The 71,052-nt window shown below is 41.2% G+C and overlaps 6 protein-coding genes across 7 annotated transcripts; all 6 read left to right on the top strand.

The window, feature by feature from the left end:
• Window positions 1–1,907: 1,907 nt before the first annotated feature.
• Window positions 1,908–5,439, top strand: LOC136753870 (extracellular calcium-sensing receptor-like). Its single transcript, XM_066710253.1, has 5 exons — window positions 1,908–2,180; window positions 2,585–3,415; window positions 3,692–3,919; window positions 4,237–4,360; window positions 4,559–5,439. The coding sequence occupies exons 1-5, from the start codon at window positions 1,923–1,925 to the stop codon at window positions 5,437–5,439; spliced, it is 2,322 nt and encodes a 773-aa protein (XP_066566350.1). The 5' UTR covers window positions 1,908–1,922.
• Window positions 5,440–5,735: 296 nt separating this feature from the next.
• Window positions 5,736–22,252, top strand: LOC136753869 (extracellular calcium-sensing receptor-like). The gene is made up of 9 exons (XM_066710252.1): window positions 5,736–5,743; window positions 10,093–10,384; window positions 10,514–11,344; window positions 11,950–12,159; window positions 12,412–12,535; window positions 12,768–13,674; window positions 17,453–17,529; window positions 20,797–20,866; window positions 22,234–22,252. The coding sequence occupies exons 1-9, from the start codon at window positions 5,736–5,738 to the stop codon at window positions 22,250–22,252; spliced, it is 2,538 nt and encodes an 845-aa protein (XP_066566349.1).
• A 1,311-nt stretch (window positions 22,253–23,563) lies between these two features.
• LOC136754109 (extracellular calcium-sensing receptor-like) lies at window positions 23,564–27,364 on the top strand. Its single transcript, XM_066710438.1, has 5 exons — window positions 23,564–23,836; window positions 24,068–24,898; window positions 25,484–25,711; window positions 25,902–26,025; window positions 26,266–27,364. Exons 1-5 carry the CDS (start codon window positions 23,579–23,581, stop codon window positions 27,183–27,185), a joined length of 2,361 nt encoding a protein of 786 aa, XP_066566535.1. The 5' UTR covers window positions 23,564–23,578; the 3' UTR covers window positions 27,186–27,364.
• Window positions 27,365–38,543: 11,179 nt separating this feature from the next.
• On the top strand, window positions 38,544–42,566 carry LOC136753868 (extracellular calcium-sensing receptor-like). The gene is made up of 6 exons (XM_066710251.1): window positions 38,544–38,680; window positions 38,834–39,125; window positions 39,353–40,183; window positions 40,788–41,015; window positions 41,288–41,411; window positions 41,686–42,566. The coding sequence occupies exons 2-6, from the start codon at window positions 38,868–38,870 to the stop codon at window positions 42,564–42,566; spliced, it is 2,322 nt and encodes a 773-aa protein (XP_066566348.1). The 5' UTR covers window positions 38,544–38,680; window positions 38,834–38,867.
• A 978-nt stretch (window positions 42,567–43,544) lies between these two features.
• LOC136754108 (extracellular calcium-sensing receptor-like) lies at window positions 43,545–47,233 on the top strand. Its single transcript, XM_066710437.1, has 5 exons — window positions 43,545–43,817; window positions 44,183–45,013; window positions 45,643–45,870; window positions 46,091–46,214; window positions 46,323–47,233. Exons 1-5 carry the CDS (start codon window positions 43,560–43,562, stop codon window positions 47,231–47,233), a joined length of 2,352 nt encoding a protein of 783 aa, XP_066566534.1. The 5' UTR covers window positions 43,545–43,559.
• Window positions 47,234–59,081: 11,848 nt separating this feature from the next.
• Window positions 59,082–63,543, top strand: LOC136754106 (extracellular calcium-sensing receptor-like). 2 transcript variants are annotated; one of them, XM_066710435.1, is made up of 6 exons: window positions 59,082–59,296; window positions 59,399–59,690; window positions 60,103–60,933; window positions 61,550–61,777; window positions 62,315–62,438; window positions 62,633–63,543. In XM_066710435.1, the coding sequence occupies exons 1-6, from the start codon at window positions 59,082–59,084 to the stop codon at window positions 63,541–63,543; spliced, it is 2,601 nt and encodes an 866-aa protein (XP_066566532.1). The 2 variants fall into 2 exon arrangements, with proteins under 2 accessions (XP_066566532.1, XP_066566533.1); XM_066710436.1 differs by lacking the exon at window positions 59,082–59,296 and having other exon boundaries at window positions 59,418–59,690.
• Window positions 63,544–71,052: the final 7,509 nt, after the last annotated feature.

Here is a 71,052-nt window from a genome sequence, read left to right as displayed (position 1 = left end):
AGACTTGATGTTCAGATCTGGGCTCTTTGGGGGCCATACCATCACTTCCAGGACTCCTTGTTCTTCTTTATGCTGAAGATAGTTATTAATGACTTTTGCTGTATGTTTGGGGTCGTTGTCATGCTGCAGAATAAATTTGGGGGCAATCAGATGCCTCCCTGATGGTATTGCATGATGGATAAGTATCTGCCTGTACTTCTCATCATTGAGGAGACCATTAATTCTGACCAACTCCTCAACTCAATTTGCAGAAATGCAGCCCCACACTTGAATGGAACTACCACCATGCTTCACTGTTGCCTGCAGACATTCATTCATGTACCACTCTCCAGCCCATCGATAAACAAACTGCCTTCTGCTACAGCCAAATATTTCAAATTTTCAAACTCATCAGTCCAGAGCACCTGCTGCCATTTTTCTGCACTCCAGTTCCTGTGTTTTCGTGCATAGTTAAGTCGCTTGGCCTTGTTTCCACGTCAGAGATATGGCTTTTTGGCCACAAGTCTTCAATGAAGGCCACTTCTGACCAGACCTCTCCGAACAATAGATGGGTGTACCAGGGTCCCACTGTGTTCTGCCAATTCTGAGCTGATAGCACTGCTGGACATCTTGTGAAGGGAAGTAAACACATTTCTGCCTGGGAGAGACATTGCTGATGCAGCATAACTACCTTGTGTCTTGTTGCTGTGCTCAGTCTTGCCATGGTGTATGACCTTTGACAGTAAACTGTCTTCAGCAACCTCACCTTGTTAGGTGAAATTGGCTGCTCCTCACCCAGTTTTATTCCTCATACACAGCTGTGTCTGTTTCAGTTAATGATTGTGTTTCAACCTACATATTGAATTGATGATCATTAGCACCTGTTTGCTATAATTGTTTAATCATACACCTAACTATATGCCTAGAAAATCCTTGACTTTGTGCAAGTGTCCTAGAAGAAGTGATGCTGTTTTGAAGGCAAAGGGTGGTCACACCAAATATGGATTTGATTTAGATTTTCCTTCTGTTCATTTTTGAAAGCATTCTTACTTTACAGCATTTATTCAGACCTGCCTAAAACATTTGTACAGTACTGTATATACATATATATATATATATATATATATATATATATATATATATATATATATATATATATATATAGTGTGTGTGTGTGTGTGTGTGTGTGTGTGAAAATAAATCTCAAGCATAAAAAGTTCTACTACACCATTTATATATAACAAAAACTCAATCCCAGCAGGCAATTAATAATAACAACATGCATTTTAAACATTTGCCATATGTGGGATATTGTGTTTTTTGGATAATTAATATAAAAAAAAACTATTAATATGTTCTCTACTTGGTTTAGCTTTGGGATATCACATAGCATCATATTGGCAATATTAGCAGAGGTCTCTCTGAGGGATAGATACTGTCTATATAATAGCAATATCTTACAATAGAACAGGTAGGGTTATGTATTCAGCAGCTATGAAAGTCATTCTGTGTCTTTCTTTATTACTGGGTTCAGATTATTTAGCTCTTTCTTCTGATTTGCCAATTTGTGAACTGCAAGGAAACTTTCAGTTGAATGGGTTGTACAAAAAAGGTGACATTGTTTTTGGGGGATTATTTGAAGCACATTTAAAAACAGTACATCCTGAACTGACCTTCACTTCAAAACCAGAGCAGCTGAGATGTGAGAGGTGAGTGTAATCACTGAATACTATGGAGTGATACAAAACTACTTTACTTTCAAACCAGAGGCAAGGTTTGAGAAAAAACTGAAGTAATAAGAAATTACATTAAAAAGTATTTTTTTGCCAGATATTGTAGAACATTATTCAAAGTATTATGATAATTTCAATGTCCTCTAGTTTTTAATGTTTCTTCTATTATCTCCCAGTTTTGATTTTCCAGCCTTCCAGGCAGCACAGACTATGGCTTTTGCTATCGAGGAAATAAACAGAGACCCTGCCCTTCTCCCTAACATCACTCTGGGCTACAGGCTGTATGACAACTGTGTCAACCTGGCAGGGGCATTTCGGGCAGCCACAGCCTTGATCAGCGGAGTGGGCGACACTTTCACTGACTATAACTGTACAGGGACACCCCCAGTCTTAGGCATTGTTGGGGATCCTGTGTCAACTAATTCCATTTCCATATCCAGAATGCTGGGCCTTTTCCATGTTCCCTTGGTACTTTAAAATGTATATGAGGCTAGTAATTTACAAATTAAAGAATAATTCAATTTAAAGTAAAATTTAGCAGTGAAAAATGTATTTACAAATATCAATATAAATTATATATATATATATATATCATTATTTAAAATTAATTTTTCTTTGCTTTATATATATTTTATATATGTAAAATGTATACAATCTAAATCTATATATAGAAAGTATTATTATTAACATGGTTAGTATTTTTATTATTATAAGTATGATATATATATATATATATATATATATATATATATATATATATATATATATATATATATATATATATATATATATATATTGTTTTTTACAAAAAATAAAATATCTATAATTTTACATAATTCAAATACTGATTTTGTGTTTGTTTGTCTTTCCAGGTCAGCTATTTTGCCACATGCTCCTGTTTAAGCAACAGAAAAGAGTTCCCTTCATTTTTCAGGACTATCCCAAGCGATGCTTTCCAAGTCAAAGCCATAATTCAAATAATCAAGCACTATGGATGGACCTGGGTGGGGGCCATAGCAAGCAGTGATGAATATGGCCAGTATGCTGTCAAGACTTTTATTGAACAATCAAATACCTTTGGCTGCATCGCTTTCTCAGAAACTCTCCCCAGTGTCAGCACATTGGATGACATTTCTAAAATTGTAAAAACTATTAAGCAATCAACAGCAAGAGTTATTGTTGTTTTCTCCTCAGGAGCATATTTTATTCCGTTAGCTAGAGAAATTGTTCACCAACACATCAGAGACAGACAGTGGATTGCCACTGAAGGCTGGACTACCTCCACTGTAATACTCAATGAGGAAATGTTCAGCTCATTTGGTGGCACACTAGGAATCGCCATTCACAGTGGAGAAATCCCAGGGCTGAAAGAGTTTCTCCTCCAGGTTCGACCTGTCTTTGACAACAACAACAATTTAATCAACCAGTTCTGGGAAGAAATATTCAATTGCAAATTCCAATTGAAAACAGTTAGTTCAAATTCGTCAGACGTGGAAAAGGGCAAAATATGTACAGGATCAGAGGATATAAATAGTGCACAGACTACTTATACTGCCATATCAAATTTGAGAGAATCTTACAATGCTTATAAAGCAGTGTACGCCTTGGCACATTCCCTCCATAATCTGATGTCCTGTCAATCAGGAAAAGGTCCCTTTGAATATAACTCCTGTGCCAACATCACACGTGTGCAGCCCTGGCAGGTAAGAATTTGTTTTCTATACGATACATTTCAGTGTCAATGAATTTTGTTATGTTATGGAAATCTGAAGAAAAAAATATATATATATTTATATATAAAGAATGCATGGATCTTGCAATATGAAGAAATAATTGTCCTATAAATGCAAATATTATCAATTGAAAAGATAGATCATTCAAGCAGTACAGTGTGATTATTTTGAAAACAGCTCATATTAATAAACTCACTTCCATGTCATAATAAAAATGTCATTTATTTTGCTTCACTAATCTCAAAGCTTCTCCACTACATGAAGACAGTGAACTTCACTATTCAGTATGGAGACAGGGTGTCCTTTGATGAGAATGGGGACACTCCAGCAATCTATGATGTGATGAACTGGCAGAGGGGCAACGATGGCTCTATGAAAATAGAAACAATCGGTCTGTTTGATGAGTCGACTCCTGCTGGACAGGAACTTACACTCCAAGAGGACAAGATCTTTTGGCATTTCGATTCTAATACTGTATGTCCTGTATCTTCTGTTAAATTATGAATATGTGAATGCACTGACATGAAATGTATATCACCAATTTTAATGTAATATCCTTAATTAATTCTACAACTGTATCACTTGTTTATAATTGAAATGCATTGAAATTAAGTAAAATGAAAAAAACCTATAAAGGAATAATTTTCCATGTCAAAAACACAAGCAGATTTTACTACAGAAAGACTTAAAACTATACAAAATATATTAATTAAAGCTTAAGCATGCCCAAGTATAGGTATTATGAGTGTGAGAGAATAATTGTAGCATGATTTTTTATTGTCGTGTTCCAGCCCCCCAGGTCTGTGTGCAGTGAAAACTGTCTGCCTGGTACCAGAAAGGCAGCCAGGAAAGGGGAGCCACTCTGCTGTTTCGACTGTATACCTTGTGCAGAGGGAGAAATCAGCAACTACACTGGTAGGCAGAGTTTCTGTACTGACATTTGACATACTGACAGATTTTTCCTGCAATGTCATGATTCCAAAATAACCTTTCATGAAAAACTGCAGATTTTCAGGGTTAACCTTTTTTAAATATACTTTAAATAAAAATGACATTCTACATATTCTCTTTTTCTTCTCTCAGATTCAACTGAGTGTGTAAAATGTCCACCAGATTTCTGGTCTAACCCTAGAAGGGACCAGTGTGTGCTGAAGGACATTGAGTTTCTCTCCTATGAGGAGCCTCTGGGAATTTCCCTTACAACAGTCGCTGTGTTCGGGTCATGTGTTTCAGCTGGAGTTTTAGCCGTGTTCATTTACTACAGGAACACCCCAGTTGTAAAAGCCAACAACTCAGAACTGAGCTTCCTCCTGCTGCTTTCATTGATTCTCTGCTTTCTTTGCTCGTTGCTCTTTATTGGCCAGCCATTGCACTTGACTTGTATGCTGAGACATGTTGTGTTTGGGATCAGCTTTGTTTTGTGTATCTCCTGTATTCTCGTCAAAACTATTGTTGTCATAATGGCATTTAAAGCCACACTTCCTGATAACAATGTCATGAAATGGTTTGGAGCTGCCCAACAGAGAGGCACTGTTTTCTGCTTTACAGTAATCCAAGCTGTGATCTGTATCATATGGCTGAGCACAGCATCCCCTGTGCCTATCAAAAACACCAAGTATCAAAACTCAAAAATCATTTTTGAGTGTAACGTTGGATCCATCACTGGATTTAGCTGCTTACTTGGTTACATAGGCTTGCTAGCCAGTGTGTGCTTTCTGCTGGCTTTCCTGGCCAGAAATTTGCCAGATAACTTTAATGAAGCCAAGTTCATCACTTTCAGCATGCTCATCTTCTGTGCAGTTTGGATTGCTTTCATTCCAGCGTATGTCAGCTCTCTGGGGAAATACTTGGACGCTGTCGAGATATTTGCCATCTTGGCTTCAAGCTTCGGTCTCCTCATTGCGATCTTTGCTCCAAAATGTTACATTATTCTGCTTCATCCAGAGAAGAACACCAAGAAAGCCCTCATGGGAAGAACAGCTCCAAAGAAGTAACTTATAAATTCAGTTTGCATAATGTTGGTTACATATTATTTTTCCCCCATGCACTGTTTGCAGGAAAAAAGTTCCTTTAATAGCTATTAAGATGTAAAACTATGATCTAATGCAGAGGACTGCTAAAACAGTTATAATGTAATTTTGAAATTCTTGTACATATCTAATGTGTCACAAGTTAATTTTGTGCAGGGTACTTTCTATTATTTATGTTCTCTGATACTGCAGTGAAATTGAGTTGCTTCTACACTCTTTCAAGTTTTCAGCTTTTTGAGAAGTTTCCAAAGAATCAAAGAATGTCAAGGTGAGCATTGTGTGTTTGACGGGTGGAGTCGTGTGATCTTGGAATTTAATGCGTATTATAAAGGTCAACTAGATGTTTGTGAAAGTGCAAAAGTTTTCATTTGAATTAACTTCACTCTTCATAAATTAAATTTAAAAAATCTTATTTAGAAATGTGTGCTCTCTAGTTCTCTTTACATCATCAATGTACTCACATCAGAATAAAGAATGTGTTAAAATATTTCAAATATGGCAGCCACTTGCAACAGCTTTATCTGTTGGTTTTCTTGCTCTTCTTCCCTGTGACTGACACCTGGGCCTGGATCACTGCAGCCCCTGAGGATGGTGCTCTCCTGAACGCACAACACCAGAGCACCTCCCTCACTCCTACAGCAGCTCGAATTCACTCTGCCTGCTCTGCAACAGCACACAGAACAGTTATTTAATGTGCACATCTATACGAATTCCATACTTTAATCAAAATCATGCTAAATTTGATTGATACTGCCATAATGTGACTTACATTTCATAACTTTTCTGGACAAATTAATATAGCTGCATTTTACCTAATTTACCAGACATTTATTGAGGAAGAAAATACAATTGGCTGCCTAGCAAGGGAGATTCTAGGATTTTGGAAATGTGGGGGTCACAAGTGGGGCATGTTTATTACAGAGGTGACGACATCTTCTAGGGTGGTCTGGGCAGATTTTTTGGTAAAATGGCTTTTAGAAACTCAGTTTGTAAGATAAGACTGAAGCAAATTACAAAGATGAGATGGGCAATTCATAAAAAAAACGGCAAACATGTACCACCATATTTGTTACAATTTGCTAGTGATAAAATTATTTTTAAACTGACATTAATACAATAGACAACAGTGATACCTTATTGCCATGAACACAATATACAATATAGACAACTTCTCCACCTCCTCACCCCCAACAGTGCAGTTCAATATGGATACATCACTGAGCATTTGTTCAGTGCAAGAGGGAATGGTATTAGCAAACAAAATAAGGTTTCCTTAATATGCAAAAATAAAGATGGGAAATGCCTGATTGGACATAATGCATACACATCCCCCAAAAATAACTGTAATGCATCTTTAACACTGTACATTAAGTAGCTTATTTTACTGCTGTACTGATAATTAGCTGAGATAACCAGAGCTAGCTAGGGTTACCATATCTAAACTTTCAATAAAGAGAACACTCCAAAAGGTGGGGGCTGGGGATGTACACAACAAAGTGTTATCTTTCAAGTCAGAAGTACTGGCCAAGGGGAGGGGTTTCTGTGCATTTCCGTAGGAACCCAATTGAAACGTCACTCTATCAAAGCTGCCATTGGCCCCTGCGCTCGTCACTCACAACAGGTCCCTTCCCACTTCCTGTTATATAAAATGCGACATCAGCGCAAAGTTCGTCCTCTTTTGCCATTTTGCCTGGACTCAAGAACATGAGCTCTCTATGTCTTGTCTGTGCATTAGACCATTTATTGTTATTTAATCAATCAATCAATCAATCAATTTTTATTTGTATAGCACCCTTCGCAGGGTAGCCACAGAGCGCTTTACAGACTGGTAAACATACAGCAAACGTACAGCAAAATAAAATGCATAAATACAATATAGGACCATGTTTTGGCCGTGCTGTGGCAAGGGGGGGCAGTGGGGGGGGCAACAATTGTATCGGGTTGGCCCCCCTGGCCACCCCTTGGAGGCACCACTGACCACGGACAAAACAATGTTAGCACCCCTCCCCCACCCCCGCTAGCACCAAGGACAAAACACCATCAGCAGACCAGCCCCACTAGAACCATGGACAAAACACTGTCAGCACCCCCCCCCATGCTAGCACCACGGACAAAACACGGTCAGCCTCCCCCCTACAGTAACACCACGGACAAAACACCATCAGTCTCCCCTCCCGGCTAGCTTCGCGGACAAAACACCACCCTACTCCAGCACCACGGAGAAATTTATGGCCCCCCTAATATTACAACTGGCCCCAGCTGAAATGCTCTAGAACCGCCACTGGTGCAGATCATCACTTTTCGTCAAACCTTTAAACTTTTTCAAACTGATAGATATCAAGTCAAGATGTCAATAATGTGTTAATTGCAGAAGCAAGATGCATACAATTCCTCACTCGTTGATACTTAAAAATAATGCCCCAAATGCATTGATTTCAATCTGTGTTTTCAGAACCTGGTGAATTGAAACTGGTGATAACAGTACATGGGATTTGAATCCCCTTTATTATAGCACGTTGCTTGATCCATGTATCTTCACAGATATAACAAAATAAACTGTAATCTTTAATAGCATTAACCGTACTTACAATTTACAGACAAGGTACAATTTCAGTTTTCAAGAAAATAGGTTTCACGATATGAGTGATTAGCAGAAAACTTAATCCAACTTAATGCAACGTATAAATATGCAAGATAATTAAACTGACACATATCTGAATTACAATTTTAATAAAAATAAACAATTTCAATCCGTCAATAATTATAAGAATGTGTAATATGTTTTGTTTCACTTCTTGAACTCAGCTGCTTTTGCTTTTTAATAAAGAAAGAAAGTTTTCCAAAAGTAATCTAAAAGTATTCTGATGATTAAGTTACTTGAAGTAATATATTGGATTAAGTTACAGATTATTTGCAAAACAAGGTAATCAGTATTCTGTAAACCTCCAAACCCTGCATATAGCACACACACACACACACACACACACACACACACACACACACACACACACACACATATACACCGATTAGCCATAACATTATGACCACCTGCTTAATATTGTGTAGATCCCCCTTTTGCCATCAAAACAGCCCTGACCCGTCGAGGCATGGACTCCACTAGACCTCTGAAGGTGTGCTGTGGTATCTGGCACCAAGACGTTAGCAGCAGATCCTTTAAGTCCTGTAAGTTGCGAGGTGGGGCCTCCATGGATCAGACTTGTTTGTCCAGCAGATCCCACAGATGCTCGATTGGATAGAGATCTGGGGAATTTGGAGGCCAAGTCAACACCTTGAACTCGTGATTCATCAGACCAGGCCACCTTCTTCCATTGCTCCGTGGTCCAGTTCTGATGCTCACGTGCCCATTGTAGGCGCTTTCGTCAGTGGACAGGGGTCAGCATGGGCACCCTGACTGGTCTGCGGCTACGCAGCCCATACGCATCAAACTGCGATGCACTGGTTTTCCTGACACCTTTCTATCAGAACCATTATGAACTTTTTCAGCAATTTGAGCTACAGTAGCTCGTCTGTTGCATCGGACCACACGGGCCAGCCTTCGTTCCCCACGTGCATCAATGAGCCTTGGCTGCCCAGACCCTGTCACCGGTTCACCGCTTCTCCTTCCTTGGACCACTTTTGATAGGTACTGACCACTGCAGACTGGGAACACCCCACAAGAGCTGTAGTTTTGGAGATGCTCTGACCCAGTCGTCTAGCCATCACAATTTGGCCCTTGTCAAAATCGCTCAGATCCTTACACTTGCCCATTTTTCCTGCTTCTAACCCATCAACTTTGAGGAAAAAATGTTCACTTGCTGCCTAATATATCCCACCCACTGACAGGTGCCATGATAACAAGATTACCAGTGTTATTCACTTCACCTGTCAGTGGTCATAATGTTATGGCTGATCGGTGTATATATATATAAAATCTCAAGCAAATTACAGGTTCTCCTACAACATGTATGTATAACATACTGCAGCCCAAAAGGCAACTGATAACAACAACATCATTGTGTTGCACATGTTTCTGGGATTATTCATGTCAAAATAAAACTAATGTGTACAGTTTAGCTTTGGGATGTCACATAGGATCATATTGACAATATTGCTTAGCAAAGGACCCTCTGAGGGATAAGATAGTGTCTATATAGTAGTGATGTCTTACATTAGAACACATAGGGTTATGTATTCAGCAGCTATGAAAGTAATTCTGTTTATTTCTTTATTACTGGGTTCAGATTATTTAGTTCTATCTTCTAATATGCCAATTTGTAAACTGCAAGGAAACTTTCAGTTTAATGGGTTGTACAGAAAAGGTGACATTATTGTGGGGGGATTATTTAATGTGCATTTAAAAACTGTACATCCTGAACTGACTTTCACTTCAAAACCAGAGCAGTTGAGATGTGAGAGGTGAGTGTAATCACTGAATACTATGAAGTTCAACAAAGTGCTTTACTTCATGTCAGAGGCAAGGAATAAGAAATAAGAAATTAATAAGAGATTATATTCATTTAAAATAAAAAGTTGGTGCATTGGTTCATGATATTACACATTATCATTCAATGTATTATGATTTTCTATTTTTTTAATGCTTCTTCTATCATCTTCCAGGTTTTATTTTCCAGCCTTCCAGTCGGCACAGACAATGGCATTTGCAATTGAGGAAATAAACAGAGACCCTGTCCTTCTTCCTAACATCACTCTGGGCTACAGGCTGTATGACAACTGTGTCAACCTGGCAGGGGCATTTCAGGCAGCCACAGCCCTGATCAGCGGAGTGGGCGACACTTTCACTGACTACAGCTGTACAGGGACACCCCCAGTCTTAGGCATTGTTGGGGATCCTGTGTCAACTAATTCCATTTCCATATCCAGAATGCTGGGCCTTTTCCATCTTCCTTTGGTACTGAAAATAATATATATGTATAAGAATTATAATCTTTAATTAATTTAGAACTATTACTAATATATTATAATTATTTTCATGAACAATAAATTGTGCATACATATTTAAATATGTTTGTCTTTCCAGGTCAGCTACTATGCCACATGCTCCTGTTTAAGCAACAGAAAACAGTTCCCTTCATTTTTCAGGACTATCCCAAGCGATGCTTTCCAAGTCAAAGCCATGATTCAAATTATCAAGCACTATGGATGGACCTGGGTGGGGGCCATAGCAAGCAGTGATGACTATGGTCAGTATGCTGTCAAGACTTTTATTGAACAATCAAATACCTTTGGCTGCATTGCTTTCTCAGAAACTCTCCCCAGTGTCAGCACAAAGGCTCAAATACTTAAAATTGTAAAAACTATTAAGCAGTCAACAGCAAGAGTTATTATTGTTTTCTCCTCAGGAGCATATTTTACTCCTTTAGCTAGAGAAATTGTTTACCAAGATATTCGAGACAGACAGTGGATTGCTAGTGAAGCTTGGACTACTTCCACAGTAATACTCAATGAGGAAACGTTCAGCTCATTTGGTGGCACAATAGGAATCGCCATTCGTAGAGGAGAAATCCCAGGGCTGAAAGACTTTCTCCTCCAGGTTCGTCCAATCCGTGACCCCAACAACAATTTAATCAACCAGTTCTGGGAAGAAATGTTTAATTGCAAATTCCAGTCAAACACAATTAGTTCAAATTCTTCAGAACTGGAAAAGAGCAGAATATGTACAGGATCAGAGGATATCAAGAGTACACAGACTGCCTATACTGCCATATCAAATTTGAGAGAATCCTATAATGCTTATAAAGCAGTGTACGCCTTAGCACATTCCCTTCATAATCTGATGTCCTGTAAATCAGGAAAAGGGCCCTTTGAAAATACCTCCTGTGCCGACATCACAAGTGTGCAGCCCTGGCAGGTGAGAAATTGTTTTAGTTTTATTATGTGATAAATGTAAGTGTCAATGAATATTGTTACATTGTTGAAATCTGGAAAGATATGCAGAAAATGTCTTCAAATCAGTAATATGTATTAAAACTTTGTGTTATTTTCTGTTAAAACATAAAATGCACAGGATGTATTGTATATACTGAAGACACTAAAGCCAGAACACAAAACGTTTGAACTTATTTATCTCTCAAGAGTTTTTAAGGCTAGCCATATGATAATACTAGCACGGTGTATTGTTACAAGCAAATATTGCAAAACAAGCAGCCAAAATGTTTTAGTGCATTCACACTTTTAGTTTGTTTTTGTTTTTGTTGTTATTTACATTCACAATAACGACAACTTAAATTCATATTTCACTCGAGCCTTATTAAATAAACAGTATCTCATATGGATTTTCTGATAATTCAGAAATAATCGTCCTCTAAATGCAAATATTATCAATTGAAAAGATAGATCAATGATACATTATTGTATAATTATTTTGAAAACAGCTTGTATTAACAAACTCACTTCCATTTAATTCCATATATTTTGCTTCACTATTTAATCTCAAAGCTTCTGCACTATCTGAAGAGAGTGAACTTCACTACTCACTTTGGAGACAGGGTGTCCTTTGATGAGAATGGGGACACTCCAGCAATATATGATGTGATGAACTGGCAGAGGGACAACGACGGCTCTGTGAAAATAGAAACAATCGGTCTGTTCGATGAGTCGGCTCCTGCTGGACAGGAACTTACACTCCAAGAGGACAAGATCTTTTGGCATTTCGATTCTAACACTGTATGTCCTGTATTTTCTGGTAAATTACGAAAATGAGAAACGTACTGACATGAGATTCATATCACCAATTTAAATATAATATCCTTCATGAATTCTGTTTCTTACTAGTATGCACTGATTAAGCAAAATTAGATGAAATCTATAAAGAAAAATTTTCCATATCAAAAATACTTTTTTACAGAAATACTTAAAACTATAAGTTTGAGAGAATAATTGCAGCATGATGTGAACATGTTTATTGTCGTGTTCCAGCCTCCCAGGTCTGTGTGCAGTGAAGGCTGTCTGCCTGGTACCAGAAAGGCAGCCAGGAAAGGGGAGCCACTCTGCTGTTTCGACTGTATACCTTGTGCAGAGGGAGAAATCAGCAACTACACTGGTAGGCGAAGTTTCTGTACTGACATACTCTAGATTTTTCCTGTAATGTCATGATTCCAAAATAAACTTTCATGAAAAACAGTGCAGGACAAAGTATTTGATTTTCAGGGTGGACCTTTTAAAAAAAAAAAATCCTAAATTATATGGAAAAAAAAGTCTTAAGGAGTTTATGTGCTACATTCTACTTTCTTTAAAAAATGTGATCTTGATCTGCTTCTCTTTTTTCCTCTCAGATTCCAATGTGTGTGTCAAATGTCCACCAGATTTCTGGTCCAACCCAAGAAGAGACCAGTGTGTGCTGAAGGACATTGAGTTTCTCTCCTATGAGGAGCCTCTGGGAATTTCCCTGACAACAGTCTCTCTGTTCGGGTCGTGTGTTTCAGCTGGAGTTTTAGTCGTGTTCATTTACTACAGGAACACCCCAGTTGTAAAAGCCAACAACTCAGAACTGAGCTTCCTCCTGCTGCTTTCATTGATTCTCTGCTTTCTTTGCTCTTTGCTCTTTATTGGCCAGCCACTGCACTTGACTTGTATGCTGAGACATGTTGTGTTTGGGATCAGCTTTGTTTTGTGCATCTCTTGTATTCTTGTCAAAACTATTGTTGTCATAATGGCATTTAAAGCTACACTTCCTGATAACAATGTCATGAAATGGTTTGGAGCTGCCCAACAGAGAGGCACTGTTTTCTGCTTTACAGTAATCCAAGCTGTGATCTGTATAATATGGCTGACCACAGCATCCCCTGTGCCTTTCAAAAACACCAAGTATCAAAACTCAAAAATCATTTTTGAATGTAACATTGGATCCATCACTGGATTTAGCTGCCTGCTTGGTTACATAGGCTTTCTAGCCAGTGTGTGCCTTCTGCTGGCTTTCCTGGCCAGAAATTTGCCAGATACCTTTAATGAAGCCAAGTTCATCACTTTCAGCATGCTCATCTTCTGTGCAGTTTGGATCGCTTTCATTCCAGCGTATGTCAGCTCTCCGGGGAAATACTCGGACGCTGTCGAGATATTTGCCATCTTGGCTTCAAGCTTCGGTCTCCTCATTGCGATCTTTGCTCCAAAATGTTACATTATTCTTCTTCATCCGGAGAAAAACACCAAGAAATCCCTCATGGGGAGAGCAGCTCCTAAGAAGTAACTTACAAAATAAATTCACTTACATTAAGGTGGTTTTTCATTACATGTTCTATAATAGGTTCTATAACATGTGCCCATGCATTGATTGCAGAATAAAGTTCCTTTAATAGATATTACCTAAGATGTAAAATTATAGTCTAATGCAGGGAGCTACAGAAAATATCATAAAACAATTTAAAGCTTTTTGCAGTTTGAGTTTTGTTTACATATCTAATGTGTCGCATGTTAATTTTGTGCAGGGTACTTTCCATTATTTATATAACCTGATACTTCACTGATAGTGAGATGTATCGCCACTCTTTTGTAGCGTAAGGTACACTTATAAAATTCAACTAAAGAAGTGAATTTATAGTATCACCTTATCACGAATCCTGGAATCTTGTAGAACTCAATTTCTGTAATAATTGGACACAGACACCAATTCCAAAGATATAAATTGTCAAATTTATTCAAAACAAAGACTAAATGTAGCACTACACTAATTATACAAAAGGAAAAAACTAATTAAAAATTAAACTCTAGATCAACAAATCAAAGACAAATCACTTCCGTCACCAAATCAAAGACCATGGGATCGCATATGATATTACACAAATCGTTAAACAAAAAAGGTTATAAACACATTGACTACAATACCGGTTAGTAAGACGAAGGTGAGTCTCTCATTAGTATTGTTAGTCAGACATTAAATAACTACGCAGGTTAGTATTTAATGTCAGGTAACTTCTCGTTATATATATATATCAGTCTCATTTACGTTTAGGTGCCGAGAAAGATCCTATCATTACTTTTTACCACAATTTCCCTTAACTGATTATTATTCAATGATTAAGGATAGGCAGGGCCACCTATAATCTGTTGTCTATTAACTTGTGTCAATTTCAGACTAAACAGTTAAACAGGAATGAGAAGATATTTCTCGGCGTTGACAGATTTTATTTCTAAAATTATCAACAAAACAGTTTAATGCAACACACATTTATATTTAAGAAAACTAAATGATATTACACATTCTAGAGTTATGAATCACAAATTAACATTTCTAATTGACTTCTCGCCTCGCCTTCGAGTATCTCCATTTTTACAGTGCCCAAATCTTTCTCCCTGACTGTTTTGCAAAGACGCATTTCCAAAACATCCCGGTCCTTCAAAACTATTCTTTCATTTTCAACCGCTTTACATCTGTCATTTTGCAGACCTTTTACTTGGATCAGAGTTGTTTCCAATTCGTCTTGACATTGTCTTAAATCATTTCCTAATTGCTCTCTCTGTTCAATTAAGTCCTCTTTTTCAGCATTCAACACAATGACTTGTTTTCCACAAGTATCTAGCTTTCCTTCAAATTCTAAAACCATTCCATGCCGTTTGGCTCTTTCTTCTTTCACTTTTGCATACTTTTCTCCTAGCTTTTTCAGTTTTTCAAACTTGCTTATGCTCCAGTTCACTAACCTTGAGCTCGCAAGTGCTAAGCTAGCCATAACTTTCACCACCTCTATCGACTCTTTTTCGAGTTGCGTCGTAGTGTCGTTTAACAACTGAGTTCGACGTAACTCTACTTCAAAGTCCAAACTGCATAGGCGTCCAAGGAATTCAGGAATCTCTGTTCCTGGTACCTTAACAATCAATGCTTCACATGGGGACATTTGGGTAATCATTGTTTTGGCTATTCAGTAACAACCCAACAGAACAGTACTCGATTAATCACCTAATGACTCTAATGCCAACGCTTAGGATTTCAACAATTTATCACAAGTAACTAAAACAGACTTAACCTTTTGTGACTTTGGAAACCATACACATACCACGTGGGCAATTCTAGAGCGCCCTTTAGAGTACAAACAGTGTATCGTGCCTACAAAAGTTTTCTTATTTCAAAACTTTGGAATCTGGATTTCTGGACAAAGCTCTCCAATAACTATTACAGAAATTAGTTCTTTTCAGTCTAAGATTCCTCACACGGGGCACCAATTATGTAGCGTAAGGTACACTTATAAATTTCAATTAAAGAAGTGAATTTATAGTATCACCTTATCACGAATCCTGGAATCTTGTAGAACTCAATTTCTGTAATAATTGGACGCAGACACCAATTCCAAAGATATAAATTGTCAAATTTATTCAAAACAAAGACTAAATGTAGCACTACACTAATTATACAAAAGGGAAAAACTAATAAAAATTCAACTCTAGATCAACAAATCAAAGACAAATCACTTCTGTGACCAAATCAAAGACCATGGGATCACATATGATAACACAAATCGTTAAACAAAAAAGGTTATAAACACATTGACTACAATACCGGTTAGTAAGACGAAGGTGAGTCTCTCGTTAGTATTATTAGTCAGACATTAAATAACTACGCAGGTTAGTATTTATGTCAGGTAACTTCTCGTTATATATATATATCAGTCTCATTTACGTTTAGGTGCCGAGAAAGATCCTATCATTACTTGTTACCACAATTTCACTTAACTGATTATTATTCAATGATTAAGGATAGGCAGGGCCCCCAATAATCTAATGTCTATTAACTTGTGTCAATTTCAGACTAAACAGTTAAACAGGAATGAGAAGATATTTCTCGGCGTTGACAGATTTTATTTCTAAAATTATCAACAAAACAGTTTAATGCAACACACATTTATATTTAAGAAAACTACATGATATTACACATTCTAGAGTTATGAATCACAGATTAACATTTCTAATTGACTTCTCAAATGTCATGAATCATGAACTCCAAACTGTTAAACTTATCTGAACTTCGTCGCAGAGAGGCCTCTCTGTCTTCGGGCTCAGATAACAGCACACGGCACGAGGTCCGTGTGGTTTGGAACAAAGGCAGTCCGGTTCGGCTTTGTCCAAGAACTTCCACTCAGTCGATGCACCTGGAAGTTGGGGTTTCGCGAAAGTAGAGTCGTTTCCAAACAGATTTTCCACTGGTTTGAAGGCTCCAAGGTTGTGCACAAAATCTTCTTTGTAAGCAGGGTTCCACCATAGTTACTTGAAGACAAAGTCTTTGAGGAAAGCAGGGCCCTGTTTGTTCCAAGGGTCAAGTTTCTTAAGACTCAAATAGCTATTTAAATGACTGACACTTTCGTATACAGTCGACTTAGTCAATTGTCCAGCTGTAAAACTCCACTGATCAGGTGGGCACAGGCGGGCAGCGCAGTCTGTAAAGTTCTTTATTTAATAAAGTCCTTTAAAAGAATTCTTCGTACGGCTCAATCTCCTTCTCCCAGTTTAACTCTTCTGTTGCCGGCAAAGACTTGGTTGGTTTCTGGTTCCGGTTCGGGCAACAGAGCTACAGGTTGAGCTGTGGCAGTGAGTTACTGGTTCAGGTGAGGCCCGGGTTCGTAGCTCTATGTCGGGATTTCGGCTCTCATCCACTTCAAAGAGTTTTAATCACCTACAGGCCCCTTTCTCCAGACATTTCATAGCAGAATTCCAAACTATTTGGCCTCTTCTCGGTGCCATCCTCCCCAAAACTGTCACTTTGATGCAAACCAGTTCCAAGCTGATGAGCTAAGGAAATCTGATAACTTTGGGGGGGGAGAGGTCTTCTTTAGATCAGTGCTTCAGCTCAGAGCCCAAATGCTCTTATCCAAATACACCCAACATAACGCTACACCCTCCTACCCTGACACCAGAGCAACTGGTTAGAGAGCCAGCCAGGGTTGGCTTGAAAGTCCCCAAAATGGGAAAGGGTCATGACCCTGATGCATTTATTACTATCTTTGAACACATTGCTCTGTGTTGTGGTTGGCTAAAGTTGGAGTGGGCTGTACGCCTGGCACCCCTTCTCACAGGGGAAGCCCCAGCTGCAGCCCATGCTGCAGGTGGTGAAAAGTGAGTGTACTGACTGGGTGGGACTCAAGGCCAACAGACAGCGGCAGAAATTCAGGAACCTCCAGTTCGAACCAGTCACCTGTTGCTGTTACACAGCTGCTAAGGGATGCGTGTCATAGGTGGCTGACTCCAGAGACACAGTCGGTGACACAGGTGGCAGACCAGGAGCAGTTTATATGCGTGCTGCCCAGCTCCAAGCTCCACAGTAAAGTGGGTAAAAGCCTTGCTGAGAACCAGCTTGCAGCTAGGGAAGCCATCAGGGTTACCACTCTAATCCCAGAGCATAAAGGAAGGCCTACGGAGTGCCCCCCCGGGCCCCCTCCTCCTCCTCCTCCTTTTTATTGCCGGCCACCTCACTACAGGCACAGGGGCCCCAGCTCTGCGGACAGAGCACACGATCCTACCCTTCTGGCTCTCAATGCCAGAATGGACCAGATCTATGCAATCTTAAGTGCCTAGGCGGCCCAGGTGACTCATGTGGCCCCTCCTCCGTCTCCTTCCCCTCCCTCTCCCCCGATGGCTCCACTGCCTGTGCACACTGCACTGCTGGAGTCTGAAGGGAGCCTCTCTGCCCAGTCTCCAGACAGGGGCAGTTAGCAGACATCCTAGGAGGAGGACCCCCTCTCACTCAAATGCGGACTTGGAACTGGAGGCAGACCTGACGGTGGAGGACGCAACCCCGCCACCTCCACCTCTGTCAGCTAAGAACAATTTCCCTGCTCATATGGGACGACAGGCAGAGCTCTGGGATGTCATTCAGTGGGCAAGAGAGAGGCAGGATTGACAGACTTCCTGCAGGTCAATTTCACCATTGCGGAACTATTCCCCTGTCTGCGGAGCCTCAGGACTTGTCCCAGCAGGCAGTGCTGGGTCACTGAAACCCTGCTCCAGAGGACCTATGAGGCTGGATCCCAAGTGGCCCGCCTGTACCTCTATGTGGCCCAACAGGCTGAATCCCCAGATGCAGACACTGTAATGCCATAGGCCCCGCTGACTTGTTGGTCACTGTAATGCGCCATGTAATGTCCAACGGTCACTCCCTGGCAGCCATGGTGTCCCAGCACAGAGACCCTCTCTGTTCACGTAAAATACCACAAGGATTAATCACTGTCAAAAGCTGATTCGAATGTCTCAATAAAGCAAGTTCACGTATCACTGTGTATGCCTTATCTTTCCTCGAAACCTCCCCAGAAACTTAAGTGAGGTACTTAACACTCCGTAGTCTCGCTGTGAACTCCAGCAATTTAGTGTCCTTCTCCTCTGTCTCCGTCCGGGTCTCCAGGGGTTTCCTCTTAACAGTAATTTATAATCCTGCTTCAGGGTGCCCTGCGCCCTGCGCCCTGCGCCCTGCGCCCTGCGCCCTGCGCCCTGCGCCCTGCGCCCTGCGCCCTGTCTCCGAATCACCCGCTTTCCCTCCAGCCCAATGCTACAGTTTAGTGCCCACGATGCACTCCGTGTGTGCTGTGTGTCTCAGTCAGTTGCTCCTCCTGAATGCTGAAAACCTCAGCCTTTATAGGCAGTTAGGGAAACGGGCACAGGTGAAAACAATCAAGTATTTCAGTCCAGGTAAGTCCATGTGGGAATGTTGATTGGTGGCGTGCAAAAAACAAAGAAACCCAATTAAATTAAACATAATAAAAACCACACAAAATAAACATAAGAGAAGCCACACTTCATTATAAATAAATAACCAATGAAAGAAAGTGCACAAAATACAAAAGAATAATAATAATGAAGTGAAGAAAAAAACAAAGTTAGGTAATTAACTAATTGCATTAATTAAGTCTGTCACGCCCCGCCCATGACACTAGTGCCAGCTGCACTGGAACAGGTCAATTTTTACAAATTTGAGTTTCACCAACAACACATAACCTTTCTTAGATATGTCATTGATTCCCATGGAGTGCATATGCATCAGGATAAAGTGCACACTATCACTGACTAGCCTCAGCCTCATACTATCAAAGAAATGCAATGATTTCTAGGATTTGCCAACTTCTACAGATGTTTCATTAGTATCTTCATTTCCATCACCTCACTACTCACCTCTCTTCTTAAAGGATCCGTTCGCATTCCTGGCCCTGGTCTGAAGCAGCTACAGCCCAAACTCTATCCATGCACCTTCTACTTGAAGAAGCTCCCGTGGAGCACAATTTTGATATAGAAAATCAAGAGCTACTGGCCATCATATTGGCATTCGAATAATGGCAACATTGGCAAAAGGCCATTTCTTGTACTGACAGATCACCAAAACCTGGAATATATGTCACACGGCAAGGTTGGAAATAGCATGTGAACACATTCGACTACACCACCTCAGTTTAATGAGGACAGGGGCTCAAGCCACCCAACCTTTCCCCACACAGGCACACCTCAGGACCCCAGTATACCACGACAGATACAAGGATGGTAAATCAGACAGATAATCAATACAGGGCACAAAGTCTGTATTCAATTAGGCAAAGAGGTGAAAATACACTATTAAATTCAAATTCAAATTTAAAACTAAAATCTAAAATGCCTTTAATAGCCCGGGCAATATTGCTATAAAAACCCTACCCAAATGAAACACAAAGGCCAAAAATAAGGAATATATAATAAGGATCCTAACTAAAAGGGCACTAAAATATCTAAGAATTTCCCTTGTAAGCAAATCAGGAGATTTAAAATGCAAAACGTGCAACACAGACCCTTTGCCTATCCCCACAGCCAGCAACACCACACACCACCACCACTAAGCATGTGTGGTATTGGGGCTCTTTTGGATTTAGTCCTCACAGCCTATTACCTTCTATTAATTTCAATGTTGATCTTTTTCAGATTCTTCAACCAACACGGTGCTTCTCACCACCACGGACTGGTGCTGCGGTTCAATCCTGTGCCATACCCTGGCCCCATAGCTTTTTGCAGTCTAGGATGTTGGACTTATATTGTTTACTGTATATTTCCTATACATTTGTGTAAATTGGAATTTGTAAATTACATTATGCTTTGAACTGTACTGTATTATTGCACTTTGTATTGTTCTTATATATTTTGTAAGTTGCCCTGGATCAGGGCGCTGCTAATAAATAAATAAATAAATAAATAAATAATGAAATAAATAATGAAATAATGAAATAAATAAATAAATAAATAAATAAATAAATACATTAATTAATAATAATAATAATAATAATAATAATAATAATAATAATAATAATAATAATAATAATAATAATAATACCCAGCTGTCCCTCTCTCTCGCTCGCTCTCTTCTCCTTTCAGTGGCGCACAACCTGGAGAGGGACAGTACTGTAACCCTGTCGGCAAAGGTGCTTCAAATGCTGAAAAACAGGTAAGTCCGGGAGCTGTGTGTACAGCCAACAGGTAAAGCGCACGGGAGGGGCAAACAGTGGTAGCAGTTCAAATTAAAGGGTTGTTACACACCTTATCCTTTCTTGTCTCTTTTCACACATGTTAATCCACAATAGCACACGATTGTACACTTAACCTTTGCATGAAGGAAACCATCCTCTCTTACTGCAACTCTTCACTGCTCACCAGGAATCAATTCCACCTTCTGGAAACAGAGCTATAATCCACATTAACTTGAAAAGAAGCCATGCATCTTCACCACCACCACTGCTGCCTACTTCTGAGCCTCCCACCCTGTGCTACAGGTCGCACATGCTCGGCCAGGAAGACATACACAACAGCTGCTGCTGCCGTCTCTGCTTCGGTCTCTGACTGCCGACTGACTCCTGGTCTACAGGTAGGGGGCTTGGGTGAAACAATCAACTGGGGAATGCGGGTGGATCCACGTGGAAATGTGCTCTGGATAGGTGGCTTGGCAAGAGAATAATAAAACACACATGAAAATTACAAAAGTGAAGAAACCCAAACCACAGAACAACTATTGAACAATAGTGAAAAACTAATAAAGAAAAACACACAATAATATAATAACGAGTGCAAGGGTAATAACAAGTGATTAAAACCCAGTCACTGTGACATATATCCAGTTGGCAAAAAAACGATTGGTGTTATTTTTTTACCTGCTTCCACTTCTCCATTACATATTGTCCAGGCTCCAAGAATACCAAGGCAGATGCCCTCTCGCACCAGTTTGATGCAGATACAGTTCCGCCCTCCTCAGATCCCATTCTCCCTCATACTTGCATCCTGGCTCCCATTCGATGGGATATCCTGGACCAGATAGGACAAGCTCTCACCTCCGACCCGGCTCCTTCCAACTGCCCAGCTGACCGCACATGTGTTCCCTCCTCTATTTGCTCCTGACTGCTTCATTGGTTACATTCATCCCCACAGGGCAGCTCTCAAGCTCCTCAGCCTCTGTACCAGCAAGGCTGCGCATCGCCCCTGAGGCCTCTTGGGTGCTACAAATTATGTCTCTTGGCTACATGGCTCTGCAGGGATACCAATTCTGAGTGCACATCAAGGCAGATTTTGTCTGCCGTCCACCCACCCCTACTTTGGTTCCAAATGGGCCTTGGCCCCATTCTGGGGGTGAGGGTATGTGACAGGTTGGCCCTGTCACAGTACAGCTGTTGATGAGGACTGTGCTGTCTTATCAGCATCAACAACAATGTAGGTGCTTTGCACCAGGTAGTTGGATGCACCTGCTGTGCTGATGCACACAGTAATCAGCGCTCTGACCAAGCTGTGCCTCACCCTATTTAACCTCCCTGTTCTTTGTTTCAGAGACCCCACACTACCATGACCAGTATCAAAACTTGGAGTGTCTGTGAAATATTGCCTATGCTTGTTTGTTTATTTTGCCTTTCTTTTGTTAGTTTGTTTTGTTAATGTATTGTGTTTGGAACTCCTCTCTGAGTTTTGAAGGCTCCTGCACAAAACCAGCACAAAACCTCTGTGTCCTCATCTCCCTGTTACAGTATGAAAACTTTGTTTCTGTTTTGTTATGATTTTTTATCTATTATTAAAATGTATAGGCTATATGGTATATTCAGAAAATATCAAGGGCAGGATACATAAAACTTATCAGCATAAATCTATGTACAAAGCACCTGTAAAATACCAGTGCATCCACATCTGACAGTAACATTAACCACAGTGAAAATTAATATAAGTATAAGTGAATGAGTGGCTGACAAAATGCATAATGATGACTACATTACAGTTAACTAGCTGTCAATGGGTGACTGTTAAAGGTAAGATAAAACATGTTTTAATAAAAAGCTAAGAACATAATGTTTATATGTACCATTTACATATAACACAGATTATTATATATAATATATTTGAAATATATTTGAAGCATGTTACAGGCTCTCCTACAAGTTGTATGTTTAACATAAACTACAGTCCAAAAGGCAACTGATAGTAACAATGTGCTATCAAAAAAGTACATCTGTAATTTTGCTACATGTGGGATATTGTGTTGCACATGTTTTTCAGATCATTCATGTCAAAATACAACAAATGTGTACAGTTCTCTACATGGTTTAGCTTTGGGATGTCACATAGCGTCATATTGGCAATATTGCTTAGCAAAGATCTCTAAGGGATTAGACACTGTCTATATAATAGCAATATCTTACATTAGGACAAGTAGGGTTATGTATTCAGCAGCTATGGAAGTCATTTTATGTCTGGCTTTATTACTGGGTTCAGATTATTTAGTTCTTGCTTCTGTTTTGCCAATTTGTGAACTGCAAGGAAACTTTCTGTTGAATGGGTTGTACAAAAAAGGTGACATTGTTTTGGGGGGATTATTTAATGTGCATTTAAAAACAGTACATCCTGAACTGACCTTCACTTCAAAACCAGAGCAGCTAAGATGTGAGAGGTGAGTGTAATAACTGAATGCTATAAAGTTCAACAAACTACTTTACTTCAAGTCAGAGGCAAGGAATGAGAAATACAACATTTTTTAGAAATTATACTAATTTAAAATAAAAAGTCCATTGTTGCGTGACATTGTTCACTGTCATTCAATGTATTATGATAATCTTAATGACCTTTTTTCATGCCTCTTCTATCATCTTCCAGCTTCTATTTTCCAGGCTTCCAGGAAGCACAGACTATGGCTTTTGCTATTGAGGAAATAAACAGAGATCCTGCCCTTCTTCCTAACATCACTCTGGGCTACAGGCTGTATGACAACTGTGTCAACCTCGCAGGAACGTTTCAGGCAGCCACAGCCCTGATCAGCGGAGTGGGCGACACTTTCACTGACTACAGCTGTACAGGGACACCCCCAGTCTTAGGCATTGTTGGGGATCCTGTGTCAACTAATTCCATTTCCATATCCAGAATGCTGGGCCTTTTCAATGTTCCCTTGGTACTGTAATATAATATATATATATATATATATATATATATATATATATATATATAAGAATAATGATCTTCAAATTGAAGAATAATCATGTGAATTTTTAATTAATTAAGGAATACTTAATTCAGAATATTATTATTTTCATTCACAAAATGTTTTTCACAAAAACATACATTTGCATACTTTTACACTTTTAAAATATCTATTTGTTATTGTGTTTGTTTGTCTTTCTAGGTAAGCCATGGTGCCACATGTTCTTGTTTAAGCAACAGAAAAGAGTTCCCTTCATTTTTCAGGACTATCCCAAGTGATGCTTTCCAAGTCAAAGCCATGATTCAAATTATCAAGCACTATGGATGGACCTGGGTGGGGGCCATAGCAAGTGATGATGACTATGGTCAGTATGCTGTCAAGACTTTTATTGATCAAGCAAATGTATTTGGCTGCATAGCTTTCTCAGAAATTCTCCCCAGTGTCAGCACAACGGCTCAAATAATTAAAATCGTGGAAACCATTAAGCAGACAACAGCAAGAGTTATTGTTGTCTTCTCCTCAGGAGCATGCTTTGCTCCTTTAGCTAGAGAAATTGTTCACCAGAACATCAGAGACAGACAGTGGATTGGCAGTGAAGGCTGGACTACCTCCACTGCAATATTCACTGTAGAAATGTTCAGCTCATTTGGTGGCACAATAGGAATCGCCATTCGCAGAGGAGAAATCACAGGGCTGAAAGAGTTTCTCCTCCAGGTTCGACCTGTCCTTGACAGCAACAACAATTTAATCAACCAGTTCTGGGAAGAAATGTTCAATTGCAAATTCCAATCGAAAACAATAAGTTCAAATTCTTCAGAACTGGTAAAGAGCAGAATATGTACAGGATCAGAGGATATCAAGAGTACACAGACTGCATATAGTGACATGTCAGGATTGAGGACATCTTACAATGTCTATAAAGCAGTGTTCGCCTTGGCACATTCCCTTCAACATCTGATATCCTGTGAATCAGGAAAAGGACCCTTTGAAAATAACTCCTGTGCCAACATCACACATGTGCAGCCTTGGCAGGTGAGGAAATAGTTTTTTTTATGATAAATGTAATTGTCAATTAATTTTGTTAAAACTATACTCTCATAATCTGAATGCATATGTATAAAAATTGGTGTTACTTTAAAGAAAAAGTAAAATCCACAGGATGTATTGTAAGGGCAGAATACATACAACTTTTCAGCATTAATCTGTGCACAAAAATACATTATCTGTCTCTCAAAAGTTTATAAGGATAGCCATTTCACAAATACCAGCATGGCGTATTTTTACAAATATTTGCAAAACAAGCACCCAAATAATGTGAGTGTATCCGCACCTGAGTTTTTGTACTCCAGCCTTATTAACTATACATTTGAGTGATGGTAACTTCTTAACAACCTAATGCCTTTTGACACAGGTAACAGTAGCTGGTAAATAGTGCATGGATCGTGTGACATCCAGAAATAATAATCCCATGAATGCAAATATTATCAAATGAAAATATAGTTAAATGTTACATTACTGCATAATTATTAAGAACACTGCTCATATTAACACATTCACCTGCATTTAATTTAATTTAATAAAATGCCATGTATATTGCTTCCCTGTTTAATCTCAAAGCTTCTACAGTACATGAAGACAGTGAACTTCACTATTCACAATGGAGACAGGGTGTCCTTTGATGAAAACGGGGATGTTCCTGCAATCTATGATGTGATGAACTGGCAGAGGGCCGACGACGGCTCTATGAAAATAGAAACAATCGGTCTGTTCGATGAGTCGGCTCCTGCTGGACAGGAACTTACACTCAAAGAGGACAAGATCTTTTGGCAATTCGATTCTAACACTGTATGTCCTGTATATATTGTTAAAAAATGAAAATGTGAAATTAACAACCATGGAAAAGATATCTTTAAATTTAAGATAATACCTTTCTTTAATTCTGCACCTGTATCCACTGAGAAACCCGGATTGAGATAATATAATTGTGAGAGAAATATTGCAGCATGAACTGAACATGTTTATTGTCATGCTCTAGCCCCCCAGGTCTGTGTGCAGTGAAAGCTGTCTGCCTGGGACCAGAAAGGCAGCCAGGAAAGGGGAGCCACTCTGCTGTTTCGACTGTATACCTTGTGCAGAGGGAGAAATCAGCAACTACACTGGTAGGAAGGGATTATATACTCACATACATTATATTTACTGCAATGTCATAATTCCAAAACTACCTATACCTTAATACTGTGCAGAACATACCAGTCATCATAGCAGATTTTAGAGGTAGACCCATTTCCTGAAAAAAACCTGCTAAAATGAAATGAGAAAGGAACAAGCCTTTAATAATTTATTTTGTACATTTTATTTATATTGTTTGTTTTAAATTAAACCGTTCGGTTATCTTTCAGACTCAACTGAATGTGTCAAATGTCCACCAGATTTCTGGTCCAACCCAAGAAGAGACCAATGTGTGATGAAGGACATTGAGTTTCTCTCTTATAAGGAGCCTCTAGGAATATGCTTGACAACAGTCTCATTGATCGGGTCATGTGTTTCAAGTACAGTATTAGCTGTGTTCATTTACTACAGGAACACCCCAGTTGTAAAAGCCAACAACTCAGAACTGAGCTTCCTCCTGCTGCTTTCATTGATTCTCTGCTTTCTTTGCTCGTTGCTCTTTATTGGCCAGCCACTGCATTTGACTTGTATGCTGAGACATATTGTGTTTGGAATCAGCTTTGTTTTGTGTATCTCTTGTATTCTCGTCAAAACCATTGTTGTCATAATGGCATTTAAAGCCACACTTCCTGATAACAATGTCATGAAATGGTTTGGAGCTGCCCAACAGAGAGGCACTGTTTTCTGCTTTACAGTAATCCAAGTTGTGATTTGTATCATATGGCTGAGCACAGCATCCCCTGTGCCTTTCAAAAACACCAAGTATCAAAACTCAAAAATAATTTTTCAGTGTACCATTGGATCCATCACTGGATTTAGCTGCCTGTTTGGGTACATAGGCTTGCTGGCCAGTGTGTGCTTTCTGCTGGCTTTCCTGGCAAGAAATCTGCCAGATAACTTTAATGAAGCCAAGTTCATCACTTTCAGCATGCTCATCTTCTGTGCAGTTTGGATCGCTTTCATTCCAGCGTATGTCAGCTCTCCAGGGAAATTCTCGGACGCTGTCGAGATATTTGCCATCTTGGCTTCAAGCTTCGGTCTCCTCATCGCGATCTTTGCTCCAAAATGTTACATTATTCTGCTTCATCCAGAAAAAAACACCAAGAAAGCCCTCATGAGGAGAGCACAGCTTCTAAGTCCTAACTTATAAATTCCATGTTTTTTGTTACATGTTCTATAGAAGGTTATATAACATCATACCATCTGTGCCAATGCTTTGGACTGCAGAATTAATTTAATAGCTATAACCTAAGATGTAGAATGTCCAGCATTATATGTTTCATGGGGAAAGTCATGTGATCCTGGAATTCCATGCCTAGTCAGCCTGAATGTTTGTGAAAGTGCAATTGTTTTCATTTGTATGCATTTCATTGCTTTGTAAATTAAATTTAAGAAAGCTTATTTACAAATGATTGCTCTCGATTTCTCTGTAAATCATCTACTCACACAAGAGTAAATAACCTGTTAAATATGTTAAGTGCACTATTTCACTGGTACATACAAGAGGTTTCACTGTTGATATGGTATACTTTCCCCTCTTCACCGTGACTGACACCTGCAGTCCCTGAGGGTGGTGCTCTCCTGATCGCACAACACCAGAGCACCTCCCTCACTCCTACAGCAGCTCTAATTCACTCAACCTGCTCTGAAAGAAACACCAAGAACAGTTGCTTATTGTACATACATGTACTACACAATTTGTAGATTTCTTAGATCCAACCGTTCATTACATCCATACAAAATTAGATAAATACTACCATAGTATGTTTTTGAACTGTTTGAAAATTGAACAAAGCCTGTACTGGATAATAGACTCCTCTCTTAACATAAACTGTTTATCAAATCCAGATCCAAATTGTAAGGCAAATAGTCAAAGTTCAAAGCTAAAAGAGTTTTTTTTTACCAGGTTAGTTTGTTCACAATTTCTCTGTTCTCTGTTCTCTCCTCCACTCTCCTGCTCCCATACCACCACTTCTTTATGCAGAAGTTGGCCAATCAGAGGCATCCTGCTGGTGATGTGCAGCCATAACAGGATTCATCCTCCCAGAGCTTCTGGGATGTGTATATAGAAATGGTTGAGATGGTAAATGACTGCTTTCTAAATCAATTTGTCAGGGAACCAACCAGGGATAGTGCATGCATTGACTTGATATTATCAAATGACAAAGATAGAGTCAGAGGGACACTAGTTAGAGAACCAATGACAAAGTGCGATCACAATATGGTTAGCTTTGAGGCATTCTTTCAAAAAACAAGGACCAAGTCTAAAACAATGGTCTACAATTTTAGAAAAGCAAACCTTGAAGGTATGAGGCGGCACTTAGAAGAGGTAGACTGGAGCACATTGGATACAGATTCAGTTTTAAGAATATACTACTTGAGGCTCAGGAGAAATTTGTACCAAAACAAATTAAGGACCAAAAAACATTGGCCAAAATGGTGTAATAGAGGTATGCCAAAAAAATATCAAGAAAAGTATAGTGCATACATAAGAGATAGTGTCATGGTCCCCTAGCACTCCCCCTCTATCCCCACTAGGGGCCACCATTTCCCTGCCTTCTCCCTCCTCTCCTCATTCTATCATCCTATCAACATTCCCAACCCACGCCTGTCCGACCATCCTGTGATCCAGCACTGCATTTGGGTCCCCTGTTCCCGTGCTCCCCGAGGGAAATCGTGACAGAAAACTTCGCCGCTAAAATGACCCAGCTATGATAACCGCCTTCGCTACACGGGGGGCCATGATCGGGGAGAATACACGGCTGCTCCAGGGGCTTATTGCCAAAATGAACCAGGTGCTTGAGCGCCTTCCCGTACAGCAGCCCGCTCTCCCGGCTGCCCAGCCAGAGTTCCCGGCCCCGATCCTCGTCATCGCCGCCGAACCAGAGATCCAGATCCCGATCCCGGCCACCACCACCGCCAAACCAGAGGTCCCGATCCCGATCCCGGCCGCCGCCGCCGAACCAGAGGTCCCGAGGGAAATCGTGACAGATAAAGATTAAACTACATACAAAGAATATGTTGAGCTGCAAAGAGATCTTAAGAAAGGGATCAGGAAAGCAAAGAGGGAAATAAAAGGAAACATAGCTCTTGGAGCTAAAACTAATGCAAAGAGCTTTTTTCAATACTACAACAGCAAGAGGTCAATAAAGGAGGTAGTGAAACAGATGAAGAGCAAAAATTGGAAAATGAATAAGATGTGGCAAATGTTCTAAATGAGTATTTCACAGAGGTTTTTACAAAAGAAAAAAACAGATAACATGCCACAGGTTAACAATCAGTCCAGTCAAACCCTAAGAGAGATCAGGATAAATGAGGAGGAGGTACTAAAGGCACTAGCAGAATTAAAATCAAACAAATCACCTGGGCAAGATGGGATCTTTCCAACAGTACTTAAAGAAATTAGGGAAATTATTTATAGGCCGCTAACTCAAATATTCCAAATGACACTTGGAACAGGGGATGTGCCAACTGAATGGAAGACAGCAAATGTCATATCAATCCTCAAGAAAGGGGACACAACTGAGCCAGGAAATTACAGACCAATCAGTCTCACTTGCATCACCTGTAAAATGTTGGAAAACATTATTAGACAGAAAATAGAGGAGCATCTTAATGAAAATGATAGGTTGCGTATGCAACCCCGGTTATCTGAAAAAGGAAGCACTGCCCAAGGGGGAGGGGGGTTTCTGCGCACTGCCGTAGGAACCAGATCGAAACGTCACTCTATCGAAACTGCCATTGGCCCCTGTGCTCGTCACTCAGAACAGGTCCCTTCCACTTCTTGTTCTATAAAACATGACGTCAGCGCAGGTTTGTCCTCTTTTGCAAGGATCTAGGACTCCCACGCGACCTTGCAACCCTTGGGCAGTATCTTTCAAGTTGGAAGCACTGCCCAAGGGGGAAGGGTTACTGTATAACCAAGCTGTCACAAGGGAGGAGGCAGCGAGTTGATAAGGGAGCCTGCCCCGAGGTGTACTGCTAGGGGCCTCGTCAACACAACTACAGACAGGAGCCACAGAGGCCCCTTGGGGCCAAACTGGGCTATCAAGGAGTGAGGACCGTAGTCACGCTCTACCGGGGAGTGTCTGCAATCAGTATATACAAAGCAGGGCTACAGAGGTCAACTCTTACGCCCTCTGCTTACAATAGCAAGGCCAATTGCTCTACTAGAGCATCTAGGAGCGAGGCCTTATATCTACTTGCACAAAATATGGCGTGGGCAATCAAGCAACTTGTGCGGCTTCCGCGCATTAACGTGGCAGTGAACCCCTGATCCTGCAGGAGCGGGGCCACAGACCCACTGAATAACACACAGCTGGCTAGTTCACTGAGTAGCTACAGCTGGACATAACAGTATACACAGCACAGCAGCAGGAACATTCATTCTGCCTCCACGTAGCACAGGAAAATCATGTTCACTGAACGGTACAGAGCACCCAGCTTCACTGTGCTGCCATAACATTGCGGTGTGCAGGAAACCGTTCATGCACTCTTCGCATAACATGGGAGCATTGGCTGCTTGCTTCACTAGTCTCTGGTCAGAGCGCCGGTCTGAGCACCGAATGTCCTTAGTGCGTTCCAAATAGCACCTGAGGGCCCGCACAGGGCAGAGCAGGTGAAGCCGACTCTCTTGCTCTGAAGCGAAGGGAGGAGGATGAAAAGCCATCAACTCAATAGGCCTGTTGACATGAAATGGAGACAGCACTTTCGGGAGGAACGCGGGGTTAGGCCGTAGCGTGACCCTGGAGCCATCTCCCGCAAAACGGACACACAATGGGTGTACGGACAGGGCGTGTAACTCGCTTATGCGTTGTGCTAAGGTGATTGCCAGTAAAAACGCAGTCTTAAGTGACACCAGCTTCAGCTCAGCTGAGTGTAGTGGCTCAAATGGGGCTTGGGAAAGTGCATCCAGCACTACATCAAGATGCCATGCGGGCAGTGAAGGAATGTGAAGAGGTCACAGCCGTCGAGCTCCCTTTTAAAAACTGCACAGCCAGGAAATGAGACCCAGGAAGCTCACCATCAATCCGGACATGACATGCGGAGATGGCAGCCAGGTACACTTTGAGCGTTTACAGGGACTTGCCCTGGTCCAACAGCTCTTGCAGAAAATGCAATATGACACTGATGGGGCAATGAATTGGGTCTTGACCGCCGTCTTGACAACGGGTGCTAAATGTCCGCCAGCAGTAAGAATACTGCAACCTCGTAGAGGGAGCTCCCGCTGACTGAATAGTGGCAACTACCGTACCTGGGACAACAAGTCCGCTCTCACTGGGAGCTATCAAGGCTCTCCGTGGAGGAGGGCGATCAGGTCTGCGAACCAAAATCTGCGAGGCCACCAAGTGGCTTCTCCAGGACTACTGGGAGAAGGGGGAATGGTGGGAACACGTAAAGGAGACAGCGTGGCCATGTGTGGGCTGGTGCGTCAATCCCTAGGGTTCCTGAGTTGTCTTGGATGGAGAACCATAGTGGACAGTGTGTGGACCCTGCCGAGGCCAAGGCCACCAACAGAGCGCCTTCCAGCACGCCAGAGTAACTGTGACTCGGCGTGCTCGATCGCGGCAAGGATGCATCCAGAGAGACCTGAACCACCACTGCAGCGGCCTCAACTGAAGGAGGCCGAGGGGGAGGGTCTGTGATGCAGCCGCTAGGAGGCCCGAGGTAAAATGGGGTACACCCGGGACAGCTGCAGGGACTGCTCCCTCTCCTGGAGGGTGCATGTGAGCATCTCCTCCACAATCGCTCATTAACAGAAACAATTCCTGCCTATCTGGAGAAACGATTAAGTCATAAACAAATTTTCAGCAAACAGCTGTAGGCTATTTCGGCACTGTGTGATCTTTTATTACTGACAGGAGTTTCTAACAAATCAACCTTGTTGACCTTTTGCTTAGCCTGATAAAGCTAATCTGCTCAGTCTGTATACAAGCTACTTTTAATGCTAGTATTAATATAAAACATTATATAATTATCACAAAACACTTCAAGAAAGATATCGCTGCTCTAGAGGCAGTTCAGAGGAGAGCAACCAGACTTATTCCAGGTCTGAAGGGAATGTCCTACTGAGAGACTGAGGAACTGAACCTTTTCGCCCTGGAACAGAGGAGACTACATGGGGACTTGATTCAAGTCTTCAAAATCATGAAGGGCATCGACCACATCAAACCAGAGGAGCTTTTCCAGATCAGCAGGGACACACGCACCCAGGGACACAAATGGAAATTGGGCTTCAAGGCATTCAAAACAGAAAACAGGAGACACATCTTCACACAGAGAGTTGTCACAATCTGGAACAAACTCCCCAGCAATGCGGTTGAAGTTGAAAACTGGGGAACATTTAAAAATAGACTGGATAGTATCCTTGGATCACATCGTTATTAATGGACTCCAAACAAGCACGATGGGTCAAATGGCCACCTCTCGTTTGTAAACTTTCTGATGTTCTTATGTTCTTATACGGGCCTGCCAGCAGAGGTGCTGCACTTAGCACTATGCAGCAGTGTGGCGTAGTGGTTAGGGCTTTGGACTCTGAAGTGGTGGTAATCCTCAGGTCTGGGGGGCACTGCTGTTGTACCCTTGAGCAAGATACTTTACCTTTACCAGTAAATGTGATATGTTGTAACAATTGTAAGTCACTCTGCTAAGAAATTGGGTAACTATGTTACACAGCTCCCCCTTCATGAGAGAAGCTGAACAGCAACTGAAGATGACTATACTACAGCCTTTCAAAACTAAGGTTGTGTCATGTATGTCTCGCCTTCCTAAGGCAAGTAACCAATCCATCCTATCATATATCCCCCCCGGAGCAGTTCTGTCCTAACTGCTACTAAGTTGTTTTCCAAAACCCTGCTTCACTGATTGGGTCCTTTACCTCTGCTTGAAGGTGGGACTAAGCAGAGTGACAGCCTAGAGAGCCTTTGACGGGTTAGAATAATTGTAAGGAAAAAGCCAGGAGGAACTAATACTGGAGCTTGGAAACATTGATGGAAGATCCTCATCAAGACATATAAGTAAAATATATTGGTTTATATATTTACATTTTGCATAGAATAAATACGGGCATTATTTAGATTTTACTTTCATTGTTCCAATACACAACATTAACACATGTACTGCTGTATGATCCTGTTAATACTAGCAGTCCAGTCTCCTACCCCAATATTCAGAAAATATTATGATGTTTCTCATGCTGCTTGTGAGAGGGGATTTTCACAGGTCAACATTATCAGGAACAAGTACAGAAGCTGCTTGTCAGACAAGAGCTTGTCTGCTTTGATGCATATTCATATTTGCAAGGTAACCACTGAGACATTTCACCCTAAGGTTGCAGTTGAACTGTGGTTGCAAACAGCACATTTCAGGGTCAATCAGAAAGAAAGAAGCTCATGTCAGGTTGAAAGTGGAAGTGAAGATGAGAAGGAGAGTGATTTGGATAATTTTAAATTGGTGTGAGTACCACACCATTCATGTAAGAATACTACAACCAAAAAAATGTCAACCCCTGCATATAATCTACTAAGTATTACAAACACATTATTATTTTTCTGAGCAGATACCCTTATCCATGGCAACTTGCAATATATCACATTCTTTTTAAATTCAAAAATTACCTATTTAAACATCTGAATTTTTACTTGAGCAATCCAGGTAAAGAACAGGGGTACAACTGCAGTGTCCACTACCTGGAACGAAACCCACAACTCTCTGCTTGGGAGTCCAAAGTCATAACCAATACTCCACACTGTGGCCCAGATAAAAACTTTGTTGCTGATAAATGGATAAAGATAACTACAATACAGTTAACTAGATGTGAATGGGTGACTACAACTGTTCAAGTTTTAATACAAAATGTTAAATGAGCAACTAATAAATAGCTAAAAACATAATTTGTATATGCACCATTTACATATGGCACACACACACACACACACACACACACACACACACACATGCATACATGCATAGGGATGGGTGGCAAATTAAAGGAAAAACCAACATAAAGTGCCTCAGTAAGTCTTTGGGCCACTACAAGCTGCCAGGACAGCTTCAATGTGCCTTGGCATAGATTTTACAAGTCTCTGGAACTATACTGGAGAGATGGAACACCATTCATCCAAAAGATATTCCCTCATTTGGTGTTTTGATGATGGTGGTAGACAGGGAAGGACTGGGTCCAAAAATTGGCCTGGGAAGTTCAAGTTGACTGGCCCAGATTTATGCCAAAATCAACACACCTAAATAATAATGAAGTCAGCACATTCAGCTTTTTTGTAAAAAAAAAATCCAAATAATTACAGACATTATATTCCATGGGGACGGTTACAGAATGGAGGAGTTTGAAATGGCTTGTTAAATTACCTGGGCTAAGTTAGTGCACCTGTTGAGGGAGGGGCCTAAGGTATATAACCAGAGTGAGTAGACAATAACAATGGGGTGTTTTGTTTTGGTCCTGTGTTAGTCTGAGGGCAGAGACAGCGAAGTAGAGGATCAGAGAAAGTAAGGGAACTTATATCTGAACTCAGGTCACAACCCCTGAGAGTAGATTCACCCTCAGCCTGCCATCCTGGAAATTGTTTGGAGTGCTTTCTTATTGTTTGGTCTCATGTGTTTGTTTGAAGAAATGCAATTCCATGGAGAACAAATGTGTACTTGGGCTTTTTAAATGTATCCAGTGTCTCTGACCATTCTTGATGGGGAAATCATCAGGAACTTTAGTTTTCTGACCGAGAGAGAGAGAGCTCCGGTCACAATAGGCTTACCATGACTTCATGATCTAGAAGCCACAAATAATAGGCTATCCTATTGAAAATATCATAAACTTTTCTGCCGCCCCTTTGCAGTCAGTGAATCCAACATTGTGTCAGTGTGTTTATTGACAGGCAGCTTTGACTGTAAAGCCAACGAGGAAGTAGCAAAACATTATTTAATACCTGAACTTTATAAGACGCAAACACAGATTGTTTATAAAACGTAATTAAATAGTTTTTACAAACATACAGTGAGGGAAAAAAGTATTTGATCCCCTGCTAATTTTGTACGTTTGCCCACTGACAAGGAAATGATCAGTCTACAATTTTAATGGTAGGTGTATTTTAACAGTGAGAGACAGAATAACAAAAACAAAAATCCAGAAAAACGCATTTCAAAAAAGTTATAAATTGATTTGCATGTTAATGAGGGAAATAAGTATTTGATCCCCTATCAATCAGCAAGATTTCTGGCTCCCAGGTGTCTTTTATACAGGTAACGAGCTGAGATTAGGAGCACTCTCTTAAAGGGAGTGCTCCTAATCTCAACTCGTTACCTTTATAAAAGACACCTGTCCACAGAAGCAATCAATCAATCAGATTCCAAACTCTCCACCATGGCCAAGACCAAAGAGCTGTCCAAGGATGTCAGGGACAAGATTGTAGACCTACACAAGGCTGGAATGGGCTACAAAACCATCGCCAAGCAGCTTGGTGAGAAGGTGACAACAGTTGGTGCGATTATTCGCAAATGGAAGAAACACAAAATAACTGTCAGTCTCCCTCAGTCGGGGGCTCCACGCAAGATCTCACCTCGTGGAGTTTCAATAATGAGAACGGTCAGGAATCAGCCCAGAACTACACGGTAGGATCTTGTTAGCTGGGACCATAGTCACCAAGAAAACAATTGGTAACACACTATGCCGTGAAGGATTGAAATCCTGCAGCGCCCGCAAGGCCCCCCTGCTCAAGAAAGCACATGTACAGGCCCGTCTGAAGTTTGCCAACATCTGAATGATTCAGAGGAGAACTGGGTGAAAGTGTTGTGGTCAGATGAGACCAAAATCGAGCTCTTTGGCATCAACTCAACTCGCCGTGTTTGGAGGAGGAGGAATGACCCCAAGAACACCATCCCCACCGTCAAACATGGAGGTGGAAACATTATGCTTTGGGGGTGTTTTTCTGCTAAGGGGACAGGACAACTGCACCGCATCAAAGGGACGATGGACGGGGCCATGTACCGTCAAATCTTGGGTGAGAACCTCCTTCCCTCAGCCAGGGCATTGAAAATGGGTCATGGATGGGTATTCCAGCATGACAATGTCCCAAAACACACAGCCAAGGCAACAAAGGAGTAGCTCAAGAAGAAGCACATTAAGGTCCTGGAGTGGCCTAGCCAGTCTCCAGACCTTAATCCCATAGAAAATCTGTGGAGGGAGCTGAAGGTTCGTGTTACCAAACGTCAACCTCAAAACCTTAATGACTTGGAGAGGATCTGCAAAGAGGAGTGGGACAAAATCCATCCTGAGATGTGTGCAAAACTACAAGAAACGTCTGACCTCTGTGATTGCCAACAAGGGTTTTGCCGCAAAGTACTAAGTCGAAGGGGTCATTAACATGCAAATCAATTTATAACTTTTTTGAAATGTGTTTTTCTGTTTTTTTTGTTGTTATTCTGTCTCTCACTGTTAAAATACACCTACCATTAAAATTATAGACTGATCATTTCTTTGTCAGTGGGCAAATGTACAAAATCAGCAGTGGATCAAATACTTTTTTCCCTCACTGTAGCTATAGTAAAACAACAATCACTTTGTGTATTATTGTAGGCATATAGATATACATAATAGAAACATTCAAGCAATTCTAGAATAAAGTCCTTAGCATTTCCCTTTATCACTGTCCACTGTACAACATTAAAAAACATTGCAACTCACCATGTTGTTGTCATTGCAGAAAACCCCGCTTCGCAGAGATAGGATGTTGGAAATGGAAGAAACGTTTTCAGGATATTCAGCCTTGATTTTAATCCAAAAAAAAATAATAATAATAATACATTATTTATCCTTTCCGTGTGGCCCGGCCCAGTGGTTGGGGACCGCTGCTATAATTGAAACAGGTAAGGATGCACAATTCGATTTGTGCACCTGCTAGAAATACACCAGATCTCCAAATTCCTCCAAATTCCCCAGATCTCAATCCAATCGAGCATCTGTGGGATGTGCTGGACAAACAAATCCGATCCATGGAGGCCCCACCTTGCCACTTACAGGACCTCAAGGATCTGCTGCTAACGTCTTGGTGCCAGATAACACAGCACACCTTCAGAGGTCTAGTGGAGTCCATGCCTCGATGGGTCAGGGCTGTTTTTGCGGCAAAAGGGGGACCTACACAATATTAGGCAGGTGGTCATAATGTTATGGTGATCGGTGTATGTATCTTCATTGGAAATCAGTTGTTTCTGCTGTTTGATGTAGGAGTTTCCAGTTATGGCACCGTGCTCCCCCCTACCTAAATATGCCACTGGTTGTGTGTATACAATTGTATATTTTGCACTTGTATACCCAGGTGGTAGAGAACACTGTCTAACATGTCAGTCTAAAATCTCCAATAGGTGTTGAATTGAGTTGAGATCAGGTTACTGCGAAGACCATAGCATATGATTCACATCATTTTCATACTCATCAAACCATTCAGTGAGCTCTCATGCCCTGTGGATGGGGACATTGTCATCCTGGAAGAGACCACTACCATCAGGATAGAAATGTTTCACCAGAGAATCACTCAGAATAACTTTGTAATGATTTGGAGTGACCCTTCCCTCTAAGCCAGGTGACAAGTGGATAACAGTGCCTCCCGACCCCCTCACTGTAGGGGTCAAGCAGTCAGCCCTGTACCGTTCTCTTGGTGTCACCACACATGCGCTCGCCCACTTGTCGAGATCATTAGCCAGTTGAGTGTCTTTGTGACTGAAGCTCCTGCCATGTGTGCCCCAATAATGACCCCTCTTTCAAAGTCACTTAGATCCTTTCCTCTTGGTGTCTTGATCCAGAATTGAGGTCAACTGGGCCTGCTCAGCAATTTTATACACGCCACAGAGCATGATAGGATGTTAATTGCTTAATTGTATGATGCAGTACACCTGTTTGGAGGCATCTGCATTTGTTATGTACACTAATTTAATCAGGTTTTTCCTTTAATTTGTCACACATCTGTATATATGTATGTGTATATATAAGCTCATTCATATTTTTTTGCAGCGAATCTTCAATAAAACTTCAAGCATAACAGCAAACAATATCGGAGAGAACCTGATGCACGTGTGACTGCTAGGAGCACTGAGACACAACTGACAACACACCACGCACCTTCGGTTTTCAGAGCTTTTCGAATTTGTGGAATTGCTGATAAGAGATTGTGGACCTGTATAAGAAATCTCAGAAGGCAATTATTAATTACTACATGCTATCTAAAACATGTGGGATTTTGTGATGCATATGTTTTTCATGTCAAAATGCAACTAATGAGTACAGTTCTCTACTTAGTTTAGCTTTGGGATGTCACATAGGATCATATTGACAATATTGCTTAGCAAAGGACCCTCTGAGGGATAAGATAGTGTCTATATAGTAGCGATATCTTACATTAGAACAAGTAGGGATCTGTATGCAGCAGCTATGAAAGTCATTCTGTGTCTTTCTTTATTACTGGGTTCAGATTATTTAGCTCTTTCTTCTGATTTGCCAATTTGTAAACTGCAAGGAAACTTTCAGCTGAATGGGTTGTATAAAAAAGGTGACATTGTTTTTGGGGGATTATTTGAAGCACATTTAAAAACAGTACATCCTGATCTGACCTTCACTTCAAAACCAGAGCAGCTCAGATGTGAGAGGTGAGTGTAACAACTGAATATTACGGAGTGCTACAAAACTACTTTATTTTCAAACCAGAGGAAAGGATGTTCAGCTTGTTCAACATCATTCAATGCATTATGATTGTTCTAATGTCCTCTATATATTTTTATACGTCTTCTTTCATCTTCCAGCTTTTATTTTCCAGCCTTCCAGTCTGCACAGACTATGGCTTTTGCTATCGAGGAAATAAACAGAGACCCTGCCCTTCTTCCTAACATCACTCTGGGCTACAGGCTGTATGACAACTGTGTCAACCTGGCAGGAGCATTTCGAGCAGCCACAGCCCTGATCAGCGGAGTGGGCAACACTTTCACTGACTATAGCTGTACAGGGACACCCCCAGTCTTAGGCATTGTTGGGGATCCTGGGTCAACTAATTCCATTTCCATATCTAGAATGCTGGGTCTTTTCCACGTTCCCTTGGTACTGTAATATGAATATATATATATTAATAATAATTTTGAAACTGAATAATAATTTAAGTTAAATTAATAAAAAAATACTAAATTAAGAACTATAACTATAATAACAATCATCTTCATTATTATTATTATAATTTTAAATGATTTAATGCCCTGTATGACTAATTAAATATCCAACATTTTTGATATTTAAAATACCTCTTTGTTTTTGTATGTTTGTCTCTCCAGGTCAGCTATTATGCCACATGCTCTTGTTTAAGCAACAGAAAAAAGTTCCCTTCATTTTTCAGGACTATCCCAAGTGATGCTTTCCAAGTCAAAGCCATGATTCAAATTATCAAGCACTATGGATGGACCTGGGTGGGGACCATAGCAAGTGATAATGACTATGGTCAGTATGCTGTCAAGACTTTTATTGATCAAGCAAATACATTTGGCTGCATCGCTTTCTCAGAAACTCTCCCCAGTGTCAGCACAAAGGCTCAAATACTTAACATTGTAAAAACTATTAAGCAGTCAACAGCAAGAGTTATTGTTGTCTTCTCCTCAGGAGCATATTTTATTCCGTTAGCTAGAGAAATTGTTCACCAAGACATCAGAGACAGACAGTGGATTGCCAGTGAAGCCTGGACTACCTCCACTGTAATACTTAGTGTGGAAACATTCAGCTCATTTGGTGGCACAATAGGAATCGCCATTCGCAGAGGAGAAATCCCAGGGCTGAAAGACTTTCTCCTCCAGGTTCGACCTGACCTTGACCCCAACAACAATTTAATTTTACAGTTCTGGGAAGAAATGTTTGATTGCAAATTCCAATTGAAAACAATTAGTTTGAATTCTTCAGATCCTGTAAAAAGCAAAATATGTACAGGATCAGAGGATATCAAGGGTACAAAGTCTGCTTATAGTGACATATCAAATTTGAGAGCATCTTACAATGTTTATAAAGCAGTGTATGCCTTGGCACATTCCCTTCATGATCTGATGTCCTGTGAATCAGGAAAAGGTCCCTTTGAAAATAACTCCTGTGCGGACATCACACATGTGCAGCCCTGGCAGGTGAGGAAATGTTATATGGATGAAGAAAAAAAAGGTATAATTTTAATGTATCAGTAATATGTATTAAAACTTTAATTGTATTATTTTAAAATACTGTAAATACACAGGATCTATATATATACAGATATATATACAGAAGACAATAGGAGCAGGATATATAAAACTACTCTGCATTAATCTAGGTACAAAAATAACTAAATTTAGCTTTCCACAGTATGTAAAGACAGTCATATGATGTATTTTTACAAGCAAATATTTGCAAGAACAAGCACCTGTAAAATAGCAGTGCATCCACACATGAATCAATAACCACAATTATAATTCAAAATGTATTCCAGCCTCAATAACCAACATTTGAGTGATGTTGACTGCATTACAACCTAACAGTAGGTAACAGTAGCTGATAAATAATGCATGGATCTTGTGACATCCAGAAATGCAAATTTAAGTCCCTTAAATGCAAATTTTATCATTTCAAAAGATAGATCAATGTTACATTACTGCATGATGATTTAGAAAACAACTTATTATAACATATTCACTTCCATTCCATTACACAATTTTACAGTGATAATTTATGTTGCTTCACTATTTAATCTCAAAGCTTCTCCACTACCTGAAGAGAACGAACTTCACTACTCAGTATGGAGACAGGGTGTCCTTTGATGAGAACGGAGATGCTCTGGCAATCTATGATGTGATGAACTGGCAGAGGGCCGACAACGGCTCTGTGAAAATAGAATCAATCGGTCTGTTTGATGAGTCGGCTCCTGCTGGACAGGAACTTACACTCCAAGAGGACAAGATCTTTTGGAATTTCGATTCTAACACTGTATGTCCTGAATATTCTGTTAAATTATACAAATTTGAAGTGCACTATCATGAAACATGTATCACAGATATTAATATAATATCCAAATTTAATTCTGTAACTGTATCACTTGATGATATCAAAATGCACTGAGAAGCCATTAAGCTAAATGCATAAAAATAACAATAATGTAATAATTTACCATGTCAAAAAACACATGCCAGGACTGAGATAATATAATTGTGAGAGAAATATTGCAGCATGAACTGAACATGTTTATTATCATGTTATAGCCCCCCAGGTCTGTGTGCAGTGAAAGATGTCTGCCTGGCACCAGAAAGGCAGCCAGGAAAGGGGAGCCACTCTGCTGTTTTGACTGTATACCTTGTGCAGAGGGAGAAATAAGCAACCACACAGGTAGACAGAGTTTTTGTACTTACATACCATAGATTTACTGCAATGTCATGATTCCAAAATAACCTTTCTTTAAAACTGTGCAGAACATACCAGTAATCTGAATTTAAAGTTAGACCCCTTTAATGAAAAAAACAAGCTTAAATGAACTGAGGCAGAAAATGCCTGTAATTTTCTTCACTATTTTTTTAAATAAGATTCTATTCATATTGTATATTTGAAATAAAATTGATCTGCTATCTTTCAGATTCTATTGTGTGTGTCAAATGTCCACCAGATTTCTGGTCCAACCCTAGAAGGGACCAGTGTGTGCTGAAGGACATTGAGTTTCTCTCCTATGAGGAGCCTCTGGGAATTTCCCTGACAACAGTCTCTCTGTTCGGGTCATGTGTTTCAGCTGGAGTTTTAGCCGTGTTCATTTACTACAGGAACACCCCAGTTGTAAAAGCCAACAACTCAGAATTGAGCTTCCTCCTGCTGCTTTCATTGATTCTCTGCTTTCTTTGCTCGTTGCTCTTTATTGGCCAGCCACTGCACTTGACTTGTATGCTGAGACATGTTGTGTTTGGGATCAGCTTTGTTTTGTGTATCTCTTGTATTCTCGTCAAAACTATTGTTGTCATAATGGCATTTAAAGCCACACTTCCTGATAAAAATGTCATGAAATGGTTTGGAGCTGCCCAACAGAGAGGCACTGTCTTTGTATTTACAGTAATCCAAGCTGTGATCTGTATCATATGGCTGAGCACAGCATCCCCTGTGCCTTTCAAAAACACCAAGTATCAAAACTCAAAAATCATTTATCAGTGTAACGTTGGATCCATCACTGGATTTAGCTGCCTGCTTGGTTACATAGGCTTGCTAGCCAGTGTGTGCCTTCTGCTGGCTTTCCTGGCAAGAAATCTGCCAGATAACTTTAATGAAGCCAAGTTCATCACTTTCAGCATGCTCATCTTCTGTGCAGTTTGGATCGCTTTCATTCCAGCATATGTCAGCTCTCCAGGGAAATATTCAGACGCTGTCGAGATATTTGCCATATTGGCTTCAAGCTTCGGTCTCCTTATCGCTATCTTTGCTCCAAAATTTTACATTATTCTACTTCATCCAGAAAAGAACACCAAGAAAGCTCTCATGGGGAGAACAGCCCCTAAGAAGTAACTTAACATTCACTTACATTAATGTTGATTTCAATTACATGTTCTATTACATGATTCTATCTGTCCCTATGCATTGATTGTACGTTAAAGTTCCTTTATTAGCTATTACCTAAGATCTAGAAGTATAGTCTAATGCAGTAAAAACTAAAAAGATCATAAAACCATTTACACCAATTCCAGTTAGAAATTATTGTACATATCTATTATGTTACCTGATTCTTCATTGATAGTGAGTTGCTTGTCCACTCTTTCAACCTGTCAGCATGTTATGAAGGTCAACCAGACTAAGTGCAATTGCTGTCATTTGTATTAAATTCACTGCTTTGTAAATTAAATGAATACATCTTATTTAGAAATGCTTGCTTTTTATTTCTCTGTACATCAGCAGTCTGCTCACACCAGAATAAAGCACCTGGTAAAAGTGTTAACTGCAGTATTTCACTGGCACATGCAACAGGTTTCTCTGTTGGTTTCTTTACTGCTCTTCCCTGTGACTGACACCTGGGGCTGCTTTGGGATGTCACATAGTGTCATACTGACAATATTGCTTAGCAAAGGTCTCTCTGAGGAATAAGATAGTGTCTATATAGTCGTGATGTCTTACATTAGAACAAGTAGGGTTATGTATTCAGCAGCTATGAAAGTCATTCTGTGTCTTTCTTTCTTACTGGGTTCAGATTATTTAGCTCTTTCTTCTGATTTGCCGATTTGTGAACTGCAAGGAAACTTTGAGTTTAATGGGTTGTACAAGAAAGGCGACATTGTTTTGGGGGGATTATTTCAACCGCATTTTGAAACAATACATCCTGAACTGACCTTCACTTCAAAACCAGAGCAACTCAGATGTGAGAGGTGAGTGTAATCACTGAATACTATGGAGTGCTACAAACTACTTTATCATTCAATGTACTATCATTCTGTTAATTGCCTCTAATTTTGTAATGGTTCCACTTTCTTCAGCTTCTATTTTCAAGCCTTCCAGTTTGCACAGACCATGGTTTTTGCCATAGAGGAAATTAACAGAGACCCTGCCCTTCTTCCTAACATCACTCTGGGCTACAGGCTGTATGACAACTGTTTCAACCTGGCATTGGCATTTCGGGCAGCCACAGCCCTGATCAGCGGAATGGGCGACATTTTCACTGACTACAACTGTACAGGGACACCCCCAGTCTTAGGCATTGTTGGGGATCCTGGGTCAACTAGATCAATTTCCATATCCAGGATGCTGGGACTTTTCCATGTTCCTTTGGTACTTTAAAATAATTATATATATATATATATATATATATATATATATATATATATATATATATATACAACTATCTAAATAATATACAAGAATAATAGCCTTGAAATTAAAGAATAATTAAATATATATTTAAATTAATTCTAGAATACATGATGTAGAACTTATTGTTTTTTATATTATTATTATTATTTTTATTATTATTATTATTATTATTATTATTATTATTATTATTATTATTATTATTATTATTATTATTATTATTATTATTATTATCACTTTCAATTAGATAATGCTTTTCATGTAAAATAAATTAAGATAAATTTGACATATTTAAAATACCTCTTTGTTTTTGTTTGTCTTTCCAGGTCAGCTATTATGCCACATGCTCTTGTTTAAGCAACAGAAAAGAGTTCCCTTCATTTTTCAGGACTATCCCAAGTGATGCTTTCCAAGTCAAAGCCATGATTCAAATAATCAAGCACTATGGATGGACCTGGGTCGGAGCTATAGTAAGTGATGATGATTATGGTCAGTTTGCTCTCAAGACATTTATTGAGGAAGAAAATACATTTGGCTGTATAGCATTCTCAGAAAATCTCCCCAGTGTCAGCGCAAAGGCTAAAATACTTACAATTGTGCAAACTATTAAGCAGTCAACAGCAAGAGTTATTGTTGTTGTCGCCACGGAAGCGTATTTTATTCCATTAGCTAGAGAAATTGCTCGTCAAGATATCAGAGGAAGACAGTGGATTGCAAGTGAATCCTGGACTACCTCCACTATAATACTCACTGCGGAAATGTTCAGCTCATTTGGTGGCACAATAGGAATTGCCATTCGCAGAGGAGAAATCCCAGGGCTGAAAGAGTTTCTCCTCCAGGTTCGACCTGTCTTTGACACCAACAACAATTTAATCAACCAGTTCTGGGAAGAAATGTTCAATTGCAAATTCCACTTAAGAACTATTATTTCAAATTCTTCAAATCCTACAAGGAGCATAATGTGTACAGGATCAGAGGATATTGAGAGTACACAGACTGCATATAGTGATGTGTCAGAATTGAGGGCTGCCTACAATGTCTATAAAGCAGTGTACGCCTTGGCACATTCCCTTCATAACCTAATGTCCTGTGAATCAGGAAAAGGGCGCTTTGAAAATAATTATTGTGCCGACATCACAAGTGTGCAGCCCTGGCAGGTGAGGAAATGTTCTTAGGAAAACATAAATGTAAGTGTTATTGATCGAAAAGTGAAAAACAAAATCAACTATTTTCTAAAATTCATAATGTGAATGCATCAGTTATATATTTATTGAACTGATGCATTCACATTATGAATTATATTATGTTATTAAAACAAAAGTATAGGCTTAATGCATAGGATGCATTGTATATACAGAAGACATTAAGGGAACGATAGATACAACTTTTTAGCATAAATGTAGGCCATAAATAACAAATGTACCCCTACAGTGTCTTTAAGGATAGCCATATGGTAATACCAGTTCAGTGTATTTATACAAGCAAATATTTGTTTTAATTTACAGTACAATAACCACAGTGATAATTTAATAATGTAGTCTAGTCATAATAACTAAACATTTGAGTGATACTAACTATTAGAACATAATTCCTTTGACTCGGGTAACAGTGGCTGGAAAATAATGAATGGATCTTGTGGTCTCCAGAAATAATCATCCCATAAATACAAATATTATCAATGATACATTACTGCATGTTTTTTTAAGTTCATATCAACAAATTCACTTCCATTTAATTACGTAATTTTAAGGTGTACATTTGTTTTGCTCCACTGTCTAATCTCAAGCTTCTACAACACATGAAGAGAGTCAACTTCACTACTCACTTTGGAGACAGGGTGTCCTTTGATGAGAACGGGGATGTCCCTGCCATCTATGATGTGATGAACTGGCAGAGGGGCGACGACGTCTCTGTGAAAATAGAAACAATCGGTCTTTTCGATGAGTCGGCTCCTGCTGGACAAGAACTTACACTCCAAGAGGACAAGATTTTTTGGAATTTCGATTTGAACACCGTTTGTCCTGTATATTTGTATCAGTTATAACAATGTGAAATGTATTACTGTGAAACATACATAATTGATTTTAATATAATACCATTCTGTATTTTGAATCTAAAACACTTGTTGATATCAAAATGCACAGAGAAAGCATGAAGCAAAATGTAAAAAAAGTATAAGAATTATATGAGAATTATCGCAGCATGACGTGAACATATTTATTATCGTGTTCTAGCCCCCCAGGTCTGTGTGCAGTGAAAGCTGTCTGCCTGGGACCAGAAAGGCAGCCAGGAAAGGGGAACCACTCTGCTGTTTCGACTGTATACCTTGTGCAGAGGGAGAAATCAGCAACCACACTGGTAGGCAGGGATTATATATTTATTTATTTGTATTTATTGAAATGTCATGATCCTGTAAGTCCTATTTCAATTGTATTATTCAAATAAAAGTGGTCTTTCATATTTCAGATTCCATTGAGTGTGTCAAATGTCCACCAGATTTCTGGTCCAACCCAAGAAGAGACCAGTGTGTGCTGAAGGACATTGAGTTTCTCTCCTATGAGGAGCTTCTGGGAATTTCCTTCACAGCAATCTCATTATTTGGGGCATGTGTTTCAGCTGGAGTTTTAGCCGTGTTCATTTACTACAGGAACACCCCAGTTGTAAAAGCCAACAACTCAGAATTGAGCTTCCTCCTGCTGCTTTCATTGATTCTCTGCTTTCTTTGCTCGATGCTCTTTATTGGTCAGCCACTGCACTTGACTTGTATGCTGAGACATGTTGTGTTTGGGATCAGCTTTGTTTTGTGCATCTCTTGTATTCTCGTCAAAACTATTGTTGTCATAATGGCATTTAAAGCCACACTTCCTGATAACAATGTCATTAAATGGTTTGGAGCTGCCCAACAGAGAGGCACTGTTTTCTGCTTTACAGTAATCCAAGCTGTGATCTGTATCATCTGGCTGAGCACAGCATCCCCTGTGCCTTTCAAAAACACCAAGTATCAAAACTCAAAAATCATTTATCAGTGTAACGTTGGATCCATCACTGGATTTAGCTGCCTGCTTGGTTACATAGGCTTGCTAGCCAGTGTGTGCTTTCTGCTGGCTTTCCTGGCAAGAAATCTGCCAGATAACTTTAATGAAGCCAAGTTCATCACTTTCAGCATGCTCATCTTCTGTGCAGTTTGGATCGCTTTCATTCCAGCATATGTCAGCTCTCCAGGGAAATACTCGGACGCTGTCGAGATATTTGCCATCTTGGCTTCAAGCTTCGGTCTCCTGATCGCGATATTTGCTCCAAAATGTTACATTATTCTGCTTCATCCAGAGAAAAACACCAAGAAAGCCCTCATGGGGAGAACAGCTCCTAAGAAGTAACTTATAAATTAACTTACATTAATGTTTTATTCACTGTATGTTTCTGTAATATGTTAATATCTGTCCCCATGCATTGATTGAAGAATACAATTCCTTGAATAGCTATTACCTAAGATGTTGCATTATAGTCTAATGTGGAGAACTACTAAAAAGATCATAAAACCATTTACACCTTTTCCGGCTCAGATTCTTGTACATATCTAACGTATCACATGTTCATTTTGTGTAGGGTACTTTCTATTATTTATGTTCCCTGATACTGCAGTGATAGTGAGTTGCTTCTCCACTCTTTCAACCTGTCAGCTATTTGAAAAGTATCCTAAGAATCAAAGAATGCACAGATAAGCATTGTGTGTTTCATGGGGGAAGTCATGTGAATTCACTCAAAACTCCATGCCTATTATTATATAGGTGCTCTGGTGTTGTGCGTTCAGGAGAGCACCGTCCTCAGGTGCTGCAGTGATGTTTTTATTTAATTCACAAAGGAGTGACGTTTATTCAAATAAAAACAATTGCACTTTCAATAAATGATTTATATAGCAGAAAGGGAATTGTGTATTAATGGATGGCTAATAAATGGTTAATGATGACTACAGTAAATCAGATAACTAAAACAAAAGGTTTTGAGTATAACCATATTGTATAACCAATTAATAAACACTGTAAAACATAATATATATGGCCCATTTAAATAAGTATATATGTATATTTATATATCTGTGTATGTACAGTCACCTCAAGTAATGAGCTATACTGTAATTACCCAACATGTGGAAAATATTGTATTTCATGAATGATTCAAGGGAATCAGCCTACAGATCACCAGGTTCTTGATTAAAATGTCCTTGTACATGGAGCCCGATTAAATAAAAAATGTACACAAGAAGCAAACGTGAAAGGTTGTGGGAGGGCTGCAGGAGGGAATCTCGCAGCGCAACTTCTCGCTGTACTAAATCTACAATACCAGGACCTGCAAATGGGGAGGAGACTCATTTTGCTGGTGTGGTTTCTGAAATGGGCAGGCAGTGCGAGAGTCAATCACAGGCAGCGATGGCTCATGAGAGCATATAATCACAGAAACCTGGCACTCTGTGCTGTAAATCGAAAGCATTAATCTACAAGTGTGTACTTCGCATTGAATACAAATATGAATAGAAGAAAAAAATATAAAATTAAAACCAAAGCCACCATTGATGACAGCTGTATAGTTATTATTATTATTATTATTATTATTATTATTATTATTATTATTATTATTATTATTATTATTTATGTATTTATGTATGTATTTATTGTCAGATGCCCTTATTCAGGCCGGTTGATCAATGCTGATGTGTTCGCTTATGTGAATAACCAATCAATACAAATATTTTATCCAGCAACACTTTTATTCAGTGTCTTAAAACTTAAAACTTTGACCCACCGCCTAATAACAAACTACAAACCTACATCATAGTGATTACATTTATGATTAGAAGAAACTAGCAACACAAATTAAGCCACAACTGCGTAAAATGTTGTAATTTTCTACTGGGTGGGTTTTGATTTAATCCCAGCCGTGGACACGGTATTGTGATATAAATGCCTTTATTGTAATATGACTTTTTATTATCATCGTTTGAAACTGAACAGTGATGTGTAGATCACTGCAAAATACATAATGTTCAATATCACTCGATATCACTTTGTTTTTGAGATCTCTGCTGTATTAGTAATCTACTGTAAGCTAAGAGGCAATACAAATACAAGTTTTGCTCGGTGTCACAAGGGGCAATACTTAACCTAAGAGTAGAACCCATCATGGTACAGCACACCTGCACCCTCAAAATATTTTCTCCAAAGAATGTTTGTATTTTGTAACATCCACACTGACAAAAGATGTAATGCAGAAACCAGTGTTAAATGTTTATGCATACATGTTAAATATGTGATTGTGATACACAGCTATATTCGCACTTGTACCATTGCTTAAATTGCACATTATCCATTCGTACTCTTTTTTGTTTTATCCACCCAATGTGAAGTGCACAAATGTCGTACACTCAGATATGCACTGGCTTGCAAGCTAGGCAACCATATATGCCTGTAACAATATTCCGTAAATTCATTTTAATATTCATAAAAGCTACATTCATTATGCTACAGCCACATTGACAACAGTGGCATTCGATGCAGTGTCTTCACTCCCATATACATTGAGAGAGAGAGAGAGAGAGAGAGAGAGAGAGAGAGAGAGAGAGAGAGAGAGAGAGAGAGAGAGAAGTGCATGTATTATTGAAAATCTGTACCGATATGTCCAAACTTCAATTACAAAATTCATACATTAAAATACACATTAAATTCATGGTGAGTGTGTTATTTTATGTGGTTCTATGGTACATACACTGTAAGAAAGTATGCATACACTAGGTGGTATTGGCATTGCTAGGTGGAATCTGGATGTGTCAACAGTGAATGCTTAACTCAAGAATGATAGGATGCATATGCAACCACAGTTTCAGCTGCTGCCCCTAGCCCCTCACCAGTTTCCCTTGACCTTTCCCTTGCTGCCCCTATCCCCATGCCTGTCAGTCCCAACCCTTACCTTGTTGCTCTGTCTCATTTACCCTCCTCCTCAGCCCTTTTCCCACAGGAGGGAGTCTGATTCTACCCCCCATGACTCCCCTTCCCCTCCCGTCCCCCGGAGGCCGCCAGGATGCTATGTCGGTTATGTCTTTCCCTCGGGGGCGAAGGACTGGGAGGAGGCTGTGTAGCGATCCTGGCTTTTCTGTGTGTTGTTTTGTTGTGGGGTTAATTTTCATATTGGGTTGGGGAAGGATATTGTTGTCTGTTAGGGTGTTTTGGGGTTGTCTGTCTCCCCCATGTCTCCAGGGTGGTACAGCTGGGGAGCAGTAATTGGGGCGTAGGGACATGCCGCTTACTAAGTTGGAGTGGGAGTTTTATGAGAGAAGGAACTGAGTGTTTGTGGCTGTCAAGGGAAAGTCGATACTGGTTTTATTTAAAGCACACTATGCCAAGTTAAGCATTTTCTACATTAAGTTTTTTAGACTCTCCCATCAAAAGGAAGCCCATATATCTGCATTGCTGCTACAGTTAACCCAGGTATGGTGTCCATAGTAGGACATCCTCTTTCCTCAGTGTCAATTGTCACGCATCACTTAGTTTTGCAAGCAGCCCTCAGTAAGCTTAGTGTTCAGCCATAAGTTATCACTCATATTTGATATCACCCATCGGGTGTCAGTTTTATTTGGCATCAAACATCATGCTTATTTTATGTCAATTATCATGCATCACTCGAATTTAATATCAGGTATCAGGTATCACTCGAATTTAATATCAGTTGTGACTCGAATTTAATGTCAGGTATCACTCAAATGTAATATTAGGTATCAAGTATCACTTGAATTTAATATTTGTACAGGGATCACTCGAAATAACACAAATATCGACCGTTAAATCAGCTCAGAGTGAATACAAAGTAATACAAATGATTGACAGTCCATGTAACCAATGAAATAACAGTAAAGATGGTAAAGTCCTGAAAAAAAAAAAACACTCTGATACCTGATACAAAATTTGAGTGATCCCTGATACAAAAACGAGTGACAACTGATACCTGACACCAAATTCGCATGACCCCTGATATTAAATTCAAGCGAAACCTAACATTAATTTCGAGTGACACCTGATACCTGAAATTAAATTTGAGTGATACCTGATATTAAATTCATGTGACACCTGATACATGATACTAAATTCGAGTGACACCTGATATTAAATTCAAGTGATGCATGAGAACTGACATAAAATAAGCATGATGCTTGATGGCAATGGGTGATATCAAATATGAGTGATAACTGAGGGCTGAATGCTAAGCTTACTGAGGGCTGCTCGCAAAACTAAGTGATGTGTGACAACTGACGCTGAGGAATGAGGATATCCTAATATGGACACCATACCCAGGACAGAGATCCTCCTCCCTTTCTGTGACAATTATTGTAGGAATGTCACTGTACTACAATATGGGATGCCAAATGTTAAACAGCACACACTTTTTTTTTAGTGTCTTTTTTCACACACTTCACTTAAACCTTGTGTCTTTAGTAAATAATTTAGTAAATACTTAAGCCAATTTTTTCACATTTATAAAGATTTTGTTTGTTTAAATTAAAAATATTTAAATATGCTTAATCTCCGTTTTTGAAAAATATTGTTAGATTAAATATTTAACTAAATTCTAAATCTCTGAGTCACAAAATAAATATATAGCTTTTAAATAAATATTTAGTCTAAATATAAATGTTAAATACAAATGTTAAGGGATCATGCCCTGCCCCTACTGCTGTGAGAGGCTGACTGGCACCAGAGGGGCGGGACTGTATTTGCATGTTAGCTAAATATTTATTTAGCAAATTCCACATTTAACATTTATATTTATATTTAACATTTATATTTAACATTTATATTTATATTTAGCATTTATATTTACACTGATCAGCCATATCATTATGACCACCTGCCTAATATGGTGTAGGTCCCCCTTTTGCTGCCAAAACAGCCCTGGCCCGTCGAGGCTTGGACTCCACTAGACCTCTGAAGGTGTGCTGTGGTATCTGGCACCAAGACGTTAGCAGCAGATCCTTTAAGTCCTGTAAGTTGTGTTGTCCTGTAAGTCTGTCCAGCACATCCCACAGATGCTCGATTGGATTGAGATCTGGGGAATTTGAAGGCCAAGTCAACACCTTGAACTCGTGATTCATCAGACCAGGCCACCTTCTTCCATTGCTCCATGGTCCAGTTCTGATGCTCACGTGCCCATTGTAGGTGCTTTCGGCAGTGGACAGGGGTCAGCATGGGCTATGCAGCCCAATACGCAACAAACTCCGATGCACTGTGTGTTCTGACACCTTTCATTAACCAACATTAACATTAACTTTTTCAGCAATTTGAGCTACAGTAACTCGTCTGTTGGATCAGACCACACGGGCCAGCCTTCGCTCCCCACGTGCATCAATGACGTTTGGCCGCCCATGACCGTGTCGCCGGTTCACCGCTTTTCCTTCCTTGGACCACTTTTGATAGGTACTGACCACTGCAGACCGGGAACACCCCACAAGAGCTGCAGTTTTGGAGATGCTCTGACCCAGTCGTCTAGCAATCACAATTTGGCCCTTGTCAAAGTCGCTCAGATCCTTACGCTTGCCCATTTTTGAGGAAAAAATGTTCACTTTTAACAAACTGGGATCGGAGCATGAGTGCTTGCTGTTACGAACAGAAGTCAGGTGTCTTTTTCGAGGAAATGTGCTCAGCCGCCTTTATGAGCTGTGAGATGTGCGCTTATTTCTGATGGAGCATGGGTCCCAGCTCGCTTACCACCTCATTGATCCGGACTGGTTAACAAGGCTAGCATATTTGTCTTGCATATTTGAAAAACTGAATGGACTTAATATGTCATTGCAAGGTGAAAACACAAGCATCATGTCACTGAATGATAAAATCCACACATTCACGAGAAAACTCGAGAGCTGGATTGAGCGAGTTTAAATGGGTAGGATTTATATGTTTTCTGAGCTGGACGAATTCATGAAGGAAAATGAACTGAGTGTTAACATAGTGAAGAAGTCTATCACTACCCACCTTCAAGCCCTCCTGGAACATTTTAACAAGTATTTCCCAGACGAAACAGCTCCAGAACAATATGACTGGATAAGATCACCATTCACTGTAACGAGGGCAAATCATCTGACATCTGACCTGGAGGACGCATTGGTTGAACTGTCAAGCGACCGAACATTAAAGACAGTGTTTAATTCCAAGATGCTGGCTGAGTTTTGGATTTCAGTTGAGAGGGAATACCCACAGTTATCCAAGGCCGCTATGGATGTACTGATGCCTACTTGTGTGAAAAGACTTTCTCGGCAATCACATACCTTAAAAATAAATACAGATCACGACTGAACATAGAGGATGATCTCTGAGTGGCGGTCTCCAAAATTAAACCAAGAATGGACTTGCTGTGCTCCAAGCATTGTGCACACCCATCTCATTAGGTGAGGTTAACACTGAAATTAAAGTAATGACTTTTAAATAATATTATGGTTGTTAGGCCGTTGTGTTGTTGTCATTATGCTGTTTGGATAGGCCTATTACATTTGTATACTTTAACCACCTCTGAGGATAGTGGCGGGGGGTCGCGAGTCACTGGCACTGTTATTTTGGGGGTCATTGGCTGAAAAATTTGGGAACCCCTGCGCTAGACAGTATAGTCTGCACGACCGGAGACCGCCTTGCCTGTTGATATAGGCGACCACCGCTGTGTTGTCTGTACGAACCAGCGCATGTCTGTCCCGCAGGACCGGCAGGAAATGAGACAGTCCAAGGAGTACTGCTTGTAACTCCAGGATGTTGATATGGAGGGCCCGTGCTGGCTCCGTCCACCTGCCTTGGACTCCACGTCCGTCGCAGACTGCTCACCAACCCTGCTTGGAGGCGTCTGTTGTCATAACTGCTCGGTGGTAGACTGGCCCCGGGGGCACACCGAGGGTCAAATTGTGAGGGCTCCGGGACCAAAGGAGCGCCTTCCAGCACGCCAAGTCACAGTTACTCTGGCAAGGATGCATCTCGAGTGACCTGAACCACCACTGCCTCAATTGCAGGAGGCCGAGGGGGATGGTCTGTGATGCAGCCGCTAGGAGACCCAGCAGCCTCTGGCAAAGGGACACCCTGACATGAGCTCTCAGTCGAAAGTGGGAGAGACACGTGCGTATGGAGGTTCTCTCTGGCGCCAGTGTTGTCGAGCATGGCAACGGAATCGAGGCGCAGTCCGAGGAATTGTGCCAGCTGAGTTGGCGTCAGGCAGCTCTTCTCTCGATAGGCCCAATTCGGAGAGGTGGCCTAAAATCAGGTTTGTGTGTTTCTGAACCTGCTCCTTCGATGAGAACAAACCAGCCAGTCATCTAGATAGTTGAGGATGTGGACCCCCCTGACAACACAAGGGGGCTAACACGACGTTCATGCACTTGGAAAAAGTGCGTGCCGCCACCGACAGACCAAGGGGGAGAACAGCTAACTCAAAACCTCAGCCCTCGAAGGCGAAGCGGAGAAACTGCCTGTGCGCCTGCGCAATGGGGATGTGAAAGTAAGCATCTTTCGGATACACCGTGGTGAACCAGTCGCTGGGCTTGATGGCCTGGGACATGGTGCACAGGTTGAGCATCTTGAAGCGCAGCACCTTGAGGTGGCGGTTCAGGTGCCTCAGATCCAAGATGGGGTGAAAACTGCCATCTTTCTTGGGCACAAGGAAGTATGGGGTATAGAATCCCTCGTACTGCCCCGGGCACTTCACGGATTGCTCACTTCTCCAGGAGAGCGGCGATTTCGACGAGAAGCGCTGCACACTGCAACGGGTCCCTCACTCGTGTCCACACCACACCGTGGAAGGGAGGTGGACGTGTCTGAAATTGTAAGGAGTAGCCAACTGATATAATTTGGAGCACCCAAGAGTCTTGGGTGCAGTGTTGCCAATTTGAGAGTTGCTGGGGGGTGTAAGGGTGGGCCAGAGGCTGCTGGAACGCCTCAGGGACGAGGCTCGGGTGGTGTAGGGGGTGGGGTCGGGCTGGGTCCCCTCCTACCACGAGCTGCCATGGGCTGCCGGGGGACAGGGCGGCGAGCCTGGGGGGGCGCCTGCCTGCCAGTAAGATGCTGGCGGAGATCGGCAGGTGGGTGGGGCTGTGACCTGGGCTGTGGCCTGTACTGTGGCCTGGGAGCCGTGGTCGGGGGGCCTCCCCGGCGGTGAGCTGCCACAGACGGCCTGTGTTGCTGGGCCTGAGGTGCAACGGGGTACAACCGGGCCAGCTGCTGGGACTGCTCCCTCTCCTGGAGGGTGCGTGTCAGCATTGCCTCCACAGAGGGGCCAAAAGTGAAGCCCGGTGAAATAGGGGCATCCATGAGGTGAGTCCTGTCCTCCTCAGGGACCCGCCGTGCCTGGGACAGACAAAGCTGGCAGCATGCCACCACAATGGCTGCCAGGGATCGCCCTGTCGCCCTTGCCCCCTGGCGCATCACAGTGACGAGCTGGTCCGCCGCCGCTGCTATCTCAGAGATAGGGGGCGGGGTTGGTGATGCGCCATGTTGCTCTGAGGGCTCCACCAGCTGGGCCAAGTACAGGGACAGCAGGCCTTCGGTGTTCCAGAGCCTCCAGCCTCATAAGCCCTCCGGAGCAGCGTCTCTGTGACGCCTGTTGGGGCAGGTCAGGTCGCATGGCTCCGCGGACAGCGGAGGTAGGGAGACCAGCGCGGTGCGTGAATTCCACCAAGCCCGCTTTTGCCGTGCCCTTGGTTCTGGCATAAGCCTACCCTCTCCTGGCTAGGCAGGAGGTGGGCGCAGCTGCCATGGCAGGTGCGGTAGCGGCAGTAGGAGGAGACGCAAGCTCGGGGCGCGGCTGTCTCCTTCACTGCAACCCTCATCAGAGTGGGGCGGTGCCCGGTGGAATGGCGGACCTCCGGGCGCGCCGTAGCAGACCCGGAAGTTGCAGTCAAATTGTGCTCGCTGTCGGTGCCCAGACACACGGGACATAAGACTTCCCCACTCCAGACGGGCAAGGTGCGCTGGCCACAAGCGGCACAGTGGCAGGGGCGAGAGGAGCTCATCGCCGAGCCAAGCGCACACGCGTGCACAGGGAAACGTGCAGCAGAGGTGCCACTCAGTGTTTGCACAGGGGGCACACAACAACTGAAAAGTGGAGCGCCTAGCGGGCCCGCCGCTGTAAGTGCGTCTCCACCCGGCAACATTTATATACATTTATATACACAGGTGTGCTGCAACACCAACCACATGCAACCTTGCTGTTGCCGGACTGAACACTGTGTATACCAAGCACCAGGTGCCGGATACAAGGGCCGCGTAGGCCCGCAGGCTTAACTACACTGTGTGTGCCGGGGTTTCTGGGGACACTGGGTGACGTGGAGTCCGGGGTCCACGGGGGCCAAGGGTAGTAGACCACCAGCCGTAGCGGGATCTAATACCGAGGCCTACACGCACGAACTGGGAGAGCTAGCAGAGCTCGTTCTCAGCGAAGTGAGAGAGTGAGATCTCCTACAGCTGCAGCTGCGTACAGGCTGTAGTATGGGCGCAAGCCAACAGAGGAGCGCCTCACGCGGGCGAGATCTCTTACGACACACGAGGCCTCAGATTTTACTGGCGCTGCTAGCGCTCCTGCTGTGGAGGAAAAAGCCCTGTGGACATAAAAACAACACAGCAAGCAGTCGGAATATATAAGGCATTTTTAAAGTGTACTATTTGTAGCCAAAACTGAAACCAAAGCGCAGAGTCAGATTAGCTATCAATAATAATAACTTAACAATACAAATAAACACGGAAGTAAACAGCGGTGACCTGTTCTGAGTGACGAGCACAGGGGCCAATGGCAGCTTTGATAGAGTGACGATTCGATCAGGTTCCTATGGCAGTGTGCAGAAACCACTCCCCCTTTGGGCAGTGCTTCTGACTTGAAAGATAACTTTTGACCGGTAGTGTATGGTTGCCCAACTTCCTTAAGACTGAGATGTGCTTAAAGAATTTGAATGATAATGTACATTTAATGTTGTTTGATTTCATTTATACGAATATTTAGGACTGTCAATATTTTTGAAACCTATGCCTTCTCTGAACAATTATATTAGTATAAAATAATTGAGGTTTTCTATATATTAGAGCATACAATATAGCACATTACCTTTGTTATATCCCGTATACAGCCTTTTTTATTTTGATCAAGGGTGCCAATAGTTGGTGACAAACAAACACAAAAAAATAAGAGATTTAAAATATGTAAAATTATGGATATTTGTTCAAAAAAGCATTATACAGTGAAGGAAAAAAGTATGTGATCCCCTGCTGATTTTGTATGTTTGCCCACTGACAAAGAAATGATCAGTCTATAATTTTAATGGTAGGTGTATTTTAACAATGAGAGACAGAATAACAACAAAAAATCCAGAAAAATGCATTTCAAAAAAGTTATAAATTGATTTGCATGTTAATGAGTGAAATAAGTATTTGATCCCCTATCAATCAGCAAGATTTATGGCTCCCAGGTGTCTTTTATACAGGTAACGAGCTGAGATTAGGAGCACTCTCTTAAAGGGAGTTCTCCTAATCTCAGCTCGTTACCTGTATAAAAGACACCTGTCCACAGAAGCAATCAATCAATCAGATTCCAAACTCTCCACCATGGCCAAGACCAAAGAGCTGTCCAAGGATCTCAGGGACAAGATTGTAGACCTACACAAGGCTGGAATGGGCTACAAGACCATCGCCAAGTAGCTTGGTGAGAAGGTGACAACAGTTGGTGCGATTATTCGCAAATGGAAGAACCACAAAATAACTGTCAGTCTCCCTCGGTCTGGGATTCCACGCAAGCTCTCACCTCGTGGAGTTTCAATGATAATGAGAACGGTCAGGAATCATCCCAGAACTACACGGTAGGATTTTGTTAATGATCTCAAGACAGCTGGGACCATAGTCACCAAGAACACAATTGGTAACACTATGCCGTGAAGGATTGAAATCCTGCAGCACCCGCAAGGTCCCCCTGCTCAAGAAAGCACATGTACAGGCCCGGCTGAAGTTTGCCAATGAACATCTGAATGATTCAGAGGAGAACTGGATGAAAGTGTTGTGGTCAGATGAGACCAAAATCGAGCTCTTTGGCATTAACTCAACTCGCCGTGTTTGGAGGAGGAGGAATGACTCCAAGAACACCATCCCCACCGTCAAACATGGAGGTGGAAACATTATGCTTTGGGGGTGTTTTTCTGCTAAGGGGACAGGACAATTGCACCGCATCAAAGGGACGATGGACAGGGCCATGTACCGTCAAATCTTGGGTGAGAACCTCCTTCCCTCAGCCAGGGCATTGAAAATGGGTCGTGGATGGGTATTCCAGCATGACAATGACCCAAAACACACAGCCAAGGCAACAAAGGAGTGGCTCAAGAAGAAGCACATTAAGGTCCTGGAGTGGCCTAGCCAGTCTCCAGACCTTAATCCCACAGAAAATCTGTGGAGGGAGCTGAAGGTTCGAGTTTCCAAACGTCAGCCTCGAAACCTTAATGACTTGGAGAGGATCTGCAAAGAGGAGTGGGACAAAATCCCTCCTGAGATGTGTGCAAACCTGGTGGCCAACTACAGGAAACATCTGACCTCTGTGATTGCCAAGTTGGGTTTTGCCACCAAGTACTAAGTCGAAGGGGTCAAATACTTATTTCACTCATTAACATGCAAATCAATTTATAACTTTTTTGAAATGCATTTTTCTGGATTTTTTTGTTATTATTCTGTCTCTCACTGTTAAAATACACCTACCATTAAAATTATAGACTGATCATTTCTTTGTCAGTGGGCAAATGTACAAAATCAGCAGGGGATCAAATACTTTTTTTCCCCTCACTGTATGAATGAAGGTGGTTATAATATTATTAATAACTAAAATACTCTTGATATTCATACAAGTAATAATAATAAGTTTGTTAGAAAGTTCCAGATTTACACACACACATATTTAATTATAAAACATTCAGACTTGTGGATTCAGAAATGCTTCCCCATTTAACGTATTTCTTTCTGAATTCTAAAATATTAATCTACAATGTGTATGTATATGAACATACACTGCAAGGCAATTAAAAACAACAACATGCTATTAAAAACTACTTGGTTTAGCTTTGGGAAGTCACATAGCCTCATATTGGCTAATATTGCTTAGCAAGGGTCTCTCTGAGGGATAACATATGTCTATATAGTAGCGATATCTTACATTAGAACAAGTAGGGATCTGTATGCAGCAGCTATGAAAGTCATTCTGTGTCTTTCTTTATTACTGGGTTCAGATTATTTAGCTCTTTCTTCTGATTTGCCAATTTGTAAACTGCAAGGAAACTTTCAGTTAAATGGGTTGTACAAAAAAGGTGACATTGTTTTGGGGGGATTATTTGAAGCACATTATAAAACAATACATCCTGAACTGACCTTCACTTCAGAACCAGAACAGCTGAGATGTGAGAGGTGAGTCACTGAATACTATGGAGTGCTACAAACTACTTTATCAATCAATGTACTTTCAATCTGTTAATTCCCTCTAATTTTGTAATGGTTCCACTTCTTCAGCTTTTATTTTCAAGATTTCCAGTATGCACAGACAATGGCTTTTGCCATTGAGGAAATAAACAGAGACCCTGCTCTTCTACCTAACATCACTCTGGGCTACAGGCTGTATGACAACTGTGTTGACCTGGCAGGAGCCTTTCGAGCAGCCACAGCCCTGATCAGCGGAGTGGGCAACACTATCACTGACTACAGCTGTACAGGGACACCTCCAGTCTTAGGCATTGTTGGGGATCCTGGGTCAACTAATTCCATTTCCATATCCAGAATGCTGGGGCTTTTCCATGTTCCTCTGGTACTGTGAAATTTATGTAAGAATAATTATTTAGATATTAAAGAATATCTTAAATTAAATTGGTTCAAGATAATTGTGTTAAAGAAAAAAATATCTAAAACAATCAATCTTCAGTTTCCACATCCAGAAAGCTGTGCCTTTTCCATGTTCCTTTGGTAGTGTAAAGTAAACAATATATAAAGTTATTTTAACTTAGTTTAATAGTTCCAGATTAATTATTCTTCACATGGCATTGATATAACATTTATATATATATATATATATATATATATATATATATAAATCTATATAACTATATAAATACAATATTATTAGTAGTATTATAACCAGTTCTATTTATGTAATGCTTTTCACAAATACATTTTACATATTTAAAATACCTATTTGTGATTGAGGTTGTTTCTCTTTCCAGGTCAGCTATTATGCCACTTGCTCTTGTTTGAGCAACAGAAAAGAGTTCCCTTCATTTTTTAGGACTATACCAAGCGATGCTTTCCAAGTCAAAGCCATGATTAAAATTATCAAGCACTATGGATGGACCTGGGTGGGGGCTATAGTAAGTGAAGAAGATTATGGTCAATTTGCTCTAAAGAGTTTTATTGAAAAAGCAAATACATTTGGCTGCTTAGCATTCTCAGCAAATATCCCCAGTGGCATCACAAAGACTAAAATACTTCAAATTGTGGAAACTATTAAGCAGTCAACAGCAAGAGTTATTGTCGTCTTCTCCAGGGAAGCATATTTTATTCCTTTAGCTAAAGAAATTGCTCGCCAAGACATCAGAGACAGACAGTGGATTGCCAGTGAAGCCTGGACTACCTCCACTGTAATAGTCACTGCAGAAACGTTCAGCTCATTTGGTGGCACAATAGGAATCGCCATTCGCAGAGGAGAAATCCCAGGGCTGAAAGAGTTTCTCCTCCAGATTCGCCCTGTCCTTGACCCCAACAATAATTTAATCAACCAGCTCTGGGAAGAAGTGTTCAATTGCAAATTCCAGTTGAAAACAATTAGTTCAAACTCTTCAGATCTTGTAAAGAGTAGAATATGTACAGGATCAGAGGATATCGAGAGTACTCAGACTGCATATAGTGACGTGTCAGAATTGAGAGGTTCCTACACTGTTTATAAAGCAGTGTATGCCTTTGCACATTCCCTTCATAACCTGATGTCCTGTGAACATGGAAAAGGGCCCTTTGAAAATAACTCCTGTGCCGACACCACAAGTTTGCAGCCTTGGCAGGTGAGGAAATATTATTTTGATAAGATGAGTATCAGTGAATAGTTTATACAGTCAAAATGTAAAAAAAATAAATTAAACTATGTTCTTAAATTCAGAATGTGAATACATACGTTATTTGTATGTTTATTAATATGTCTCTTATTTAAAAATAAAATGCATATGAAATATTGTATATACAGAAGACAGGCAGGATACATAATAAATAATACTTTTCAGCATGAATGTAAGATCTTTCTTGAAGGATAGCCATATGATAAATCTAGCACCTTTCAATTCTCAATACATCTACACATACATTTTTGTTTTAATTTACAGTAACAATAACTACAGTGAGAATTTCATAATGTTTTCCACCCAAAATAACTAAACATTTGAGTGATGGTGACTATTGGAACATAATGTCTTTGATTCAGGTAACAGTGGCTGGTAAATAATGCATGGATCTCATCTCCAGAAATAATCGTCCCATTAATACATATTGAAATTTCAAATAGATAGATTCATGTTACGTTACTGCATGATTATTTAAAAAAGAGCAAATTTTTACGGATGCAGCACCATTCAATTATGTAATTTTAAGGTATTCATATATGTTGCTTCACTATTTAATCTCAAGCTTCTGCACTACCTGAAGACAGTGAACTTCACTACTCACTTTGGAGACAAGGTGTCCTTTGATGAGAATGGTGACACTCTGGCAATCTATGATGTGATGAACTGGCAGAGGGACGACGACGGCTCTGTGAAAATAAAGACAATCGGTCTGTTTGATGAGTCGGCTCCTGCTGGACAGGAACTTACACTCCAAGAGGACAAGATATTTTGGAATTTCAATTTGAACACTGTATGTCCTGTATATTCCATTAAATTATGAATATGTGCAATGCTCTGCCATGAAACAAATTTCAATTTAAGTTGTATTATTAGTATTAGTATTTCTTAGCAGGTTCCCTTACAGGGCCACTTACAATTGTTATTATTTATCACATTCTTTTAATATAAAATTACCCCTGTATTTGTATGTGCTGGGTTTTTACTGGAGCAATCTAGATAAAGTGCCTTGCTGAAGAATACAGCAGCAGTGTCCCTCACCTGGAATTGACCCTCTGTTTCAGAGTCTAGAACCCAAACCACCACTCCACACAGCTGTCTTAATATCTTTCTTTAATTCTGGAACAGAAAACAATGAAGCAAAATTAAATTAAAAATATTTTTTAAATCATGATCCATTTCAAATAAAAGATAGGATGATCTGACTACATACGGACTTGAAACTATACAAAACATATGCATAAAAATGTAAGCATGCAAGAATTGAGATAATATAAGTGTGAGAGAATTATTGCAGCATGAAGTGAACATGTTTATTGTCATACTCTAGCCCCCCAGGTCTGTGTGCAGTGAAAGCTGTCTGCCTGGGACCAGAAAGGCAGCCAGGAAAGGGGAACCATTCTGCTGTTTCGACTGTATACCTTGTGCAGACGGAGAAATCAGCAACTACACTGGTAAGCAGAGTTTTTGTATTCACATACTATAGATTTACTGCAATGTCATGATTCCAAATCAACTTATCATTAAAAAAAACACTGCAGATCATACAATGCCTAAATTAAATGAAAAACCAAAGTCTTAAGGAAATTAATCTCTACAATATATTTGAATTGTATGTTGTAAATTAATTTGAATTTCTTTCTCTCAGATTCTATTGAGTGTGTCAAATGTCCACAAGATTTCTGGTCCAACCCAAGAAGAGACCAGTGTGTGCTGAAGGACATTGAGTTTCTCTCCTATGAGGAGCCTCTGGGAATTTCCTTCACGACAATCTCATTATTTGGGGCGTTTGTTTCAGCTGCAGTTTTAGCCGTGTTCATTTACTACAGGAACACCCCAGTTGTAAAAGCCAACAACTCAGAACTGAGCTTCCTCCTGCTGCTTTCATTGATTCTCTGCTTTCTTTGCTCGTTGCTCTTTATTGGCCAGCCACTGCACTTGACTTGTATGCTGAGACATGTTATGTTTGGGATCAGCTTTGTTTTGTGTATCTCTTGTATTCTTGTAAAAACTATTGTTGTCATAATGGCATTTAAAGCCACACTTCCTGATAACAATGTCATGAAATGGTTTGGAGCTGCCCAACAGAGAGGCACTGTCTTTGTATTTACAGTAATCCAAGCTGTGATCTGTATCATATGGCTGAGCACAGCATCCCCTGTGCCTTTCAAAAACACCAAGTATCAAAACTCAAAAATCATTTATCAGTGTAATGTTGGATCCATCACTGGATTTAGCTGCCTGCTTGGGTACATAGGCTTGCTAGCCAGTGTGTGCCTTCTGCTGGCTTTCCTGGCCAGAAATCTGCCAGATAACTTTAATGAAGCCAAGTTCATCACTTTCAGCATGCTCATCTTCTGTGCAGTTTGGATCGCTTTCATTCCAGCGTATGTCAGCTCTCCGGGGAAATACTCGGACGTTGTCGAGATATTTGCCATCTTGGCTTCAAGCTTCGGTCTCCTTATCGCGATCTTTGTGCCAAAATGTTACATAATTCTGCTTCATCCAGAAAAAAACACCAAGAAAGCCCTCATGGGAAGAGCAGCTCCTAAGAAGTAATTTGTAAATTCACAAGCTCTGTAATGTTACAATCTGTCCCAATGCATTGATTGAAGAATAAAGTTTCATTAATAGCTCTTATCTAAGGTGTAGCATTATGGTCTAATGCAGGGAACAACTTAAAATATCATAAAACCATTTGCACATATTCCTGTTGAACTTTTTGTACGTATCTATGTATCTAATATATTGAATGTTAATTTAGTGCAGGGTACTTTTTAATATTTATGTTCCCTGATTCTGCACTGATAAGTTGCTTCTTTATTCATTCAACTTGTCAGTTATTTGAAAAGTATTCACAGAATCAGAAATTGTGCAGGGGAGCATTGTGTGTTTGATGGGGAAGTCATGTGATCTCAAAATTTCGAGCCTATTATTAAAGATCAGCCAGAGTGTTTCTGAAAATGCAAATATAATTTGTATTTACTTCACTGCTTTGTAAATTATTTTTTAAAATCTTAAAATGTTTGCTCTCTATTTCTTTGTATACCTGCAGTCTACTCACACCAGATTAAAGAACCTGGTAAACATGTTCAATGCAATATTTAATTGGTACATGCAACAGGTTTCACTGTTGGTTTCCTTTCTCCTCTTCCCTGTGACTGACACCTGGGCTTGGATCACTGCAGCCCCTGAGGACGGTGCTCTCCTGAACGCACAACATCAGAGCACCTCCCTCACTCCTACAGCAGCTCAGTATCCCAGATGAGCTCTATCTAGTGCATTGTACAGTCTTAACATTACTTCCCTTGTGTTAAACTCTCCACGTTTGACAATATACCCTAGCATTCAGTTTGCGTTTTTTATTGCTTCCCCACATTGTTTGGATGGAGAAAGTGAGGAGTCCACATAGACTCCTAGGTCTTTCTCATGCGTTACTTCATCTAGTTCTATTCCTCCCATAGTGTAATTTTAGTGGACATTTTTGTTACCTGCATGTAAAACCTTACACTTGTCCACAATGAATTTAATCTGCTAGGTGTCGGCCCACAATTGAATATTATCTAATACCCCGTTTCCACTAGCCACGTTTAGCTGCACCTCAGTGTGGCCGTGCCATGCCGGGTGGTTTCCACTAGGGCTCAGCTGCACCTCCGCCTGTGCCAGGACTAGTTTCAGGAGCACAGTTTCTTGTATCGTATCAGCTGAGTCCAAACTGGTCCGCGGCACGTACTGTGACGTCCTGACGCAGCGCATCTGCATTCTGACATTGTAACTAGATGCGAGAGATGCGGTAGAAACTTTTTTGTGTGTTTACCTTGGGAAAATGTTTCATGTGGAGCAGTTATTAATGGCTTTTCATCCTCCTCCCTTCGCTTCAGAGCAAGAGAGTCGGCTTCACCTGCTCTGCTCGGCGCTCAGACCAACTGTTTGTGTCTTATGGAGAGCGGACACAGGGCCTGATCACCTGGTGGCCCACTCGACTCGAGGCGTTGCCACATCGTGGGCCCTTTTTCAAGGTGCCCCCATGGCAGACATTTGTGCGGCTTCCATTGGGAACCCGGTTTTGGCTGTAGTCGAGCCCCAGTAGCCTGCAGGCTCTGGCTCCTGCCTTCTCCCAGTCTGCCCCTGTAAGTGCATCCTGAGTGAACCATGTCTTTCCCTTCCACTAAAATATGCCTTCCAGTCGAGCACCCACGCGAGCTGCTCCTGGATGTACAGACAGCCCTGTTGATGTGTCCCGGGGCTTGTCGTGCGGCCTACAGGCATGTTGCCTTAAGAGGCCGCCCTGTATATAGTTAATTTATTGTAATTGTGTTGCGGTGGTGCATGCGTTTGGCCTGTATGTATATACACTCACCTAAAGGATTATTAGGAACACCATACTAATACTGTGTTTGACCCCCTTTCGCCTTCAGAACTGCCTTAATTCTACGTGGCATTGATTCAACAAGGTGCTGAAAGCATTCTTTAGAAATGTTGGCCCATATTGATAGGATAGCATCTTGCAGTTGATGGAGATTTGTGGGATGCACATCCAGGGCACGAAGCTCCCGTTCCACCACATCCCAAAGATTCTCTACTGGGTTGAGATCTGGTGACTATGGGGGCCAGTTTAGTACAGTGAACTCATTGTCATGTTCAAAAAACCAATTTGAAATGATTCGATCTTTGTGACATGGTGCATTATCCTGCTGGAAGTAGCCATCAGAGGATGGGTACATGGTGGTCATAAAGGGATGGACATGGTCAGAAACAATGCTCAGGTAGGCCGTGGCATTTAAACGATGCCCAATTGGCACTAAGGGGCCTAAAGTGTGCCAAGAAAACATCCCCCACATCCCACCACCACCACCAGCCTGCACAGTAGTAACAAGGCATGATGGATCCATGTTCTCATTCTGTTTACGCCAAATTCTGACTCTACCATCTGAATGTCTCAACAGAAATCGAGACTCATCAGACCAGGCAACATTTTTCCAGTCTTCAACTGTCCAATTTTGGTGAGCTTGTGCAAATTGTAGCCTCTTTTTCTTATTTGTAGTGGAGATGAGTGGTACCCAGTGGGGTCTTCTGCTGTTGTAGCCCATCCGCCTCAAGGTTGTACGTGTTGTGGCTTCACAAATGCTTTGCTGCATACCTCGGTTGTAACGAGTGGTTATTTCAGTCAAAGTTGCTCTTCTATCAGCTTGAATCAGTCGGCCCATTCTCCTCTGACCTCTAGCATCAACAAGGCATTTTCGCCCACAGGACTGCCGCATACTGGATGTTTTTCCCTTTTCACACCATTCTTTGTAAACCCTAGAAATGGTTGTGCGTGAAAATCCCAGTAACTGAGCAGATTGTGAAATACTCAGACCGGCCCGTCTGGCACCAACAACCATGCCACGCTCAAAATTGCTTAAATCACCTTTCTTTCCCATTCAGACATTCAGTTTGGAGTTCAGGAGATTGTCTTGACCAGGACCACACACCTAAATGCATTGAAGCAACTGCCATGTGATTGGTTGGTTAGATAATTGCATTAATGAGAAATTGAACAGGTGTTCCTAATAATCCTTTAGGTGAGTGTATGTATTATGTGTTAAACAGCAGGACTGTGGCTCTATTCTAAAATTGTAGAATGGAGTTTACTGCCGCTGTTCCCAGCTGTTGGCACTTGAGTTTGCTGCCTCGCTGTGTATATAGTTCCTTTGTTAACACAGTAGAGCTAATGTTGCCTTGCGTTAGCCGGTCTAACCAGCAGGCGTCAACTGCTCCTGTGTTCCATGGGCGGCGTATGACTTCGTTCCTGCGCCCCGTGGTGTATATAGTTCATTGTACGAAATCTAAATTGTCAGCACAATGGAGCTCTTCCACTCTGTACTGTTTAGTTGAGTTGGATGCTCTTGTGCTGTGCGCTGACAGCATGAAGGTCTTGCTGTCACACGATATATATGCATTGTGTATTGTTTAGCTTGGCTACTCTGTTGACTAGCCAGCTATGTATTATATTGTATTTTTCTCATTGGGTCTGTGGCCCCGCTCCTATTGGATCAGGGGTCCACTGCCATGATATTGCGCGGAGGACGCACACGTGCTTGATTGCCCGCGCCAGACATTGTGCAAGTAGATTACGGCCTCGCTCCTAGCTGCACTAGTAGAGCAGCCGGCCTTGCTCTTGTAAGCGGAGGGCGTAAGAGTTAACCTCTGTAGCCCCGCTTTGTATATACTGATTGCAGACAGTTTCCGGTAGAGCATGATTACTGTCCTCGCTCCTGGGCACCACAGGTGCGGCCCTATGGGGCCCCTGGGGTTACTGTCTGGAGTTGTGTTGCCGAGTTCCCCTAGCGGTGCACCTCGGGGCAGGCTCCCTTATCAGCTCGCTGCCTCCTCCCTTGCGACGGTTTTGTTATACAGTAACCCCTCCCCCTTGGGCAGTGCTTCCGACTTGAAAGATAACGATAGGTTGCGTATGCAACCTCGGTTATCTGAAAAAGGAAGCACTGCCCAAGGGTTGCAAGGTCGCGCAGGAGTCCAAGCTCCCGGCAAAAGAGGACGAACCTGCACTGAGGTCACGTTTTATATAACAGGAAGTGGGAAGGGACCTGTTCTGAGTGACGAGCGCAGGGGACAATGGCAGCTTTGATAGAGTGACGTTTCGATCTGGTTCCCGCGGAAGTGTGCAGAAACCCCTCCCCCTTGGGCAGTGCTTCCTTTTTCATATAACTGGAGTTGCATACGCAACCTATCGTTTTGCTTAAGAAACTGTCTGTGACTGTCATACTGTGTCATGATATAGATATGTAGTGGCTACACAGGACAGATTTATACCCAACGCACTGTATTTAATAATGCAACACAGTTAATTCTCCCACAGATAAATAATAAGGGCGAATATCTAGGATACTTACATTAAGCTTTATCGTCAATGTTAATCGGATCAGGATACTGGGAGAAGTAACAGGGTTATTTACGATGCGCTGGTAAACAAAATAAACAAAATAAAATTTTAAGTGATGTCATTTGTTTTATATATTGTAGCGATCTTTCGATGGCGATCTACAGCTGCAGTTGCATGATCTGCCTAGTCTAAACCCATGTCGACTATTTCCAAGAATATGGTTTTCGTTAAGATGCTCCTCTATTTTCTGTCTGATAATTGTTTCCAACATTTTGCAAGTAATGCAGGTGAGACTGATTGGTCTGTAATTTCCTGGCTCAGTTTTGTCTTGTGGATTGGTATGACATTTGCCATTTTCCAGTCAGTTGGCACATCCCCTGTTCTAAGTGTCATTTGGAATATTTGAGTTAGCAGCCTATAAATAATTTCCCTCATTTCACGTATTGTTGGAAATAAACCATCTGGCCCAGGTGATTTTTTGTTTTTAATTCTGCTTGTCCCTTTAGTTTCCCCTTTGCATTTAAACAAGCTGCTGTCATCCCACTCCTCAAGAAACCTACCCTTGACCCCACCTCTCCTCAGAACTACCACCCTGTCTCCCTACTCCGCTTCCTCTCAAAGACCCTCGAGCGTGCTGTTCACCGTCAGCTCTCTGCATTTCTTTCCCATCACTCACTCCTGGATCCTCTGCAATCTGGCTTCCGCACAGCTCACTCCGCTGAGACGGCTCTCCTGGGAGTCACTGACTCCCTCAGCTGTGCTCGGGCAGCCTCCCTCTCCTCAGTCCTCATCCTCCTAGATCTCTCTGCAGCATTTGACACTGTCGATCATTACATCCTCCTCTCCTGCCTCGCTGACCTTGGAATCTCTGGAACTGCTCTCACCTGGTTCTCCTCCTACCTCAATGACCGGACTTATCAAGTGACCTGGCGAGGTTCCTCATCCACCCACCAACCTCTCCTCCTGTTCTCTCTCTACACGCGCTCCCTGGGCCCCCTCATCACATCTCATGGTTTCTCCTACCACTTCTATGCAGATGATGCCCAGATCTTCATGTCTTTTCCCTCTTCTGACCCTCTCATCCCTTCTTGCATCTATTCCTACTTGTCTGCTATCTCCGCCTGGATGCACTCACACCACCTCAAGCTCAACCTCTCCAAATCAGATCTCTTGTTTTTTCCCCACTCTTCCTCACCTTCTGCTGATCTCTCCATCTCAATCCCCTTGGACACTACGACACTCTTTCCTTCTTCTTCCGCTAAAAACCTAGGAGTCACCCTCAATCCTGTGCTCTCCTACACTCAGCACATCACCACGCTGGCGCACACCTGTAGAGCAGCATACGCCGAATCCGACCCTTCCTGACCAACTACTCGACTCACTGGTCCTCTCCCGCCTGGACTACTGCAACTGCCTCCTGGCTGGCCTGCCTGCAACTACTACCCGCCGCTACAGCTCTTCCAGAACTCTGCGGCTCATCTGATATTCTCTCTGTCCCGATTCACACACGCTATTAAACTGTAGACAGTACTTGTAATTTAGTCCTTTACTCTCCTGTAAGATAGCACTTTCCAATGTTTTATCATACTTCTTGCCTTGTGTTACTAGTACTTGTATTATTTTGATTTCCCATATGCTCCCTTTCCCTTTGTCTGCATTCTGCTTTTACAGTCCAGGATGTAGGACCTCATATTGTATTCACTTGTGTAAATTGGAACTTGTAAAATGTATTATGCTTTGAATTTCACTGTATGTAAATTTGAATTTGAAATGTTTTATGACTTGAATGAACTGAACTGAATTGACTTTATTGTATTTATTTTGTAAGTCACCCTGGATAAGGGCATCTGCCAATAAATAAATAAATAAATAAATAAATAAATAATAATAATAATAATAATAATAATAATAATAGTATCTCCTCCTCATTTATCCTGTTATCTGTTTTTCTTTTGTAAAAACCTAATTTAGAACATTTGACACATCTTGTTCATTTTCCAAGATCTTACATTTTTGCCCTTTATCTGTTTCACTTCCTCCTTTATCGTCCTCTTGCTGTTGTAGTATTGAAAAAAGCTCTTTGCATTAGTTTTAGCTCCAAGAGCTATGTTTCTTTCTATTTTCCACTTTGCTTTCCTGATCCCTTTCTTAAGATCTCTTTGCAGTTCAACATATACTTTGTATTTTGTTTTGTTTCTATCCTTTTTGAATGCACTATACAACATTTTCTTTCTCTTGATAATGTTTTGCATACTTCTATTAAACCGTTTTGGCCAATGCTTTTTGGTCCTCAATTTGCTAAGTTTTGGTACAAATTTCTCCTGAGCCTCAAGTAGTTATTATTTGAACTGCATTTTGAAACAGTATATACTGAATTGACCTCCACTTCAAAACCAGAGCAGCTGAGATGTGAGGTGAGTATAATCACTGAATGCTCTGAAGTTCAACTGCTTTACTTTCAAACCAGCTGCAAGGAATAAGGATTAAGAAAATCATAAGAGATTAATGTGCACAAAAATGACATTTTTTGCATGATACTGCTGAATAACATACAACCCAGATTGCACAGGACATTGGACCGACGTCAGCATATGGTTGGTATTGTTGGACAGCAGTATGGTCAGGAGGGTGACGGCATGCGTTTGGCATGGTCAGAGACAGGCCGAAGGGGAAAACAGCAAACTCGAATGCAGTCGCAGTTGCAGGCGGAGAAGTGGGCACGGGAAGCGCTGTTGTCTCTGAGGCTGCGTGTCTGGAGGAGGAAATGGAGGGGCTCGGGGAGAGACGGAGGTCCAGAGCCACCGACCCCCTACCATCACTTGCCGGAGTGGGAGATCCAGGGGCGCCGCATTGGTCCCAGAAGTCGCGTTCAAATCGCGCTTGCTGTCAGTGCCCAGACAGACGAGGCATAGGACCTCCCCACTCCAGGCGGGCAAGGTTCATCGGCTGCAAGCAGCGCAATGGCATGGGTGAGAGGAACTCATCGCTGAGCGCACACATGCGTGAACCAGGAAATGCCCCCGAGTCAAGTGGAGCAACTAACGGGACTTGTCACTGTAAGTTTCTGGGGACACCAGGTGATGCAGGGTCTGGGGTCTGAGGGGTACCAGCCGAAGTGGGGCATAAAACCGAGTCCTGCACACATGGACAAGGAGGCATAGCAGAGCTCGAGCCCAGCAAGCTGA

Source organism: Amia ocellicauda, chromosome 7 (assembly GCF_036373705.1).
Source record: "Amia ocellicauda isolate fAmiCal2 chromosome 7, fAmiCal2.hap1, whole genome shotgun sequence".
Lineage (NCBI taxonomy): Eukaryota > Metazoa > Chordata > Actinopteri > Amiiformes > Amiidae > Amia > Amia ocellicauda.
The sequence above is the reverse complement of the archived record's forward strand: the minus strand, read 5'-3'. Positions and strand labels throughout refer to the sequence as shown.

What these genes read in the sequence shown, in the direction of transcription:
- LOC136753870 (XM_066710253.1), top strand. Translation starts at nt 1,923, where the DNA reads ATGGCTTTTGCTATCGAGGAAATAAACAGAGACCCTGCCCTTCTCCCT. An exon ending in GCCTTTTCCATGTTCCCTTG is followed by an intron (nt 2,181 to 2,584) that starts GTACTTTAAAAT and finishes TTGTCTTTCCAG; the next exon opens with GTCAGCTATTTTGCCACATG. An exon ending in CACGTGTGCAGCCCTGGCAG is followed by an intron (nt 3,416 to 3,691) that starts GTAAGAATTTGT and finishes CTAATCTCAAAG; the next exon opens with CTTCTCCACTACATGAAGAC.
- LOC136753869 (XM_066710252.1), top strand. An exon ending in CAAGTGTGCAGCCCTGGCAG is followed by an intron (nt 11,345 to 11,949) that starts GTGAGAAATTGT and finishes CACTATCTGAAG; the next exon opens with AGAGTGAACTTCACTACTCA. An exon ending in GGCATTTCGATTCTAACACT is followed by an intron (nt 12,160 to 12,411) that starts GTATGTCCTGTA and finishes GTCGTGTTCCAG; the next exon opens with CCTCCCAGGTCTGTGTGCAG.
- LOC136754109 (XM_066710438.1), top strand. Translation starts at nt 23,579, where the DNA reads ATGGCTTTTGCTATTGAGGAAATAAACAGAGATCCTGCCCTTCTTCCT. An exon ending in GGCAATTCGATTCTAACACT is followed by an intron (nt 25,712 to 25,901) that starts GTATGTCCTGTA and finishes GTCATGCTCTAG; the next exon opens with CCCCCCAGGTCTGTGTGCAG. An exon ending in AGAAATCAGCAACTACACTG is followed by an intron (nt 26,026 to 26,265) that starts GTAGGAAGGGAT and finishes GTTATCTTTCAG; the next exon opens with ACTCAACTGAATGTGTCAAA.
- LOC136753868 (XM_066710251.1), top strand. Translation starts at nt 38,868, where the DNA reads ATGGCTTTTGCTATCGAGGAAATAAACAGAGACCCTGCCCTTCTTCCT. An exon ending in GTCTTTTCCACGTTCCCTTG is followed by an intron (nt 39,126 to 39,352) that starts GTACTGTAATAT and finishes TTGTCTCTCCAG; the next exon opens with GTCAGCTATTATGCCACATG. An exon ending in AGAAATAAGCAACCACACAG is followed by an intron (nt 41,412 to 41,685) that starts GTAGACAGAGTT and finishes AATGTCCACCAG; the next exon opens with ATTTCTGGTCCAACCCTAGA.
- LOC136754108 (XM_066710437.1), top strand. Translation starts at nt 43,560, where the DNA reads ATGGTTTTTGCCATAGAGGAAATTAACAGAGACCCTGCCCTTCTTCCT. An exon ending in CAAGTGTGCAGCCCTGGCAG is followed by an intron (nt 45,014 to 45,642) that starts GTGAGGAAATGT and finishes TCTAATCTCAAG; the next exon opens with CTTCTACAACACATGAAGAG. An exon ending in AGAAATCAGCAACCACACTG is followed by an intron (nt 46,215 to 46,322) that starts GTAGGCAGGGAT and finishes TTCATATTTCAG; the next exon opens with ATTCCATTGAGTGTGTCAAA.
- LOC136754106 (XM_066710435.1), top strand. Translation starts at nt 59,082, where the DNA reads ATGAAAGTCATTCTGTGTCTTTCTTTATTACTGGGTTCAGATTATTTA. An exon ending in GAACAGCTGAGATGTGAGAG is followed by an intron (nt 59,297 to 59,398) that starts GTGAGTCACTGA and finishes CCACTTCTTCAG; the next exon opens with CTTTTATTTTCAAGATTTCC. An exon ending in CAAGTTTGCAGCCTTGGCAG is followed by an intron (nt 60,934 to 61,549) that starts GTGAGGAAATAT and finishes TTTAATCTCAAG; the next exon opens with CTTCTGCACTACCTGAAGAC.